At 37.9% G+C, this 72,089-nt stretch overlaps 1 long non-coding RNA gene across 1 annotated transcript; it reads left to right on the forward strand.

The window, feature by feature from the left end:
* Positions 1-1,720: 1,720 nt before the first annotated feature.
* LOC138105856 (uncharacterized) lies at positions 1,721-50,895 on the forward strand. The gene is made up of 3 exons (XR_011148742.1): positions 1,721-1,929; positions 39,714-39,797; positions 50,191-50,895. It is a non-coding gene; the product is annotated as an uncharacterized lncRNA (long non-coding RNA).
* Positions 50,896-72,089: the final 21,194 nt, after the last annotated feature.

Genomic DNA, 72,089 nt, shown 5'->3' on the forward strand with positions numbered 1-72,089 from the left:
ATGGCTACTTTTCATGTATTACCTGAAATTAGTTTGCAAATGTTATTATGAAAATAAATGAAAAAAAAATAACAGGAGAATTTAGTGGAATTAATTTTTGAAGATGAGACTGTGTTTGTATCACTACAGAATATGAGACATGATATGTGGTATACTTTTTTGTTCTGGTCCTTGGATGAACATTTTCCAACAACAGTTGCACTTGGTGGTCTAAGAGGTCTTTTCAAACATTAAAGATTCTATGATTTTATCTTCCTTTTGAAGACAAAATGTTGTAAAATCAAAATTACTCCTTTTTGGGAGATTTTTTAGAAAACAACCCACACAGTATGTTCTAATAAGGAAAGAGTTCTTTTGTTTTCTTTTTTAATGCTGTTTTTTTTTTTTTTTCAAGACAGCTGTAAGACTTTGTATCTCCCTGATACAGGGAAGAAAAAAACCCCAGTGGTTCCCCTCCTCTGTAGCACATCTGATACTTGTTTCTTACTAACAACATGGAAGTTATGTGACTTTGAATAAGCTCCTCTGTTGTTTGAGGATATAACGTCCTGATGCCAGCTCATTTTTCACCAGGTTGAGCCAACAATTAGCAGCGTGTATATTGTCATGACTTGTTTTGTGCATCTAAAAGTGAATATTCTGATGGTCAGAGTTTGCATATGGGATGGATTTTTAAATGTCTGTATGCACCATTATGTGAATTCAAAACAATGGAGGAATCTTAGAATGTAACTCAATGTTACAGATAAGACAGTAAAAACCAATTTTATTGTCATTTAAAATCAATATTTTATCTAAAAGATTAAGTGATAGCTGGGCTGTTTTACTTGCATTTATATTGTTTTTACCTCTCACTTTAGAAAGATTATTTTCTAGTGACATTCATGATAAGCTAATAAATTTAGAGCCTATATATAATAACACTGTAGTTTTCATAGGGGAGTTATTTGAAACTGCTGATGATAACAGTTGATGGCACTTAACATATGAAAGAGAATGCACTGGTACAATGGGAGCAGCAGGAGTTGAATATGCAATCCCTGTGTGGAGGAAAATGGTTCCTCTGGAGACCAGCTCACAAAACAGAATGACTTAAATGATGGTAGTAAACAGAAGACAAATGGGATAAATATTTTTCCCTAAAACCACTGCTTTATGATCAGATCCTTTGTTGCTGACCTTGCATTAGGTCTGTAAACTGTTCTCCTGAGTCTTCTTGTGCCTTGCTTGGAGGTGAATTGCTGGGAACACAAGAAACCTGTGGAGTTTAAGTAGTTCTGTGACAGAAAAAAGAAAGAAGAGCACACAGAAAACACAGAAGCTCTGCTTCTGCAGTCAGTTGTCTATATTCTTCACTGGTGGGTATGGAAAAAAATTCTAAGTGAACCTGACTGTATTTTCTTCAGAGATTACAATGTTATTGATATTTAAAGATCAGTAATTCTCGTGAACTGCTTTGGACCCAAACATTGTGAGAGCCTGTCCTTGGGTGTCCAGGCTTGGTGCATAGGATCCATAGCAAAGATGTTCTTGAGATCTCCTCTCTGGGAATAATAATGTTTCATCAGGTCTATATAAAGCAAAAAAATATAGAAGAAAGGATAGTTGTCTGACTAGGAGGAAAGACTGGTTAAAAATACTGGAACAATAACAGTATTGAAAGAAAGAAGTCAGACTTTCATGACCTTGTTCCTCTGTCGTTACAGGAGGGTGTGTTGACATTTCTTGACAATCACCTCTGGCCAGATCTGCCTGCACACAGGTGTGCATCCTGCATCTGCACTGCAAGATTTGCAGGAAAAGCATTATAGCTTCATGCCTGCTTGATTTTCTGCTGAAGAAAAACCGAAGTCACATGACATTGTTGTCTTTATGTTGGTTGAAGTATCTAGCCAGAGACAAGGCCTGCATGGTACATCATCCTGTAAGGTATATCCCATAATATGCCCCTATGCAATGAAGGCACAGGTTTGGGGGTTGGGGGTGAGTTCTGATTTTGGGATCTGAGTCTAGAAAGTTCTTTTTGCTTTTTTTCCCCCCTCTATCATCTCTTCTCCAGCGCTAGAAGATACAGTGTACTGATATTTATTACCTTGTGTTCTCAAAAGCCTAATTTGTGCTTTGTACACGGATCTGGGATATTGGAAGTGGTAACACAAGGATGAATTCCCAAATGCTTTCCACAAAGAAATTGGTATGCTTTCCTATAAGGATTGCACAGAAAATTCCTGAGGTGCTTTGTTACCCTGTATGTTACTTTACTCTACAGTGGTGCTTATGATTCTAGCAACATTTATTTCAACACACAGAAGAATGGTTTATCAGTTATATGTGCTTGTCAAGATTGGTTTGGACAGGGGGTGTGTGTGTGTTGCAGGGTGGGTAATGCTTGAGGATAGAAGGAGATTCATATACCCAAAAAACCAACGCTAAACAGTTTACAAATATAATAGAAATAAGATGTTGGAAATTAGAAACAGAGTATTTGATATTTGTGTTCATTCTATTTACTTAGTCCCAGCAATAGGATAAAGATTTTGTCCAGTGGTTTTGATTTTAGGAAAATAAAACCCTTCATCTCTGAAATCCTCTGAGTTGTTAGATGACATCAGGTATGAATACATGTCCTTCTCTAGGATAAAGGCCATCATTGAAGAGCTTGTGTTTTTACCACATCAACTTAATTTTAAATACTTTCTTCCTGACTTCTTAACTTGGTCCTGTGAACTTTGATTTGACTCCTTGATTAGAAGGCAGCATTAGAATCAAAGTAAATGCAGGCTTGACAGCTACTGGCCTGTAAGAAATTAGCCTTGACATTGTAACAACAACAACAATTATAAAAAGCCATGCAATAAGTGTATAGTGCTAGAACTCTATTTAAAAATGTTTGGTTTACATTTTTGCAGAGTAAAAGCAGGATTTTAGCACCCTTGCCCATAAATTTATGCTTTGTGGTGACAGCAAGATACTATTTGTTAATGCAAAGGTGTCTGCATCATGTCACCTTTTGTAAGTTAAGCATTTGTTGGAAAACAGAAAATAACCATACAGATAAACTTGAAATTTGCCTAAATGACCTCAGATTTCACTTGATATAGTCTACCTGTGTATTGTGTGTATATATATATATATATATATATATACATAACATCTATGTAATGCTTGTTCATAGCGTGTGTTAAGAGTAGATCAGTAATTTAAATGCAATCTAGTTGGTAGTTTTGAGTCTTTCTCAAAAATTCAACATAAGCAAAACTTTTTTGAAATGGAAAAATACAAATCAAGCTTTTTTTCCAGTCAAGCAATGGAAACTCAAATGGAGCAAGAGACTGTGCTTGGAATATTTATGGTCCAAACAAAGAGGAGAATATGGAATAAATTTCAGATGATAACACATTTTTCTTAGATATCCAGTTGTGTCTACTCAGGAGGTTTTGTAGGTTACAGGATATATTTATGTTCAAGATGTCTTTGCCATGGTATCTCACTATGAGCAATCATAACTTTTAATATTAATTTTTTTCTGTATTACTTCTGTATGGGAAATGAGCTTAACAAACCTGAATGGATGAAATGGCCCAGCAACCAGGTATTCATGTACTTGATGTTAATGCTCAGAGACTGAGGCACAGGTGGTTTGATTGTCTCAAACAAGATTAACAGCCAATGTGTTACACAGAAAGAGAACTCAAGATTTCCATTTTCAGGGATGCATTGTTTAAATTGGTCATGGGATTACTAAAAAATTCATGTGTTCATGATAGATGGTTTTATTTTTTTACTGCTGCAGTTATTCACTGAAAAGGACAGTTTTCTACACAGAACTATAAATCTCTGCTTGAAATGCAGAATTAATATTTTCAACAGCTGACCTTTACTGTGTTTTTCAGGTAGGGAAACCACTAATCTGTAAAAAACATTTATGTTAATAGCCCTGGATCCTTAAAACAAAGCATCACTGTAAGTTAAAAAACACTGGTCAATCCTTTGCATACCAAGTGATGCTCTGGGTTTGGTTCCCATGGTTACTGAAGGAAAAGCTTGTGTAGCATCCAGCAGAGAACCCCAGGAAGAGGAAACAAGGGAATCATGGTTTTGGAAAGACCAGGCTGTAACAAGCATGACTGCTGATAGGAAGACCCCTTACAATCTATCTTCCAGTAGTGCTGCTTCTTATTGGTACTGAACCAATTAATAGGTAGTGACATAATGATACAGGTTAAAATGCCTTTCAGGACAGAGGAGAGTTGATTTAGGAACTGTTTTAAACACCTTGTCATTTGCTATGACTCACGCAATGTGAATTAGTTTTCAGCCACTACTCGCTATAATAACTTCACTATTTTATTTAACATACCAGATTGATGCCACTGTAACTAAAACGAGAATTAAACTGCAACGAACAAACAGGGCTTCCTAACTCCCGTTCTGTTTCTGTCCTAGGACAAAATTTATAGAATAAAATGACCAAAGGCAACGAGTTTAACTGCTGAAAATGCAAAACAGACTGATGAATATTAAGTCAAAGGGCCAGTGGCCTTATTTTTTTTTTTTTTTTGACAGCTGAATATTGGTATGAAAGGGCATCAGAGGAAAGGTCAAGTCCACCAAGATTGAGATGACTGGGTTGTTCTGAGAATACAGCTAACATAGCTGAGCTTGACCTGGTGACACATGAGAGCAACCTTACCTTAAACTCAGACTTCCTCCCCCCCATATTTCAATAAGTGAAGGAAAGCTTCCCTCAGCTTAGAAGCAGTGGAAGCACACTATTAAAAGTACAAGTGCTTGATAGCTTCACTTGCAGGAGAATGAGGGCTTTCACTTTGCCTTAATACACATTCTATAAATAATCCCAACAAATCTACAGAGCCCTGGATGCATGGTCCTGATGCAAACTTTCTCCTGGGACAGGTCCCTTTGCAGCCTGCTTTTTTCCTTGGCTGCTTCTTCCCAGGCCCAATGCACCTGCAGATCTATCCTTTTTCTTCTTCACTACTTTAATAGTATCCACACATTTTCTGCTGGAAAAAAGGTTTTCGAAGCTCCCACTAAGATTTGTCAGGCCCTTGAAGGGGCTTTCTCTTGCTTTCTATTTTAACCCTATCCCTAATATTCCCAATAAATCCCCAAAATGCAGCAAAACATTTGCCTGATGCAAAATTTCTCCTAGGCCATGTTTACCAATGGTTGTCTTAAAAATTTAAGTATCTTCCACTTTTTTTAAAGTTTCATTTTTTTAAAATTACTTTTATAGTTGAAGTCACCACGGTAATCCTTTGGAACACTCTAATGTCATCTTATTAATTAAATTCTTAAATCCTATTTTTTTAATCACTGTTATTTTTTTAGAAGCCATAGTGAGCACCTTTTTTTCTTAATTAGAAATGAGCATCTCTGGAAAGGAAATGAGCTATGATGTGGGTAAAAATATATTTAAAGCTACATTGGCTGTAACATTGAACATCAGTACTGTGGGGTATAAAACTGAAATTTTAATTTTTTTTTCAAGTGCAGAAGTATTATCTTCATGACTTTTGAATCTAGCACTAAATTTACCTACTATCAATGTACTTTATCCCCCAGTCCCCTCCTGCCTATGACAAATATAAAACTATCTTCATTTCTGTATCCAAGACGAAATACTCCAATTCTTACAGTTGAAATTTCTGGCATGTTATTTTAACTTTAATTCTGGATTTTAACTAGTATATGATTTGGGCTTTTGATGTAATGAAGATTTCTTAGACTGTGTATGCTGCTATCTTAATTGCTTTTTCAGAGGAGGAGGAAGGGAATGGATTAAATTTGGATTTTTTAAAAGTAGACAAAATCCTGCTTGTATGGTAGTGATTTTAACTTATTCTAAGTAAATATTTTTATGTAGAATTAAGTCATTATTAAGATCATCATGTTTATGAGAGCTTTAATTATCTCTATGTGGCATGTCAAACTATTTATTTTAGGAATACATCTTGAGTACCACTATGGGAGGGAAAGAAGCTGGTTCTAAAATGAAATTAAAGTTAGTAATGAACCTATTGGAATGATACAGATTTTATCCAAATGCACTCTAATACATAATAGTTGCAAACTTTTATGCTGAGTTTGATCATGTTACCAGTAGCTCGGAGGAAGGGGTGGATTCCAAGTACTCACCAATGACTGAACTTCTAGGAAGCAGAAAAAGATGGACTCTGCCCTAGATGGAAGTCTCCAGTGAATATACTCATGAGATGAACATGGAGAATCTGACTTCCTGAGAGGTGTATGGTTAGGATATGTTTAGTATGAAAAGTGGAAGAAGTCCCTCTACATTGTGGGTTTTCTTCATGTCCATGCTTACCAGCTCCCAGGAGTTTATGCCTATGTCCACAAAGGCACTTGGTGACTATTTACTGTTTTAGTTGCAGGTCCTTGTAGGCTGACAGCAAAATGTACTCACAACAAATGGGCAACTGCACTACAGAGTCCCTTTAAATCTCTAATGCTGTGCTAGTAAATTATGTAAGTTGATTTCTGAACCCAAAAGTATATATGAAAGTGAAATAAACCACTCAGGTTTTTTATTCTTAGTTACTTCTAACAGATTCTAATTCTTATAGCTAATCCTATAGTGCTTTCAAGTTTCCGCTATTTTCATTGTTTACATATTACAGTTACAGTCTCTCATTTCTAGATCCAAATACATGACAAAAATTTAAGTCCAGAAATGCAAGTGAAAATGCAGTTTCTGAGAGGTGTGATGATGTATTTTGTCTTATGTAGTTCTCTGAGAGCTGACTTCTGTAAATATCCTTGGATGCTGGCATTCTAATAAATTTCCAACAAATGAGCATTCACACATAAACTCATGTTATAAGATTTAGAAAAAAAAACTGTACAAGGACTGTGACTTTAGTGACTTGAGGCTTGTAAAACTGATTGTATGGCAAAACACTGGTGAAGTAGGATTGACAGCTTCTTTCCAACTTAGAATTTATATATACTGCTTTAGTTCTGTGTTTATCAGCAAAATAGAATGTTTGAAATTTCTATTTATTGCTTGTATAAATTTTCAGGTTTTTAAGCTTTCTTTTTTTTCCCTATCAACCAGTCAGGTGATAGAAGCCATAATTTAAGAGATCTCTAATAGCAAGGAGAATGATATGGCAGAGGATGAGCTGAAGCTTATGTGGGCACCCTGACTATACTGGGACAGGAAAATCCCTGTTCTTTACAGCTAGCTCTTTACACCTAGCCTGAACTTGGCACTTTGGGTTCTTTTTCATTTGAGTGGACTGAGCAGAAGTTGTGTTCCTCTCAGTTGATAATGGTAGTCATGAGAAATGGGCATGAAATGGAATAAAAACTTGACTCAAGCTCTAAAAGTCATACAACATTGGTATCTAGATGATAGCTAGATATGGGCATAATATCTGTATTACACAACACATTGTTGCAGGCAAAAATAGCTCAGCGAAGAATCTTTTCGTAATTATTTCTAGTTAATACAAATTTTCATCACTGATTCAGGTTATAAAAGACAGAGAATTAAAAAATCAAACACCTTGCGAGAGAACTCCGTTCCTCTGAGCTCAATATCAGTCCAACGCCTCTCCTCCCCCATCATGGTCTCACCTCCCCTTTTGCTGGATGCTGCACTTGCTGCTTCCCAAACCCTTGGTGCAGGAGGCTGGGCACCCTGTGCTACACTTTTTCTCTCTTGCTCCTCTGCTTTTGTTACTGGTTTTCCTCTGCCCCACCTGTGTGTCACCTGCAGCTGCAGACCCTTAGTACTCGTGTCCCTGCCCCAGTGCAAGTTGCTCAAGGTCATGGTCCCTTAGAAGTGGGAAAAAATTCTTATTTGATAACTAATATCTGACATCATTGTTTACCACACTGCAGTTTTTTGCTCTCCATTGATAAATTTTTTTTAATAAAATAATAAAACCCCCAGAACACTGCTGAGGCAATGATTTAAGCTGAGTTTGCTGCAGCATCTGGTCTGATTTTAGTAACCAGTGCTCCTGCAAACATTTCTTTTGCTGGATGCATACTTGTAGCTACGCTTAGAGAACAGATGTAATATTCCCCAGAGAGACAACATTTGCACTGAAGGTGTGCATGCAAATTGCTAATTCTTCTATTCTGTCTCCACCAGAAGCGCAGTTACTGAAAAGCAAGTTATTCAGCTACAGGCAGCAGTGGATGAAATTGGTACCTGGAGCTGAGAGACTGGAAAGAAACAACACATATTGAAATCAACACCCTTTTCCATCAGTGCCAATGGCAAATATACTACTCCATAAAAATCTTATCATTTCATGTTTAAAAAAAAAAAGAGGAATAAAAATGGGTGAGAGATGAAAAAACCCACCCAGCAATTCAAATATTTCTTATGATTCCCTTAGGAACAAGGGTGATGGTGATCATAAGCAAGTCTAGGAACTAATATTTTATTTTGAATGTCTGAATGTAAGTCTCTAAATAGAAGGTGATAACAGGTGGTAATGGCAGGAACCTTTAACTGATTTGATACAAAGCTCATTAGCATTACTAAAAGACCTTCCACTGACTGATGTAAGCTTGTTTAATTTTTAGTGAGTGCTAAAGTATTTTGAAATCTAGAGAAGGAACAGCATTTTCTTTTTTAGTTCACTGCAAAAAGATAAATGTTCTGTATGCATTTTTAAAAAAGTTATCTCTAAGACAAATGGAAGGGTGTTATAAAAAACCCTGAGTTCAGTGTCATTGCATAGGCTTGTGGTGAGCTGGTTTTCATCTGCAAAATCTTCCTCTTTTCCCAAAGGCTTGTTTCCTTGCTGTGGTTCAGTACATTTCCCACTGAGCAGATGCAGCTATGTGTGGATTCCATTGGTAATCAGGATCACTGATAGGAACCTGGGTTCAAGAAAACCCCAAACCTCTCCCTAGAGCAAATCTGTGTATCAGGGTTCTAAATTGCTATATTGTTATTTTCAGTTTCCAGAAATTGCATTGGAACATCTGATTCAGCTGCCTGATTGCCAAAGCTGTCTGCCATTAAAAAAAACTTTGGCAAAAATACAGGTAGTTTTCAGCAAGCTGTTCAGAAGCTGAAGAGTGGAAAAAGTAGAGGTGCTGGGCTCCAGCTTCAGAGTTTCATTGTAGCTGGGGATCAAAATGTTATTTGGAAAAATAAAAGAAGGTAACTATAGTCAAGTTAGAAACTCATGAACATGTCCCTCTGGAAATTTCCAGCATCTCCTGTTTTAGTCTGAGGCATTTTCAGCCCTTCTTTGATTAAATCCCAGGAAGAGTTCTGTGACACTGGCTTGCTACGTTTTTACTGAAGCTCCACTGAGGGCAAAATAGTATTAGTCCTTTGACCTGGTTTTGGATTATCTGACTTGTTTCATATAAGATGCCACTCAATCCAAGTATTCTTAAAAGTATAAATAAGCTTGAACTAGGGGAAAAAAGGGTGTATGTAAGAAAAAGCTGACATTTTGAAATGTTGATCTTCAGTGTAAACAAATTAAGATTCATCATATTAGGATGCTGAATAAAAATTTGATATTATTTTAGGGCTCTGATGTTTGATCTTACAGTTTTAAGAATCAAAAGGACCAAAGAATTATTATTTATGATACATTCAAATATCTTATCCAAATAGATAGGATAGATTATTACATAAGGAACTGTCAGAAATCTCTAGTACCTTGAGACTTTATGGTGTGAGCAAAAGAAAATGGGACTCCTCACCTAGCACAGTCTGAATAGCAACCCTTGCATCCATGAGCTAGCCTTTTACAATAACTAAAAGGATTTTGCATCCTGTACACCTGTACTTTTATTACCTAGGAAGGTTGCTGGACACTGGAGTGCATCACTCTGAACCAGTACCTGGCATAAATAGAGTAAAAAAATGCACCAGGGGCCCACTTGCAACAGCTATTAGTATGTAGCTAGTTCTGGTCAGAGGCTAAAAGATTTAACTAGCACAAATGCAGCCTGATCCTTGTTAGGCTGGCCTTAAGGATTGGCATGGTCTTGACATGTAGCAAACACTCTGGAAAGGAGATATGATGAAATCAAATGCCACTGAAGAAAAAAAAAGAAAATTTGGAAAGGGAGTGACTACAACGAAATGTACTGAGGTGAAATGAGATGCAGTGAAAAGGACCAAAACTTGCAAAATTATTGCCATTGAAATCCCGAAATCGGGGAAGAAAGGTAAATAAAGAGACAGGAGAAGAAATTGAAGAAATGAAATGTTAAAAAAAAAGAGAGAAAATTCTGAAGTGAAAACAATAAAAACGAATGGGATGACATGAAGTGCAGGGCAACGGACTGAAGCTTGCCCAATTGATCCTCATTGAAATCACAAGATTTCATTTCCTTTCCTGAAAGGAAGAATTTCTTTCAGGAAAGGAAATCTTGAAATCAGATAAGAAAGTGAAACAAACTGCCTGGGGTGGAGGACATTTTATGAAATTAAATTCAATGGAAAGAAATAAAAGAAAATTCAGATATGAAGTGATTGTAATCAAATGTAATGAGAGGACATTAATTCTCCCCTTTTGCAATGGTTTTTGTCGTTTCAATGTCTTTGCAGGTCTAGGCTTTGTGGTTTTCTAAAACCTAACCTTAAACATAACCCAGCCCTAAGCATAGCATTAAAAACAGACTTTTGCTGAGGTGCCAATCACAAGGGTGGTGCCAAGGAGAAATGTGTGCAGGGAGCAAAGTTGGGGCAGTGCCGTGCTCTCCTTGGCATGCCTTTTGTAGTGCCAGTGTATGTGGAGCTGTGGGCTTTGTGGTTTCTCGACCCTAACCCTAACCCTAAGTGGAGCACTAAAAGCAGCCTTTTGCTTAGTGGCCCAGCACATGGGTGGTGGGAAGAAAAAAGGTGTGCAGGGAGCAACCTTTGGGCAGTGGGGTGTCCTTTTGAAGTGAAATGCACCAAACCTTGCCCAAATGATACTCCTTGAAATCCTGAAATCAGGGAACGATGTGAAATCAAGAGACAGGAGAAGAAATTGATGAAATGCTAAAATGAAAAGACAATATTCTGAAGTGAAGTGAAAATAATAAAATGTTGTGGGATGACTTGAAGTGCAGGGAAATGTACCAAACCTTGCAGAATTGATCCTCATTTAAATTGCAAGATTTCGTTTCCTTTCATGAAGGGAAACTGCCTAATTAATTGGTTCATCTCAATTTCCCACACCACTCTTCATACCTGTGAATGATTACATCTTCTTTCATTGTATTCACATTTCAACCTTGCTCATATTTAGTGCTCTTTATTGTTAGTTTACAGGTTATCTTGGTGTTGTGCTAAGTCAAAGCAATTTCAGTGATTGTGAAGATTATTGTGTTTTTGATTAAATTACTAGTAAATGCTCCTAGCCTTAATTAGTTCAGGGTATGAGAAAGACAGGGAGGAGTAAGACAGAGCTAGTTACTATGAAGTGTTTGGACTATCAATTGCTTTTAACAGAATGCACCTTGCAAAACATCTGTGCTCACTGAGGTCAGTACAAAATCATTAATTAATGTCAGGTGATGACAAAAAGTGTGATTGGTTTTGACTGTAAAGAAAAGCTCTCCAGATTTTGAAAGTAAACTAGAACATTTGGCTGTGTTTTAAATGTAATTAGCATCAGAGTTTCAGGGTTTTATTTGTGTATGTATTTTTCTCTCTGTTGAATAGAAATGTGACGGAACTATATTTTTTTAACATTTAGCTGGTCTTTTCTGTTATGGTTTGTGGATAGATACTCTTAAGCAGCCATTGACATTGGATTTTTTCTCCTCTTGCTCATAAATTGTGTTTTCAGTGTGTTTTGCATTTAGCAAGAGTTGGATTTTTCTAATGCATTCAATCAAAACTATTTTCCTTACAAAAATATGACTTTACTGCAACTGAAGAATAGATAATGGTAAAGTAGGGTGGGAAGAATTCCAGTGTATCAGTTTTCAGGAGATGTATCAGTTTCAGGAGATGAGCAAAGGTATGAAAGAAGTAAGATTTTATATATTTCATATTTTCTTCAGCCTTACTAGTACCCTTTTCTTAAGGTATTGGTTGGAGATATCGGATCATTCTTTGGACTCTTTGCCATCAATGGTGCCCTTCCTTAGCTGTGGATTCTGACTGGGTAGGATCTTATTATTAAAGGCTTAACAGTATGGACTGGAGAAGATGCATTACTTGTCTGTTAGGTTCCTTTTTATGCAAACTGCATTGTATTTTGCAGCTTTTTTACAGCACCATGTTGACTGTTTTCAGGTCACAATTCACTAGGGACGAAATTTCAACATCAGTTTTGCTATTCTCTGTTTGTGCAAGTTGGTTTATTCCCACTAGCATGTATCTTTAATGACTTTTGTATTCCTCTTTTTCAGGTCATTGTCCTAATTTCTTTGGAGTTATAATCTTTTCCTGAGTGTATTTGCAGTCTGTTCCAGCTTCACTTCTTTCAGTCTCATAAGCCTATTACCTTTACCATAGTCTGTAGCGAACAGTACCAGATCCAGGAGAAACCACTGTAACCTGATACACAATTCATCACAGTTTTGCTGTGAACCACTGATATCCTACAGGTGATTTTTTCTTTATTTTGCACCCACCTAACATCAATTTCAGCTTAACTGATTTCCTGTAGCTTGCTTTGAAAATGCCACACGAAGCAGTGCCAGAGGTTGAGCTGTATAGCACCTACAGTATCTCCTCTGTTTGTAAAACCTGTTGCCCTGCCCTAGAGGCATTTAGATGTGTTTAACAAGCTTTGTTCTTGACAAAACCATGTTAGTTCCTGCTCCAGCCTGTTTAAATTTCAGGAACTGGTTTTTTGTTTGCTTTTGTGTGTTCTTATCAAAGTAAGGCTTGGATTTGTCCCAGGTAAAATAGTACCCTCTTCTCCTAAAAGAATAAAGCATTTAAAAAACCAAAACCCCTCCAAAATAAACCCTCCGCCTACTAATAAATTCTAATCTAGATTAAAAATGAGGGAATCAACATTTAAAAAGTGAGAAACAGAGCTTCACTTCAATCTGATGAATTGGCACCTAAACTATGTCTATATATATATATATATTTCTAGATATTTTTAAAGTTTATAATTAGAAGATGTGAATTTGTATTAACAAAAAATAAAGATTTTGATTGATAACCTACTAACTCTCGGGTGGATTAGTAGCTATCATGGTCATCAGTAGCTGTTTCAGAAAACATGTTTACTCCCCAGGAAAATTCCTATGAAGTATTTGCCCTAAACATCTTTCTAAATAAATATGCCTTTATAAATTGTAATGCCACTGTATGGAGGTGTAGCCACAGTTCAGCCACAGATGGAAGTTCACTGATCAATTTCTAAAAACAAAATAGGAATTATTTTCTAACATTTCTTGCAAAAAAGAAAAGCCAAAGGAAACCAAGGCTAGTGTTGTCCATTGGACCCTACTGGGCAGAACTCAAGGGCAGTCTCATACAGTTCTCTTAATAGCTTTGCAAATGTTTCATCTCCTTGCTTTCTGGTTTCCACAAACTGTAGCGTTGTCAGAAGACAGAATATAGCTCGATTTTGCCATGGCACTACATATTTCTAAGAAAAAAAATTTAGTGTCCTTCAGTTCACAGGGATTTAAAATAAGTGCCCTTCAGAAAAGGGTTCTGCAGGTAATCTGCCGAGTGTAAATTTCAATGAACACTGGCAGAAATTGCTGGGGCTTTCCAATGGCTTCATATGTAATAGGCTGTGTGGAAATGGGTGGCTTTAAGTACATTAGAAAACTGGAGAAGAACCACAACTGTGTTTCCTGCCTTTTGAGTATTATATTATGTAACATGTTTTCTGTCTTCCCACTTTTAAATGCTTCCTTCAGAGGCTTTAAATTTCAGCTTATTGGTGTTTTCTTTGTCTTCCAGCTTTTCCATCAGATTATGGTTCCTTATTTTAGGTCTTTGCTCTTTTGTTATGTTCTTTCTCTGTGTTTTTCTGATTTTTGTTTTCTCTCTCTATCTGCCAAATGGAGTGGCTCATTTAGAGCTATATTTAACGACACTTTTTACCAGCTCTGTCGTCATTCCTGGAAATAAGGTAGCATTTATATAATCAAGTCATGCTCTAGTCACTGCTTTCCTGTACTTGCAAGGTAAAATGTAAATTCTATTTGTGATTCATCAGGATAATTATAGCATTTGCCAGAGTACATGTGGGCAGGTAAGTACACACACGAGTTAGATAATTGGGTCAATAGTGAACAATTTGTCCTTAACAGAACTTGATTTAATAAAGGTAGGTTTAATCTAAAATGAGATGCCCTTTGATGGAGAAGTTTTCATAGAACTTAGTGTTTCAAAAGCATCTTGCCCATATTAGAAAAAAAAAGAAATATGTATACCTTGTGTCTTGGACATATACATTTAAATGACATTTTTAAAATTATCAAGTCAGATAGTTTAACATCTTCCTAACTGAAAAGTGCTGATTATGGCTTGGGACTCTAATTTGGAGATCAAAAATTAGATCTCAAAATTTGTAGGGGTTTTTTTTGGGAATTTTTTTCCTTTTTTCGGATTTTTATATGTATTTAACTGTCTTTGAACTTTTTCCTTTGATGTAAACATACTGTCAAGGTGACGAATGAGGAAGAAGTGGAAATACATATGTGTTTTTATTATTTTTTTCCCCACAAAAGAAAGACATTCTGCCTCTTTGTTAGATAAGTGTAACAGCAAGCCTGGCATGCTGGGGAGCTGTGATAGACTGACGAGACACAGCACCCATGGTGGTCTGCTGCCTTCTGTAGCGCCCTGCCTTCGGCAGCTTGTGACTTCATCAGTGCCTAAAGCTGTCCTTGACAGCAGTCAAATACCCAGAGCAAGGGTGCATGAAAGATGGCTGTGAATTTCCAGAACAACTTGTAGGGTTTCTTCTACCTTTTCTCAGCAGTGTGTGCTGTAACGCAAAACTGAATCTCTAACATCACAAAGGGGTTCTCTGGACTATCACAATAAGTAAAAAACTCCACTGCTTCTTAAGGTAAAGATCACTTCCTTAGTACTAAGATATTTTCTTTTCTGTAAACAGGAACTTTGATTGTCTACTGACCACCTGCAATCCTTGCATGATGTTTAAAGAAAAGTTTTTATCATCTACTGAGCTGGAATTAAAAATTAGAGTTACTTGTTATATTACTGAAATAATTGGCGTCAATCACAAGACTTCACTCCATTTCCAACCTTTAAAATGAAAGTTGTACTGACAGAACCCAAATCACCAGACATCCGTGCTCCAAATTTGAATGTGACTATTTTCAGATCTGCTGCACTTTCTGTAAATGTAAGGTGAGACAAATTTTCTGAACAGAACCCTTAACTTGAGGGCTATTGTGCTAAATACAGAGCTCCACCTCACTCTATGCTGGTGTACAAATTTGCATGTTTTATATGTCATTAAGTGGATGTAAGAGATCACACGTGAAATTACACAAAATAATTGGTCTTCACATCGATTCAATAACTATTCTCCAACTTCTTACATAGGCCAAGCATGTTCCTAAAATTACTCAGATCAGCAAGATCTCACTAGGAAAAGCTAGACTGGCTTTCAAGGTGTTACAGTTTTGCTCTTTCCTTCATAGACTTTTATGCACATTTGGGCCATTGACTTGGTTTAATGTATGAAACATTCCCCAAATGAAAACAAAACAAAATAAATTTATTAACATCTGTGCTAAGTTCATTATTTAAGAAAATGATTTTGCATTACAAAATTTAACAGTAGTTTCTCCTTTCCATAATTATAAGTTTAGAATCATTTGCATCATTTGGCAAGTAAAAAGATATTAATATTTTCATGAAAATGATTCATGATATATGGTAACAATTCAAAATGTGTTAAAGGGGAGATGAGCTTCCCTCAAAAAATTAATCCATTTCCTTTCAGGCCTTGTTTATAAGTGTGTTTTTGTCCAAATTCACTGTTTCTCATTAATAGATGTGCTTATTTTCTTTCCTTATGCTTTTGCATTAATTTTAACTTTGTCAGCTAGATTAAACAACACTAAAATGATTTTTATTTAGAAAGAAATATAAAATTAACAAATTTTGTAATTCTTTTGATTACAATTCCCGCTCTTCCTCCACACCCCAAAAGAAGTAGAGCTATCTGTACTTTAAGTTAAAGTTCCAGTGAGGGACTCAATAGACATAGAGATCACAGATAAGAAAAATTCAGAGAAATAGTACCGTCAAATAATTTGTAGCCAAATACTTCCAGTTGTAGTGCTTATTATTATCAGTTTTATATAGAATGTAAAATTATTTTAATGTAAACTACTGTAAAGCTAGGAGGCTTAAACAGCATTCCATTGTACTGCCATTTTTCAAATGAGTAAAAGTCATAGAATCACGGAATCACAGACTGGTTTGGGTTTGAAGGGACCTTAAGGATCATCTAGTTCCAACCCCCCAACCACAGGCAGGGACACCTTCCACAGACCAGACTGTCCAGAGCTCCATCCAGCTTGGCCTTCAACACTTCCAGCAATCCCCAGTTGTGGGGCATTCACAACTCCTCTGGGCAATGTGATATACCAGATGCTGCATGGGCTGGGGGCTCTGTAAGGGAGGGGAGGGGAGCAGGGATTCCCCGGGGACCAGCAGGGCAGTGTATTGGAACTGGGCTTTTTTGGTAACACAGGAGCGCCATAATCACAGTGGATCAGGATTCCCTTTGCTGTAGACATTGTTAAAACACGGGACAAAGATACATCTGCTTTTAAAAGCAAAGGGAAAATAGGAGAGTAAAACAAAACACGAGATGATACTGGTTGGTGTAACACTGGGTTCTGAGCACGTCACCTCTGGACGCTGTTGTGTTTATTTGTAAGCATCTGGAGGGAGGAAGGTTTGGGGAGAAGAATAATCAATTTGCTTTTCAGATGTTCACTGGGGGCTTCTCTCAAGGATGAATAATGGGGGAAGCAGAAAGGTCATATAACCTCATTATTCATTTTCCAGGTGTATATGGCCATTGCAAAGCCCTGTGAGCTATGTGCAGCATTCATACGTATAAAGCCCCACTTCTTTCACTGAAGAGGTCTGAATAAGCTGTAGACAAAAGAGATTTATGGAGAGATTCAATTAGATGGTTTTAAAAATACACAAAAATGTCTGCAGTGAATTCCAGTCCAGTGACTTAAAAAGTAAATCTTTTGTGACTGCTACTCTGACTCCTAGAAGTTTGGGGTTTTTTTTCCCCAGTATTCCCCTTAAATTAAATTTTTAAAATTAAACAACTAACAACACAGAGGATATTCATATTTTGACTATACATAGCAAAGTGGTAGTTCTATTATGAGTTTTCAATGGCATCAATGTGATTTTTCAAAATCTGTGTTACTTTACATATCTATTAACATCCAGGCAACCAGCCTGACAGAACTGTTTCCAGCTTGGGTGTGTAATCATATCTTACCTCTTCACCACTCATTCTTTTTTGCTGGCACAGCTGGGAGAAGGATGGAGGGAGGAAAGACAACTATACAGCCAATATGCATTAATTAGAAGTGTGTGTGTCTATGTGAGAGAGATAACAGTATGTGCATTCGAGGACATCCTCTCAACCTGTAAAATCTTCATTACCTGCCTGATTTGGGGCACAGAACTAGCAAAGCAGTAGAGCTACAAGGTCATTTGTTTATATGCTTTGTTAGTTGCATGTATGGTAAAGTGATTTGCAGTTTTGATTGGCACATCCATCTGTAAATGCAGGGAAGGGCCATAAAATTCAATACAAGTTCTCCTTTTTAGTACATTCCCTTTTTATTTAATTCCTGTAACTATTTTTTTTATATTCTACAGGCTTTCACCTATCTCATAATACTATATTTAACCATTTCATGATGAACTAATTTCATTTTCAAAATATGCAAATTATAGGACCAAGCTTTTTTAAATGGTCTTTATCTAATAAAATGAGTCATTTTTCACTTATCAAGTTCAGAAATAAAATTGCATACAGCTATTCTTGCTCTACTAAATGAGAAGAGGAACAATATTTCTTTTATTGCCTGTCAGCTCTGAATCACTTTAAGTGCACTGTGGGTGGACTGTGCTCCAATACTTTCTATTCAGCACAGCACCCAGAAATCAATCGGGGTCTAAAACTCACCCTTTTTATTAGGGTGGGTCTAACTGGTGACTCAAAACAGTAATGCAGCTATAACCTATGATTTTTCTTCAAGCAAGGTAATATTTTGTTCCAATTAGTGCCTCAGTTCTAAAGTGGAGCATGTCTTTGTTCCTCAGCTGATGCTTGCAAATTTGCTGCTAAGAATAGTTCATGGTATCCACCATGCTCACTGTTAATGCACCAGAATGTGAGGTCACCCAAGAGGATTTTCTTTCTCCTCTGTAATATTGTGTTTTTAAAATTTTTAAACTGTAGAGATGAATTTTTGCCTTCTAAAATACAGCACATTTCTTAAGTGAAAAGAAATAAACCCCAGTTTCTAACATACTGTATACTCTCAGTATTCAGAACACTATTTCACTGGAGGGAAATTCAGCTCCAAGTTATTTATTAGTAGACCTTCTTATGAGCTATACTCAAAAAAAACCCCTATAGCATATGACTCTGAAAAACATACACCCATGTTGTCTGCTACTGTTGACATTGGAAGGTGAGTAAAGGTATCATGAATGATTAAAAAATCTGGTTCATAAACTGTGAAATCTATTTTCTTGCTTCTTCCCATGTAGACCTGTAATATGTGGACTTTTTTTTTAAAAAAAATACTGTCTGAGTGAAAAGAACAGTAATAGAGCCTGTCTAGTTTGTGCTGAGCAGTTTGATATTAAAAATTGCTGTATGTGTTAATCTAACAAATTAAAAATGGTAATGCTTTGCATCCTTAGAGATGCACTGTCTTACTAGGTCTTTTTTTATACCTGAAATAGAAGAAAGATCTTTGTGGAAGATCTAAAAAATCTTTGTAAAAATACCTCTCATAATATAAAACAAAATATAGGATAAATAACCCATCACTGCTCAGGTTGCAAGGTGTGGCTGGAGGTCATATAGGTGTATCTTGGTTGATTTCCAGTGGGATATTTTGGTACTAGAGGTGTTGTGGAGCATTGTGGGTTGTGGGAACCATTTTGACTAAGGCCTCTTGACAAATTTTGCTGGCTTTTGAAACTCAAGAAAACTTTTCAAACAGCTACCAAGGTAAGGTACCAAGGTAACATTACCTGGGCTTATACCTCTGAAATAAAAGATGTACTATGAGGATAGTCAAACACGTCAGTCACCATATCTTGGGTGCTGACTGTGAGTCTGGCAATAAGGCTAATGCACAGCAATTTTGCTGCTCTTAGACTTAGGTATTGTGGTTTAGATTTTCCAAAGGCAGATCCTTGTATAAGTGCTTCATCCATCATCTCTTCAGCCAACAAAAGAGCTGTTCAAGTCATGACCTAAAAGTTATATAATTTAGTTAGAAAGTAATTACTGAAGAATTGTGGAAACAAAAATGAGCAAATTGTTAGAGGGATTTCATTCCTATTTATACTTTCTGAGAAGAAATCATTCAAATTTCAGTAAGAGCTGGAGACTCTGAATAACTTTTGATAAGCTTTAAGAGTGAACAAGCACCAGGATCCTGTTATCAGTGTCTCATACTGAAACCTCTTGCTTGCATCCTCTCTGTTCAAGGTGATTTATTTTGCAACAGATTTTCTCTAAATTTGGTCTGTTATATTTCACTCATTCCTCAGTGAAATACATGGGGAAGAATTAAGGATTTTTATTTGTTTGCTTGTGGCAGGAGATGAGGAAAAGAAAGAGAAACATTAAAATTGTTTTCTAGTTCTGCCTGTTCTCAAAAACCCCATGAACTTCAGTTTCTTCTTTACAGATAGCTAACTTATTATCCTGGCCCTGTCTGAAACCCTTAAATGCTATGAATCTCTCTTCTGTCTCTCCATTTGCAAGTGAATGTATATCCCCTTATTTATGCAGGATGCTCTTATATAGTGGCAGATATGTCAGCAATGGTTAGTAAGTATTTTGATTTTTGAATAGAAGAAGCAGCCTTCTGTCCAGCTAAGCCATGTACACTCACAAGAGTAGCCTTATGTGGCTGTTCACACAAACCCCACAATGTCTTTTCTTTTTCTGAGTTTGTGTATATCATCAGCACCTCATATGGACAGCATTCAGGGCATCTGCATTTGGTGCCTTCGTTCTCTGTTGAGTGGCTGTTGATGCAGTTTGATAAATTTTAATGGTTAGTGATGCCTTTTCCTGGTCTTAAAATCAACAGTCATACACGGTTAGAAGGGGAAAAGGGATTTTACCTTGGTATTTATTTTAAGGATCCTTAGGTGCACACGTCCAGGTCAAATGAACCGAAATGCCCCCTGCCGAATATGCCCCAAAAGATGGGGGTATAACATTATAGGTTTTACTAATTAGCATATCTATCAAAGATCCCCCAATGAGAGGCTCAAGTGAGCCCCTCTCCCCAAGCAGTCTTCTCCTGGATGGTTCTATTTTAGTTTACAGAATGTGTTCTGGAGAGGACCTTGGGGTCTGGGGCAAACTGATCCCTAGCTACGAAGCTTCTAAAATGTTTAGTCTCTTAGCTTGACAAACAAGTCCAAGAATGTAGGGAAAAAGCACTGAGAATACAGAAGTTGTAAAAAGGTATAACAGGGGTATAAAAGAAAAGGCAAAAAATCTTCATGGCATCACTAGTGATCCTGAAGGGCCCAGGGGCGTAGTTAACATGCCTACAGGCATCCTTATGCTGCAATATGAGTATGGTTGTGGAGTAATGATCTAAGCATAAAGACAAGGCAAAGTCTTGGTTTGCACACTTCAAGGGTTTGTTTTGTTTTGTTTCATTTTTTCCCTGACTAGTTGAAGTCATTACCTTGTGTCTTGCTTATAGTGGACAATGGAGTAGAGCATAGGAATACTTGATCTCATTGTGATGGTATTTTGAGACGTAGTGTGGAAAATAGTTCAGACTAAGTTGTCCTTCAGAGTATACTTTTGATTATTTGTGCAAGTGTCATAAGTTTACAGTCTGATGCTTTTCTGTACTGAGGTTATGTGCAACAATATGACTTGTAGATAGCTCCTGGTGATTAAAATGGTTTAAAGGCTTGTATAATATTACACTTGGGCATTTTGTGTAGATACATTTAAAGGTATATTTGATGTCGGGGTATTTTGCTGAATCAGTCCCTGAAATGCTCAGTACCTTGCAGAGTTAAGTCCCTGACAAAGTGAGGCAGCACAGCAATCCCAAGAAGATAACTCACCCAGAGTGCTATCACATCTAGTATCATTCCTATTTCCTGATCCACCCCCTGCCAAACAGCTCCGCTCAATCTTACCATAGACACATGGCATCATGTCTATTTACCTGTCACTCTACAACAGCAATAAAAAAAAGCTGTTGTCTTTCCAAAACTGAAAAAAAGAACTGATCTTTAACAGTTCTTATGTAATTTGAGGATCTCTTTCTTAAAAAACAACAGTAAATAATTTTTCCCTCCTCTACACTGTGGGATATTGTCATGAAATATAAGCGCTTTTTTTTCTATGCTTATTTGGAATATTTAGAATATCACAAAAAGTTATAGTGGTTTTAATAATTTCTAAAGACAAATATAAGGATAACTAACTGATACTGTACCACACCCCTTCTCAAGTTATGGAGCTGATGAAAAACAATAAACAACTGCGGTTCCAGAGGAGTTTATTTGACAAAAAGACACCCCACATAAATTGCTAAAATTGATGCTTTAATCATTAAAGGTCTTGCAACCTTTATTCTCAAGCCACTCTAATTAGATCGATTTAGAACATACTCACTATAAATCTAGCAAATTATTATCTCTGAAACAAGTTTAGCAGACAGGTCAGTTTTAGAGTACAGGGAATTAAGCTCAATTTAGTGGGTTTTGTAGGTGCAGTAAGTATAAAAAACCATAAGGAGATCTAATGAAAAAAGTTAACTTTTATCGTGGCAAAACATTAAGTATATGACTAAAACTTAAATTCTGAGAAGGTGGTTAGGATATAATCTGAAGGTATTTTTTATGCAAAATAATCTGTTGAACCTTTCCAAGACAGAGCTCAATAGGAAAATATGGGTAGAGCTGAATTTCTCAGAAGGAATTCAACCTCAGTGGAAGTTGGATAGAACTTAAAATGAGAAGTTTGCTGCTGATGGATTCCTCCTATTTGTCCTGTTTTATCTCAGCTTTTGGAACCTATTCTCTTTCATTGACTTGGGGATATTGCAGAAATGGAAGAACAATTCTTCTTATTATTTTAGTTAGAAAAAAAAATATTATATTTTCATTTTATATTTCTCATGTAATGTTACCGGGCTAATTATCATCTCCAGAAATGATAATGGGTGACATTGAAAACATTTGACAATGGAAATTTGCTCTTCTAAGTCTAGTGAAGAATAGTGCTGTACAGTACTAGAAGTTTGCTTTTAGCACATACAGTTCTTAATGTTGATGTCTCTTTTGCTATTTTAAGTCTTTTTCATCAAGAACACAACTGATCTCTTGAGGGGTATTGCCATCTGCTTTTCTGCTATGATAATAAAGTGATGGTGATCATCCAAAAAGAAAATAAACAGTTTCTTCAAAACGATTATTTCTAGCATTAATATTTTGGTACTGACCTGTTGACCTGCTTATACTGAGATCTCATACTCTGAAGCATTATCTTCTGTTTCTGTTGTTGTTCCACAGCAACTATACCCGTCAATGACTTTTTGATATACCATAGAATCATAGAAAGGATTGGGTTGGAAGGCACCTTAAAGGTCATCTAGTTCTGACACTGAACCGTGCCATAAATCAAATCCCTCCTGATGGGAGAGAATTTTCTAAAAGTCCTTGCAAGGAGTTTCAAAGATAAACCAAGACTTTTCCTTGAGTTTCAATGCTTCCAGATGGTTGTTTATTAAGTCCTATCAGAGGAACAGAGCCACTAGCGTGACCCAAGTACAGCATAGAGCACAGAAGGCAGGAGTGAAGTCTCTAATTATCAAGATTTACACAGCCTTTTAAAGATAATTTAACCAATGGTTACTAAAAACATATATTATTTTCACTTTCCTACCAATTATTCAGTAACGTGAGTAGGAACTGCAGAATTCTCTATCTAATCATTCCAAACTACTTTTACTGCAGAACATGGAGTAGTAGAAGAAGGAGAAGAAGGTTTAGAGAATGACAACAATCCTCCATTTTGGTATTTTTTATTCTTATCTATGTACTACAAAGAGAAGCCCAAAACCTCTAAATTTTTCACCCTGTGACAATCTTACATAGTAGTCTATCACCTAATTCACACCACTGTATTTTCTAGTTCCTGTCTGATCATTGGTAATTTTTTCCAAGGTTGGAGGTAAAAACAGTGTTGTTCAGGGGGGTAAGAACCCTTAAAAACAGGCAGAGGAATCCTCTCGGCACTCTGGGTTCCTACATAGTTCCAACCCTTCTGCCTTTGGTAGGGGCACCTTCCACTAGACCAGGCTGTTCAAAAGCCCAACACAGACTAACCTTGAACACTTCCACGGATGGGTCATCCACCACTTCTCTGGGCCTCCATGGCCTCACCACAGTCACAGTAAAGAATTTCTTCCTTACTGGATTGCTTGCATTCTGCTGTGTTGTCCTTCCAATAAATGGTGAGGTAGCTCAAGTCCCTCATGAAGAGCAGGGATTGTGAATGTGAGGCTGTTCCTATCTGTCACAGTGACCTCATCTGCTCAGTCTTCATGTGCAGGCAGCCTGTATCCCCCCACCTGTCCCTTCCCTCCCCTAAATCGTGACACATAAGCTCTTGGTTGGCTTCTCTTCCTGTCTTACTCATAAACAGGGAAACAAAAAAAAAAAAAAAAAAAAAAAAAAAAAAAAAAAAAAAAAAAAAAAAAAAAAAAAAGTTATTTCTTTTTAAAGATGTGAAAACAAAATGTGGTAAATCTAAAGGTAATTCTGAATTCTATATAAGAAAGTATTATAGACAGCCTAATCACAATCCTTGAAGTCTTTTCATTTCTACCTGAGTACCTAACATGGTCTAACTCCTTGATTATCAAATAATTTATTTGTGGTGGATTCTTAAGGCATTTCTGGTTGAACTTATAAATAACCATGTGAAAAAAATGCAGGGCAGCACTGCTTTTGTTTACCTAAGTATCAAATAGCTGAATCAGAACAAGAGTCCAGAGAACTAGTAATTGTGGAAAGGGGGATACCATCACCACAAATTCACAAGTTCATTATATGCAGTTTAATACTAGAAATACTCTTTTGAAACATGGTTGGGGTTTTTTTTGTAGTAATCATTGCATAAGCAGTGCACATTCTGTATAAATTAGGGCTTGTAGATGTGTATTATTTTCAGAGTGAAGAATGACAAACCAGGAAAAAGCACTTCAAATTCTCTTAAAATGGAGGATTTTCTCATATGCATGTTTTTGTTCTGCTTGTTTATCACCAGTTCAATTAAAGACATTTTGTTGCCTATCTTCTCTTTCAATAAGCAATTAATTGTATATCTGGAGAGTCACTGCCCTGGGGATTTTTTCTTCTTCAAATCTAGTGATTGATCAGAGCCAGTGTCATACTTAAGACTGAGTCCTTGGGTCACTTTTTCCTCCTGTAATTTTTGCTGCCATTTCAATTAGGCATGCAGTCCTTGGAGAAAAAGAGGCATCTTCAGGCAAGAGCCTGGAATGAACAGAACAAACCATTTGCAAGGTATATATTTAAATATTGTTACAGGAGTGTAATGTGGCATGTTCCGATGTTTCCACATTAACAAAAAAATTCTAAGGAGACAGTGTCATGTCCTGCACTGATGCTTTCTTAAACAGAAACAGAAATATTCAATCATCTCTGAAGGAACTGTAACTTTATCTTTTCAAAAATGTCTTCACTTTCAATGGACTTGAACACATGGACTTCTCTCAGTGTTGATGATAAACACTGCCCTGCAGCCTCTTCCAAGAACAAAGTTATAACTACCTTGAGTATGCACAAATCACAAAAGTATTCTGGCCTCCCTGGATTCACAGACTCTCTTTTGCATCTTCAGGAGTGGTAGTACCATGAAAGAAACATGCAGAGAGGAAATCTGCTGCGTGGGTTAAAGGGTAATAAGCATTCTGACTTTGACCTCTTAAACTATATTTCTGTGGTATATTGAAGTGTTTTTTTCAGCTGTGAAGTCAGAGACTTTAGGAATTACTGAGCGTTGATGTTCTCATATGGTTCCTTAACTCGTAGAAGGCTGGGTGTCAGATGAAGAAGTATAAAAGCACCCTGTGGAATATTTAAAGTACAAGGCAGGGACAATGACAGGCTTTTTGCATTTTCATTACCTTGATTTCATACAAGTATCTTGTGTATACAGCAACGTTAACTTTTATTTCTTTCCTTTTCTTTCTTTTTCTGTGGGAGTGAACTCATTCTTTGTCACAGGTGACTCTATTTAGATGTTGTGGGAGGAAAGTAATAAAACCTTGTTGAAGATCAATTAAATTCAGGAAACATGTAGGCCAAAGGCTGACCTAGTCTACTCTGTGGCATACACATTATTGACATTCTTGCTGCTCGTTACTTATTGCAGAAGTTTTAATTGTAGAGTCTGCTCCTGTGAGTGATTTTGGCACAGCAGACAAGTGACAAAATTAAAAACTGATGCTGTAGTATCTAAAATCATACAGTAATTAGCCGGCTGCAATCAGGAACGTTGACATATGTCCAAATAATGCTATGCGTATCAAGTCTCAATATTTTATTTATACCTAAGAAGTGGTAACCTTGTTAAGAATTATGATACTTGCTTACTTGTGCAACCTTAGTACAAAATTCAAGCCAAGTTCCAGAGATGCATTTGATTTTTGTATCAGGGAATCACTTCTCTGCCTGGGGAATGTTCACTTTTAAGGTTGTACCAAATAATTAAATACCTAATCTATTCCTAACTGCAGAGTGTTTTCTATTATTGGTGTACTCTTTTCAAGGAAAAATCATGTTTTGATGCATTTAAAATTCTTTTAGCCTAGGTTAAATGCATTAAAAAGTATATTTTCTTCCACTGAATTAAATAATAAGTAAATCATTCAGTTATTACAATGGATATGCAATTCTGTTGGGTTCCTGATTTTATGTAAACATGAGATATGGACATCCAGAGCCTATGTGACTGATGGTAAAAATGGATGGAGACTGTAAAATATAGAGGGTACATTGACCATTACCTTTTATTACCCCAGCAACACAGTTACTAATTCTGGAGAGCAACAGCCAGGACAATTCAGTCTCCTTTGGTCTGGGTTTTGGTTTTTTTTTTAGAAGCAAGTGGGATATACTACGTCACTGGACAGAACCAGAATTTCCACAGAATATCTTTCTGAAGTTAAGGGCTGGGAGTATATTTATACGTTTTGACACTGAACTGTGCCGTAAATCAAGTCCCTCTGGATGGGAGAGAATTTGCTGAAAGTCCTTGCAAGGAGTTTCAAAGATAAACCAAGACTTTTCCTTGAGTTTCAATGCTTCCAGATGGTTGTTTATTAAGTCCTATCAGAGGAACAGAGACACTAGTGTGACCCACGTACAGCATAGAGCACAGAAAAGCAGGAGTGAAGCCTCTCTATCAATATTTACACAGCCTTTTAAAGATATTTTAACCAATAGTTACTAAAAATGTACATTATTTTCATTTTCCTACCAATTATTCAGTAACGTGAGTAGGAACTGCAGAATTTTCTATCCAGTCATTCCAAACTACTTTTACTGCAGAATATGGAGTAGTAGAAGAAGGAGAAGAAGGTTTAGAGAATGACAACAATCCTCCATTTTGGTATTTTTTACTCTTATCTATGTACTACAAAGAGAAGCCCAAAACCTCTAAGTTTTTCACCCTGTGACAATCTTACATAGTAGTCTATCACCTAATTCACACCACTGTATTTTCTAGTTCTTGTCTGACTGTTGGTAATTTTTTCCAAGGTTTGAAGCTAAAACAGTGTTGTTCAGGGGGGTAAGAACCCTTAAAAACAGGCAGAGAAATATTCTCAGCACTCTGGGTTCCTACAGGTTTGCTCAGTTTGTGTACTTAGGCACTTACTGTTTAGGCCTTGATAATCATCAAGGACAGGAACATGTGGCCAAAATGGAGCTTGTTCTGGTCAAGCATAGCTTGTCTGAAAGAGTGGTATTTTATTCAAGTCTGTGTGGTGAACAGCATGGGGCACAAGTACCAGATATCACCTGGATGTTTTCCAAAGTGTAAGGGCCTTTTCTGTTTACAACTGATTCACACCCTTTGCAACATGACTAAGAAGTAGAATTAGCTGAGAGAGTAAAGGGAAGTTTGTCTCTTGGTCCCCCACTCCTCTGCCAGACCAGTGCCAATAATTTGATGCTTGTATCCATCTTCTGGGGCAAACTGCACTGGGAACAGTACAAGGAAGAGACAGACAAATTTGGCAGACCCAGAATTGCAGCATGTTTGGAAAAATAACTAAGTTGAAAAGAGATAATGTTCACCTCTTGCTATTTTAATGGGTGAAAAGTGGTCTGTATTGTCCTTTGCTTCATAAAAATGGGTCAAGTCCTACCCCTTTAATGATGGCAAAACTCTTTTTGAATGTAGGTTATCAGGAGATAGATGTCTTGTTCTATGAGGTTTTGAAAATTTTAAGATTCAGAATGAAAACTGTAGAATAGTTCCAGTTGGAAGGGACCTACAATATCATCTACGCCATCTGCCTGACCACTTCAGGGCTGAACAAAAGCTAAAGTATATTAAGGATATTGTTTAAATGCTTCTCAAACACTGAAAGGCTTGAGGCATTGACCAGCTCACTACGAAGCCTGCTCCGCTGTTTGACCACACTCTCAGTGAAGAAAAGTTTCCTAATGTCAAGTCTGAACCTCCCCTGACATTGCTTTGAACCTTTCCCATGTGTCTTGTCACTGGTTGCCAGGGAAAGTACCCAGGACATTCCTGTCCACTTCCTGTCCTCAGTAAGCTGCAGGGAGAACAGAGGTCACCTCTGAACCTCCTTTTCTCCAAAGCCAGCAAAGCCAGTGTCTTCAGCCTTCTTGGTCATTCCTTCCAGCTCTTTCCTTAACTTCATTGCTCTTCTCTGCATCAGTTCAAGCATCTTAACGTCATTTTTTAATTGTGGGGTCCAGAATTACACACAACCTTGAAAGTGAGGCTGGACCAACATTAAACAATATTTCAAAACAAATTTCTGCCTTATTGGGGTTAAACCATCTGGCTTTCAAGACAAAACCATTCCAATCATATACATCATTTTGAGAGTCTCATTCTAGACCCTGGTGTGGTTTCCTGTTATTTTTATATTCTGTCAGAGAGAAATATAATCTTAAATCTCTTAACATGATACAATTTGTGTGACTATTACCTCCTTGTTGGTTCATTGAAGTACTAAATGTATTGTGGATCAAAATATATTGGATTTTATGAGATTATATACATACCCCTTCTCATTCAAGTAGAGTGGCATGGTTCACTTTTTTACATTACATAAAATGTCAATTTTTTTTTTTGCCTACTGGTATTATATTTGGCTATTGGTATTATACTTGATGTGACACTCACAAAAATTTAGCTGTTTCTATATTCTTGAGACTAATGCCAGCCCCCTAGCCTTGATAGAGACAGATTAAGACAGGGACGAAGAACCTCAAAACCATAAAATATTAAAATACAATTGGAATAGCTCCTGAACTCTGTATTCGGATGTCAAAAAATTAAGCAACACAAGGCAAAAGGAAAGGTAATTGGAAAAGGATATTATACTTAAGGGAAAGGTAAGAATAACTAGTTTAACATTTGATAAATTAGTATTTGTAAACTTTTCTGTACTCTATAAACTAAGGGGTAAGTAACCAAAGACAAGCCCTACTTAGAACTGGAGACCTAGATCTATTATTGGTTTATTAAATCCACTCAGGAAGTCTTTGCCTGACCTTTTCACTTCAGGAACTTAAAAGGTAATTGTGTCTTGGAATGTTGAGATGCTACTGTATGTTTTAGATTAAGACAACACTGTAAATACACCATTCCTGCCTTGAAATAATAGCCAGTGGTACATTAAAAATTTTCATGAGAATTTTTTTGAAACAAGTCATTCTTTGGATTGCCTTCAATAAATACTAAGGAGTTCATTTTAAAAGACTGTGATCTGAGTTCACCCTTGATGAAAATGACTTGGCTTTAAAGGAATTGCAGCAGGGAACAATCTGTTCCAGCGTGCATTTTTTACCTTAACTGTGTCATAGGGTGATGTAATGCCATGGTTGCAGAGGACAACCACTGCATGGGGTACAGGAATAAAACTTGTTATTAAACAGAAGGTAACCCTGTGGGGGTAGAATTATCAAAGATGTAGGTATGTGAGCAATGAGTAGTTCTGTCACATAATTTGGAAATCACACAGGCTGACATTTTGCAAAGACCAAGAACTGAATAAAAATGTATATTAAGAAATGTTGTTCTAAAAAGCTTACATGTGTATTTGAACAGAATCTTTCCTTATTATAAGAACTTTATCTGCGACTGAATTTCAAGGTTGCATATAGCAAATCAGTGACACATCTGGCTATCTTGTATTATGTCCATACTGAAACTAAAGCAGAACTTAGCTATGAGGCCTCGTCCTATGGAGAATAAGTACTCTTTGTAGACAAGGATTATGTTACCCTAGGATAATTACTCAGATTTAGCCTGGCTCAGTAGCTCAAACAAGCACATTTCAAGTAGAACAATACTGAAGAAGAGCTCACACATCTAAAGATGTGACATTGTTATGATACAATGTAAGATGGTTTCTTCACTCTAAATTTAAACATTTGGGAAAAAAATTGACAAGAAAATTGGAAACCATGGATAACTAGCTACCTAAAAACCTTTGAATATTTTGATTAAATCTTGAGGTACTTTTAAATTTTATTCCTTTAATTTAATTCTCTGCTATTCATCATGTTCCCCTCTGTTCCCTATGCCCCCCTTCACATCCCTTATGTATTATGTCTGATTTTCCTTAGGAAAATATAAAGAAATACTGAAACAACAGGAGAAGCTGTTGTAACATTTCAATCCTTGTTAAAAACAAGTTATTGGAAATGTCTACAGAGACCTGATTTCCATGAGCTATTCAGCTCATTATGCTGGAAGGGATATTAGGCCCTTCAGATGTTTCTCTGAATTAAACCTTGAAACCTTTTGAGATTGACTGGTCATTACTTATCCTGAGCTTGGATACAGCAAACTGTTAAGCAAAAAAACTTGAATTATGTGGAACTGGGAGAGAAAGATGGGCTTGTCAGTGTCATGTAATGGCTCAGGACTGAGATGCCAGGGCATGCAAAGTGTCTCAGACTTCTGCAAGGTGAGAGACTACCAGGATTTGATCCCACTCTTTGGCTTCTTTACGCCTTCAGGTGAACCCTTTAAATATATTTTTTCTAATAGTTATGCTCTGTCCCTGAACTGAGTTTGTTGCTGGGATTCTAGGGGAATGAAATTGGATTAAGAAAGCTCATCCCCATATAGAAATGTAAATACATCCAATGTAAGTACATCCAATGGTCTGTTTCACCGACTGATTAAAAATTTGATTTTTACTCCCTTTTTCTGCAGGAATAGGAACACTCTATACACCTGTATCTATAGGAGTGTACATATATACATATATATTTATATATACACACCCCAGTACCTCAGGTATGAGGAATGCTGAGCAAATTTTGCAGGAAAGGCCAGGCTCCATGTACAGGCTTTTAAGAGTCTGTCTTCTAGAAGCAATTTTCCTGGAGCTGAGAGAAGATACGGACTTCTTCCATGCAGCATGCTAGATCTTACTGCCTGATATTGCAAATTTGTTTGCTACAAGAATGTTACAGGCACTTCATTAACGCTCTTCTTTCCTTTCTCTCTCTTCATTCTCTCTTCCCACTTCCAGTGACTGTCACTGTGTGCTCTGTCTGGCACAGGGAGGTGGGCTGCTACTGCCAAAGGGGATGAAATGGAGGAGGCAGTGGTGGCAGCTACCATTGCCAAGTCATTGCTGTGCCACTGGCTGGTGGTCTGGGCTGTGGTGGCAGCCCCTTTCTCCTGGGCTGGCTTCTTCTGGAGGCAGTGTCCTCTAGGGTGCTGGCAGCAGGGAGCATCCTGTGGGCTTTGGTCCAGCTCCTGTGCTGCCAGCTGGCCAGCACTGTGCCAGTCTAGCAAACGACTTGGTGCCAACAATGGGGGAATTCAGTCCCTGGAGCTACAGCTGTAGCGTTGTGCAGGAGTCAGTTGCATTAAGATGTCAGACTGCAGTATTCTATGTGTGAGTTCTTGTATTTTCCTAATGTAGTGAAGGCTGAGCCATCATTTTGGATAGCATTGGGGGCCATTCTGAATCAGACAGAGCTGCTTTGTTAAAAAACCTTTCTTGCCTGATGTACAAAACTCCAGCTATGAGCAAAACTGCCTGGCTATTTAGTATTCATGTGTTGATGGTGATGAGCATCTTGGGACTGCTTTAAGCAATAGTTTTCAGATTAGCTAGGTATAAATGCACTTTATCAAATGCATCTCTAATGAACTTTCCAAATCCTTCATTCACAGATTGCGAATTGTTAATTTTTGAAGCAAGTATTTCAGAATTCTTTTTTCTACATTATACCTCTTTACACAAGTAAAATACAATGTTATAATTCCTTAGGTTTTCTTCAAAAATATTTCATGACACAGTTCTGGCCTATTAGTGTTATATATAATTTCTAATTAATGAAGTCTAAAGCAAGTTTTAGGCCAAAGTGAGAAAAATATTTGTTCTTAATAGAGCAATATTAAATTTCTAGTCCTGCCAAGGCAAGTTGTGTAATTAATATATGCTCTTCACAAGCTCACTATTTTCAAAATAGATTTTCAGGCATGTGATTTTGACTTTATGGTTTCTAATAACATGTGTAAACAGTTGAGTGGGGGTAGTGTTTCACTCTGAATGATGGGATTTATACATTTTTCTCTTCTCACCAAACAGAAGAATAACTCACTCAAATATTCATGTCATGCTTTAAGTGATACAAAATAAATCTGCCCTTGACTTTTTCCTCTTTTGAACGTGTAGTTACATTTTCTTTTTTTGCTGAAGTTTATGCTGGAGTGACAGGAAAAGAGGCCTGTTCCAGGGCAAAAAGTAGCAATATAATTTTCACCTTTGTGATAGAGCAGGGAAAGAAGAAAATATATTTCCTATTTTGCCACAATGCAGTTGACCCAAATACTTTCAGACAAACTGTCAGAAAAGGCCATTTTACAATCTAATACATATATTAGGGTCATAGGTAGTCTATATTTATTACGTGAGTATTTTTGTCAGATAGGGCACTTTGCATTACCATGAGAAGGACAATACTATTCAGGAAGTGGAACAAAAAGGTTAACTCAAATGCATGCCAAAAATAGTTGAAAACCTTGTTTTCCATTCCCAATATGCATTCAAAATAACCCATTAGATGTGCCTGAAGACCACATATGGCCATAGCATTTTTTGTTGTCCCAGTTCAGTGCAACTGTCAATAAAATTTAAACAGAATTTCATTGACTGAAGAAACATACTTTTAACAGAATGTTATGATTTGATATGTCATGAACAGTAAATATGTTTCGATTCTTATGCATTATTCTTGTTGCATATTTTGTGGGAGCTTTAATTCTAACATGTTTTAGCTACTCATTAGACTGAGATAGTGTTAAGATCACTGATGATTGCTATTGGATTTACATTTTTAATGATTGGGATAGCTATTGTACACTGCATGATTACTCGCATTATTACTTCTTCTTCTGTCTTTTCTCCTGCTATCCGTTATGTACTTATCACCCCTGTGGATGACCCACAAACTATTGAAGATTGCTAGGAAAGAGACACTTATTACAACGTTTGAGCCAAGGGGCAGCTGTCAGAGGCTGAAAATAGCTTATGCCTCAAACAATGATATAAAGCTACAGCCACAGAAACCTCCTTGAAGAACATTGGACTGTAAGTCAAACTGCTGATTAGATTAAAGGAAACCCACTGTTCAATCACTTCAGGCTGAGGGAAAGGTATGCATCCACAATAGGCCAAGCCTCCTGATGAGTTTGGGGTGGGGGAGAGCACAGCTCACAGAAGCCAGGTTTACAAAGACTCCCCCCAGTCGAGGGGGGAGGAGGAGGTTTTGGGTGCATGGTGCAACCTCTGGTGAGAGGCAATGAACACCCATCCTCCATTACACAAACTGGCCCAGCTGTGGAACCCCCAACCCCACAGGGCACATCTACGAGACTTTCAGATGAGAGGCTTGGCCCCACAGGGCTGCATGTGGGGCAACAGACCCAGAGTCTGCTGTGAGAGACTGCCCCCCACCCCAGGGGGACATGGCTGGACATGTACATGTACAGCCTGAGCATGTACACCCATGGGACTCTGTGCCTTCTGGGGGGACCTTCACCACCGGGAAGACCAGCTGAAGAGGATCATTGAGGCGCTCAAAAGAAATAGTGTTTAGATTTATAAGATGAAGTAGATAAGGAAGATGAAATAATTTCGTGAGAGAAGACAAGATTATTGTGAAAGGCACTTTGGGTCAGAGAATGTTACACTTGCCAACTACGTCAATAAATGTTAAGATCCAGTTTTAAGGTTCTTAGACATGCCTCTGCCTGAATTAAGGTGCAAACGAGACCATATGTCAGTGACAATAATATGGGTTTTATTGTATAGTAAATGTGAGAGAAAGAGAGAAGAAAAGGGGAAAGAAAGAAGTAGAAAATAGGCGGGGGGACGAGGGGTGACAGAGACAGAATAAAAGAATATAACTGCTCCGTGGGTCCCACTGGTGCCTCGACAATCCTCTCCAGCTGGTCTTCCCGGTGGTGAAGGTCCCCCCAGAAGGCACAGAATCCCCTGGGTGTATATGCTCAGGCTAGGTAGGCATGTCCTGCCATGTCCCCCTGGGATGGGGGGCAGTCTCTCACAGCAGATGTGATGAGCCCTGTGGGGCTGGGGGTTCCACAGCTGGGCCAGTTTGTGTAATGGAGGATGGGTGTTTATTGCCTCTCACCAGAGGTTGCACCTCCTCCTCCCCCCTCGATTGAGGGGAGTCTTTGTAAACCTGGCTTCTGTGAGCTGTGCTCTCCCCCACCCCAAACTCATTAGGAGGCTCGGCCTATTGTGGATGCATACCTTTCCCTCAGCCTGAAGTGATTGAACAGTGGGTTTCCTTTAATCTAATCAGCAGTTTGACTTACAGTCCAAAGTTCTTCAAGGAGGTTTCTGTGGCTGTAGCTTTATATCATTGTTTGAGGCATAAACTATTTTCAGCCTCTGACAGATACTCAGAGTTCAAGTGAGATGCCTGGAGTTTTGACTTAGATTCTGGCGCATTTTCCCTCTTGGCCCCTGAAGCTCATCTCAGCTGTCATCCCTAGGCAAGAGACACAGGGTAAAGTAGCAACACAATTTCTAATCCACAGGCCTAACATGAAATTTCTTATTTGATTATCCGTCAAAAAGTAATAAAATAGACATTAGTTCTAATAACTATTTTATAGAGGAGTGGACTTAAGAGTATAAAAACTTGTAATCTGATATTAAAATTTGTTTATTTTAAACTAGAATTTTGGGCATGTGTTTTAAAGATTTTTGCTTTTTAAAAATTTTTACCTCATTACCAGGCATTTGGGCAGAGAGGGTCAAACCAGAAGATGCTCCAAAAGAACTTTTGAATCAGAAACTAAGAAGCTGCATTACAGACAGGCATGATCAGGCTAGTATTCTCCATTTCTTTTAGAGCTTTAGCAACATGGTACTCTGCTACTATGATATAGATTCTGAAGCAGGGCTGGATCCTGCTTCACCTGGAGGAGAGTGTGTATGAAGATGATGCGTGCCTCAGTGCAAGCACACTCCTGGACATAGCCTAAGGCTTAGCTCAAGCAATTCAAAATGGTTTGTGGTCTTCCTGTGCATGAGAGGAATTTGTCCCAGCTGTAGTCTAGGGTTCAGAGGGGAGTAATCAGAGGGCAAAAAAGAGTATCTGTATTAAAAAATATGTTCTGTCTGCTTGGTTAATATTTTGAATATTTTGAGTTCATATTGATGTAAGAATCATAGATTTCTTAAGGGGGAAGCTATAAATAGATTTAAAGATTTTATAAAACTAAGAGGAAAATCTTGAAAACTATAGCTTTGTAACAATCCTTCATTAGGTTTGGACTATCTTCTGATAAACATTTGAGCACGTAGGATTGATAAGAAAGGAGTTAAGACTAAAATCATTGTTATTTTGACTTTGAAATTAATTTAATTTTCCTCACCTCTTGAAATATTTTGACAGTTTGGTTGATGGGCTAGGTTGGATATATGCTGGGAATGATTTTTAGAGGAAATTGCTAAATATACCTAAAAACAAATTTACAGTTAATATTAATGGATAGCTTCCTATTGTACTTGGAAATATGGTGGGGTCTTTTTGGTTTTTTTTGGTTTTTTTTTTGTTTGTTCGTTTGTTTGTTTTGTTTTGAAATTACTAGTAGTTATACAAATATCTTTGTGGAATAACTTCTCAGTGCAAAATAATGACAGAACAAAATAAGGTATTGTAAGGAGAGAGACTGTACAACAGATTTTCTCAATCAGTGGTGAAAGATTCTAGGTTTTGGTGTACCTTCAGTTTTTAAGCAAGTAAAACGTGATAGATATACCATATGTTAGAGTTCACGTAGAAGTAATCCTTATGTCCTTGATAAAGGATTGTAGTTTTGGCTTTGGTTTTAAAGAAAGAATGAGGAGAAAAAAATGGGATAGGGTTACAGTGACTTTCCACCTTTGAGCTCAAAATGCAGTGTCAAATGTCAAACTGAATAGCAAAAGACGTGTTTTCTAGATTAGTGTTTTTGCTCTATACAGGCTAATAATATGCATTGTATTTTAATGACTAATCTTGGATTGTGAAGGAAGAGAATAACAGTCTTTTGAAGACCTACTTAAGCAGATGGAAAATAGATGCATGTGTAATAAAATATGCAACCCAGTAATAACTCAGGTGGATGAAATTCTGCATTATTGTTTGTGAAATTTTGCCACTATAATTTCTAAAGTGAGACTGGAAGACATAAAAAAGTACATTTTCCATATTTTGATATCTTCAGATCAAATATAGTATAAATTGAGGCATGCAAAGGAACTGTTCCTATTTAAAAAAGGAAGAGGTCTTAAAAGAGGTCTTAAAAAAGAAGAACCTCAGTAAAGCATGGTCATAAACTGCCAGATCTGTCTGCAGTAAAGAATTCATTCTCTAATCAGGGATTTTCCAGGCAGTAATAAATAATACAAGCGAAAATGTTCACCTGAATATATAATTTCTAGTTTATTTAGTGAATCAGTGTTAGGTTTTGAGGTATTTTTGTGTGTGTGTGTTTGGTTTTGTTTGTTTTTTTTGCTTTCACCATAACTTTTACAAATATAGAGAAGCTTACTGATCTCTGTGGATGCTTTAGCATTTCTTAACTGGGTATAGGCATGTGGATACCGTTTTTGCTTTTCCTGTTTGACTGACAACAAGGATGTTATCTGAATTGAATGCATATTAAGTGTCACCTAGGAGATACAAAAAAGGAGCTTCCATATACTGTCACTGTTTCAATTTTTCAGGAGATAAGCAAGAACCTTTTTCAGCTGTCAGCTATTAAAGTGAGTTAAGTGGCTATTTTCTATTAAAACCACATACAGTATTTTAAGCAGTTACAAGATTTAGGATTAGCCCTAGGGCAATACTATAGAGATGCAAAATCCCATTCTAACCACCATTATTTTCATTTACTAAGGCACCAGTTTAGAGTACAGAAACATGTATTTGCAAGACTTATTAACTCACTGAAAGAAAATTGCTATTTTAATACCATAACGTTGATTGTTTTTCACCTTTTTTTAAACTCTCAGTTAGTATGTAATGCATATTCCTCACATCTTTTTTGTTTTGAGATACTTTTCAATTTAAAGGTGAGGTTATATTTTAAAACAATTTAAACTTACCATAAATTTACCTCAGTACAAATATCTTTGAATACAAGGTGCATACATATGATGGTTTGATCTGGGACAAGCACATTTTGCTGACATATTTCAGTGACTTTTTCTGCACATAAAGCAACACAAAACACTTTTAGAAATTTTGCATACGCTTGGTACTTTCCCAGAACCTTCTTATCATCATGCAATTTTCTTGAACTTTAGTTCAAACACTAAATAAATTTTGTACAATAAGGTAATGATTGCTCTTAGCCATATTTATTGCACTGTATAAGCTTACTTCTGTGTTGTTATTATAAATTATGGGTTAGAATATGAATGACATGTATTACATCATATATTATAATAATATAACATGGACAGCCTAGAAATAAAATGCTAATTTCAGTATTTTTTTTCTCCTTTTAATTTTCCTCTGTTAGAGATATTTGAGTAAGCACAAAATAGGTTTGCAATATATGCTTCAAATGCACAAATATTTCCATAACTGATATGGTACTAAACTTTTACTTGTCTTTCTGTAAGCTGTGAATCTCAAAATTTTCCTCGCCTTTACCACTTAATTTCCTTCTGTGTCTTATGCTGTCTTTCTTCAATATTATTCATTACACTATACTGATGGTTCTGTGAAAACTGATTTTACAATTATGATGCCTGACTGACACACATTAAGAGCACAGATTTTGTCAATTAGAATTGCTTGAATTACTGACAAAATATTACTTTCCACTGACAGATGAAGTGAAAGACACTGAAATTCAATATCAGTATTTGTAAGGAAGAAGCTCTACTGGTGACATTTAGACCTTTGAAGCTGCCTTTTCATGGCAGAGTGAAATTATTATTCAAGCTGTGAGTGGGAAATAAATGTGGAATGGCAACAATTTCTTGCTGTTGCATTTCTTATAGCTGTACTTAGGGAGATAATATGCACCCAGGATACATGGACTAATGCCATAGTGAACATTTGGGATTGAGAAGTCCATATCCCGAACCAGCTGAGTTGAGTTGACCTTGGCTTGTTGTCAGATACCCACCCAGCCTCTCCCAGCCCCTCCTCAACAGCACAGAGGAAGAAAATAAGATGGAAAATCTTGTGGGTTGAGATTAAGATGGGAAGATGCCTTATCATCAAGGACAAAACAGTCCTGATTTGGGGAAAATTTTCCCCTTTTCCAGGATTGGGTCCTTCCTGGGGTAGCCAGTTCTTCACTAACTGCTCCTGTGTGGGTCTTTCCCACAGGATTCAGTCCTTCAGGATCGATCCCTGCGGTCTCACCATGGGCTGGAGGGGAATCTCTGCTCCTGAACCTGAAGCCCCTCCTCCTATTTCTTCACTGACCTCAGTGTCTGCAGAGTTGTTTCTCCCACATCTTTCCTTGCTCCTCTCTCCCACACCTCCTGTGCCTTTTTTAAAATACAGTTTCCCAGAGGTGCCCCCAGCTCACCTGTATGCAGTACATTCCCCCTCCCATCTCTTAGAAACACACATCTAGGAATCATCAAGAATATTTACATTATATACTTTTCATGAATTTTGCTTGCAGCGACAAATTTCCTCACACCAAAATCAAAGTAGCAACATCACAACACCAGCAAACATAGACAGTATAGATACACTCCCAGCCTCCTGGATTTGGGTGGTGTGGAGCTGGAGGGAGAGCCGTGATGGTATGTGAGCACTGCTCTGCAACAGGCAAAACATTGCTGTGGCACCAGCACTTCTGCAGCTGCAGATGCAAAGCATAGCACTGTACAAGCTGCTGTGAAGAACCATAACTCCAACCCAGGCAGACTCTGCAATATCATTCTTGTATCACCAGAGAGATAAATTTGTGGATTCATAGTGTACCTTGCTTGCTGGTCTCTGATTTAAGCTAATAACTAAATAAGAAATACAGTCGGAAAAGCTATGAAAAGAGTTATAAATGGGGAGACGTAAATGCACTGACAGGAACAGCCATTCCATCTGTACTCTTTGATGTACTTTATGAAGCTGATAACTAAGTCAAATTTTACTTTCCCTGTAGTATTCTTGCTGCCTTGTTAGTGTGTTAATGGCTTCTGTCTGAGCATAATGGCAAGCTCTTTGGGAGTTGTGAATTTAAAGTATGGGCATGTTATAATATCTTAATGGCATCATATCAACAAATATCAAGCATTCGTTTACCAAAAGGAAAGTGCTGATAGCTATAAACTAGTCTCCAGCTGGTGTTCAGAGGGTCTTACTTGCTTCTTAGCCCAAGTGAGAGACAGTTGATATGAATGATGTTTAGGTTTTATTCAGTGTTTGTACCTCAGTCTTATTTCTCCACTTTGTGATCATATGCCAGACAGAATGCAGCAGAGCTCCTGAAGGCAGAGTTTGGTGATGCTTCAAAGAGTATTTTGACTGATTCTTGTTGAGAACTGTTCAATGTCTATGAAAAATTAGCAATATTTTTGAGGTATTCATCAGAGAAATAAAAACATGACAGATGATTTTTTGTTTAAAACAGTGTTTCTAGTACAAACAAACCTGAAATAATATTTTGTCTTGAAATTATTTTAACTGGGCTCTTTGTTTTCTGCAGCCTTCACCACCCCTTCATTCGAGAACTGGAAATCACCTCCCTCTTTTGGCCTGCTTCGGATATTTCCTTCAGAGTTCAATTTCTGTGAGTTTTGTATTCTCTTGAAGTCTTCAGAGTCTCAAGGTTAAAGGAAGTAAAAAAGATTGCAGGTAGAATTAGCTACATAATAGAAGTTTGGGGTTTTTTTTAACTGCATAATTTAGGATATCAATGAAATCAAGTAGGTGGCCAAACAGAAAGGACTGTAAGCACAGGTAGGTAAGACAGATCATGCTGGGGTTAAAGCCAATAGAAATTACTAGATGTTTCCAATTTTTTATTACTAGAATCTCATTTGATTGGTAGCTTAGCCATGTAAAATAAAAAAAAAAAAAGTCTCTTATTTGAATAGAGAATCATAAACAGTAGTGGTTCTGTACAGAAAGGTAGTAAAATATGGCTTCTGTACGCTATAAGAAACCCTTAGAGATATCAGACAATCATAAGTATTTATTGCATAAACACTCTGGCAGAGAAAATAGTCAGGAGACTTTATAGCAACACAGGTTTCAAAGACTGCAGGTCACCTTCATTAAAAGAGTTTCTTGGAGCTGCTGTGCGGATTTGCTTCCTGAGAACCTTCCACTTTGGAAGGCATGAGACCTTGCACTTGGTGTCCCTTTGTTCGTGAAGACTTCAGCTTTCTCCCCAGTACTGGCATTTCTCCATATGATTTAGGGAGATGGTAAATGCTGGGTGGGTCAGGTCTTCCATCCTTTATTATATCATGTTAATACTTCTAATTGATCCAAGATTCGTGTTTCTTATCTAGATGAAAAAAAAATCATCTTACAAATCAGATGATAAACCAAATACAAAATCACACTTACTGATGCCAGATGTGAGAAAAAAGTATGTAAAACTGAATTTCTTTGCTATTCACATCATTGATAATCATGAGAGTATCTCTTCCCTGCAATAGCTGGAACAGACCAATGGGATTGGGATTCAAAGTGTTTTCTATGACTTTTTAATATTTCTTTTTTCATATTAACTGTACTTGTAGTTGTTTGTACTGGCTGAAAAACAAAAGTTGCAAGCCAGGTAAGCCTGAAGCTGTTACCATATTAGTTTTTAGACACTGGTGAAATGTGACATGAAGATGGAAAATTCAAATCCTGATTATTTCTTGTGTGAGAGGAATGTCAATATGCAATAATTTTTTTGATATTTATTACTGAGAAAACATAGCATATTTGATTTAGACTTTTAAGATCTGTTGGAAAAGGATTTTAAGGTGTTAAGGTTAGCTATAGTTTCCTGTTTGTATCACCAAGAGCAATTCAGGACATTGGATAGTAGTCTAAATGATCTTCTTTGAGAAGTAGAAGACATAAAGAGTTTTAAAGAAGTAAGAATGTGGTGAGAGGAATAAAATTTACTAGCGGACAGGCCCCAAACTGTCCTCTGAGAGAAATCTTTTCCTTTTGGCATGGCACTGAAAGCTCCTTTGTGGACTTATTTTGTACACAACCGCAATAGATTGGTGCATTAATAGACAAGAGGATTTAAAGGCTTAGGAGACATGAAAACATTCCCACTAATACTAATATCTGGTGAGCATACGAGGTTGGGGAAGAGCAGTAAAGCGGTTAAGGATGATGAGCTAGAAGAGGAAAAATTGATCTTGAGAGGAATGGGAAAAAACCTTTTGTTGGTGTGAAAATGATTTATAAAGCATTAGTATTTGAAGCCTCTGCTACAGGAAATAAACATATTGAAGAGTTCAGCTTTAAGTGCCTTTTTAAGAGTAAAAATTTAAGTACCCCCAAAATTTAAGTACCAAGAAAAAAAAATTAAATTATGCCATTTAGGTAGGGTATCATAGGAAATAAAATACATGCATTTGAAACTTTTGGCTAAAAGTAATTTGATATTATTCCTATTCCTTTGAGAAATTTTAAATATCCTGTCCAAACAGTGTTGGTAGTCAAAGTCTATAGGAGACTTAAGAGGGGTCCATCCTTTTCCAGAATTGCTGAGATTGTACAGATCAAATGAAGATATTTTAAATTCTGCAACTTTTATTTCTCTAGATGCACACAGCTAAGCTTTTTACTTTGGAGGATTTAGAAGCTTGGGTGAACCCTAGCTTTTTTTATTTTAAATCAGCTATAATAGGAATCATGGTTATTGTGACTGAACTTACACTGGTCAGTAAATGTGGTTTGCCTAAACCTTATAATTTGACCTCTATCACATTTGTTTTTAAGAATCACTAACCACCAATTATAACGATATTTTGTCTGAAAGTGTAGCACCTCTTGAGCTTTTGCATTGCAGGCAGTTTCTTAGAAGCCATCATTGAAGCCATCATTAAAGCCATGTAAAAAAAATGTTGGTATTTGACCCTGACAAAGGAGAAAATAAGATAAATGCTTCAATTTGAAATTAGTAATGAAAAATAAATCGATAAATATTTGTTACCTTTGATTGGTGTTAAGATAAAGAGGGACTTCTTGATCAATTCAAGAAGGCATAAATGTATGTGACTTGATCAAACTAGGATGATTTAAAATTCCTTTTGTGCATATAAACCTGTTGGTTCTACTCTCTTTTGATACTAAGGCTGCTGATTTGAATCCTCACTCCTTCAGGAAAGGGGCTTGTGGAATCACAGATGAGACAGACATTCCTTTAATGCTATAATTAACCCAATCCATGGGTTTACCATGGTTTGCCCCAGTTCTGTTTGAATTACCCACTATTACTGTGGTTGTGACTTCTGTAGTGAGAAGCATATGTTTTGCTTAGAGGCTGTAAAGCACTCTTCAGGGAGCTTTTCTAGGCACTGTGTTTCTTTCCAGGGTGTCCTCTGCCTGGGACAGGTCCTTGTCTATTTAAGAGAGGTCCTGTTTTCTTCCATGGTAACATGTTCAGCCCAAATTTGAGCCTGTGTTCCATTCTCTTTTCTCACAGTTTGATTGTACATTAGAGCAGAGCAGCAAAGAAAGCAAAGATTTAATACAAATTTCATACATACCACTTAAAGAGAAATTTGATGACCACTGATGCAACTGAGGAAAAAGCCAGTCATAGATCTAACTTGGGTTAGACAACAATGACTTATAAGTTGTGCTGGGATAAACCCTGGAGTTCAAGCATTAGTCCTACATTTGGTTTAGAAACATATTCAAGAACAGTTTAAAACTTATTAGTAGTGATACTGACAATAGTTTTGCCTTAATCATAAGGGAAGTAATCTGATTATTTCAGACTTTAAAGGTAATTCACTTGATTAAAGTGCTTATCTTTTCCCTTCTCCTGTGCCCAAAGGAAACCAAATGAGCAATTAAATAAAGTATAATGAGAATTAATTCTTCTTGATTCTGCTTCTTTCCATTGACTTTGCTAAAAATTCCCCAAACTGTAATTCAGTTTGTGCCCATTGCCTGTGGTCCTGTCACTGGGCTCCACTGAGTAGAGCCTGGCTCCATCCTCTTTGCAACCTCCTTTTAGCTATCTGTATACACTAATAAGACCCCTCCTGATCCTTCTTTTCTCTAGGCTGAATTATCCCAGCTCTGTTAGCCTTCCCTCATAAGTGAGGTGCTCCAGTCCTTTAATCAACTTTGTGTGCCTGGACTCTTCTCAGTATATCTGTCTCTTGTACTAGGGAGCCCAGAACTGGACACTTCAAGCATGGCCTCGACAGCGCTGAGCAGAGGGGAAGGATCACCTCCCTCAGCCTGCTAGGAACACTGCTCTTAATGCCACCCAGGATAACACTGGCCTTCTTTGCTGTAAAGACACAAGATGGCCAGCTTAGTGTCCACTAGAACACCCAGGTCCTTTTCTGCCAAGCTGCTTTTCAGCTGGGTGGCCCCAGCATTTACTGGTTCCTGGGGCTGTTCCTCTGTGTATGCAGGACTTGGCATTTGCCCTTGCTGAATTTCATATAGTTCCCATCAGCTGTTTCTCCAGCCTGTTTGAGCCCTCTGGATGGCAGCATGACCATCATGGTGTATCATCCACTCCTCCCAGTTTTGTAATATGAGCAAAATTGCTACCCAGTCACCTACATAATTAATGAAGACATTCCAAGGGACTGGACCCAGTATTGACCCCTGGGATACACAGGTACACTGGTAGTTACTGACCTGTCACAATAGTTCATACCTCTGATCACCACCTCTGGGCCTGACCTTTTAGCCAGCTTTTGATCCACCTGCCTGTGTACTCGTCCAGTCCATCCATACTCCAACAGCTTGTCTATGAGCATCTTATGGGAGACCTTTCTGAAGTCCAGATAGCCAATATCTACTGCTCTCTCCTCATCTACAAACCCACTCATTTCGTTATGGAAGTTAATCCAATTGGTAAAGCGTGATTTCCCCTTGGAGAAGCCTTGCTGACTAATCCTGATGACCTTTTTGTCCTTCATGTATCTAGAAATATTTTCCAGGATTAGCAGCTCCATCACCTTTCCAGGGACTTAGGTAGGTTGACCAGCCTGTAGCTCCCTGTCCTTCTTGCCCTCCTTAACAATAGGATGACACCTGGCTTTCCTCCAATCTTTAGATATTTCTTCCAGTCAACATAATCAATAAGATTATTGAAAATGGCCTTTGCAGTGACATCTGCTAACTCCTTCAGAACACGTGGATGCATCCCATTAGGGCCCATGGACTTATGTATGTATACTGGAAAAAAACTTTGAAAAGAACTGCTAAACCTCAATTCTCACTGTCCCTCTCTTGGCAGCCTCTGTAGCCAGCCAGGGACACAGTGCTGTTACTTACTACCCCTTTCCAAGGTCATCTGCTTCCAACTCCTTGCAGTGAGCAGGGAGGGACATTTTTGACTAGATCAGGTTGCTCAGAGCCCTCTCCAGCCTGACCTTGAATGTTTCTAGTGGTGGGGTATTTACCACCTGTCTCGGCAACCTGCTTCAGTTTTCACCACCCTCATTGTAAAAAAACCTTCCTTCTTATATATAATCTAAATAGACACTCCTTCAGTTTAAAACCATTACCCCTTGTCCTATTGCAACAGGCCATGATAAGTTTGTCCCCATAATCGACATCCTTAATAGAAGGTACAAGCTGCAAAAATCAAAGCAACAAATATAATTCTGTGAGAGGGAATATAGATATTACGCTGAAACTTGACTCTAGTAATTACACATAAAATTTTTTGCTGATTCAGAAGCTTCTTATCTGAAACAGAAATTCAGGGAGCGCCACGGCAGCAGCCAGACTTTATCTCTTAAGTTTAGAGATGTTTGTTGTAAGTAAAAGTGCTACTGGCAGGAATGCTGCAGTGCGAGATCCACTTAGCATGAAGCAGAACTAAAGGCAGTGAGACAAGAGTTTTAACATATCCCCAGTGTGAAGTCACTTAGGAGAACTAAATGACAGTGTCATGGAAATGCTATTACAATTAAGCAATAGCTCTGTGTTCAGACTGACCTTACAAAGCCTCTGTGCTTCAAACAAACACCTGAACCAAAAATAAATAGTTTTTTGAAAAAAGCAACAGCAACTAGAAAGGTTATTCACAAGTTATTAACATCATTCCCCCTCCCCCTGCAATGTGTTGAAAGCATTTTTGAAAAATACTATACAGAAATTTTGAAAATTAGTTTGTTTCTATGCACTATGGTAGACAATAGATAGGCTTTGAAATTTTTAGTTTAGGTATTTTGGTGAGAAAAGGGAATAAATTTTAACTTAAATCTATTTATTCTTCTTTAGCTTTTCAAGACTTAATAAAAATCCTATTAAGATGATAAGCCAAAAACTATGGAGTTTTGTATTCAAAATTCGTGTTCTGCAATCTGAGAGGTGCTTTGAGCTAAAAATACTTCACTTGGAAGCTGGGCTACTTGGGCACTATTCCTGCTGCCACTGGACTTGTACCTTTTACAAAATGGATTAGCTTTCACAGCAAGAGCTTGAGATCATCCTCTTTTCGTCAAGACACTCTCTTGGGCAGTGAAAAGTATGAGCTTTGAATTCTCCATCCCTCAGGCTGAGCAGTAAATAGGATCTTTGTCTCCCATAACATGATGTAAAACTATAATTTCCAAACCATTAATTTCTACTCCATTAGGCAAAATAATACCAAAAGGTAGGTTTGGTTTTTGAATAACCTGAACCTGGTGTATGTCTGGGGTAAAACAATGAGCCATTTCAAGTTGACTGTACTTTTGACAGAGGCACCATCCTGCCCCATACAGTATCATTTTTTTGAGGGGTAGGAGGGAGTGGTTTCGGGTTTTATTTTGACAACTTCTGGTATCAATATCTTCCTGTACTGATGCTAGACAAAAAAAAAAAAAAAAAGACATATCACTTTCTTTTTAAGGGGCTGGGAGAAGTCCAGATCCATGAGTAATACAGTCAGTGAGTCATGAGCTGAACCATTTCTATGGTTCCTTACTAAATACCTGTATCTCATGTGAATTCATAAGTGAGTAAAAGGCCATTGATTTTATTCTACTCCATTAAAATGAGTTAAAGACATTTTGCATACCTGGACATTAGTCTTTGTACAATGGCTGATGCAATAAACCAGCATAGAAGCTGTATTTCTAACAAAGTTGTCTCTGTCATGGTACTGAGAGAGGAGAGACCTGTAGGCTATGAAGAGCTCAGCCTCTGGTCACCTGGGTCACTCTTTGCTGCCCATCATGGGCTGCATCTGTCTCTCCATTGTTCTTCATAAACAATTCTTGCATCTTCAAAGATTTAGTTAAATGTTCTAAGCAGGTGTTTTCAGACTTTTTTTTTGTTAAAAAATAATTACAGCATCTGATTTAAAATGTTCATCTCTTTCTAAAAATACGCTCTTATAAGGAAAGATTTTCTGGTTTTCCATATTCATGGAAATCAGATGCAGAGCTCCTGTCATACTGATGAAACTTCAGCTTCAATATTTTTCCTAGCTCAGCTCTGAAAATGTATCTCTATGTCTCTCTCTGCTACTGATCCTTCCTCCTCCCACAAATAGATCCAATTAGGAAAGCTATCATATTGATGTAGTATGGGCAGACACAGATTTGCAATGACAACAGAAGTGTAAAAGAGATGTCACTATTTTCAGCCCTTTTAAGAGGGAAAATTTTAAATTGGTGGATGCTATTTGTAGGACTAAAAGTGTAGCCCTCTGACAATAATTGGGATCCTTGGGATTCTACAAGAAGATAGGTAGATTATCTGCTACTTTAGTCACTGCAGGTATGCTGCTGAGTACCTCACTGAAAACCAGAAAAAAAGAATTATCATTAGTTCACAGCTCTCAGCAATCACCTTTTATCCCGCTTTTGTTTAATGCTCTCCTTATTTATTTGTCTGTGTGCTGTGTGTGCAGCGCTCAAATGACTGTAACAGATACTTGAAAGAAAATGTGGAGCTACAGTAGAAGTTTGACCTTGCTATGCCCCATGATGGAAAATTCTAGTCACATATACAGACTATTTCTGTAATTAGAAAATACAGGATATGGTTTACCAGACAAAAATTACCTATAGTACATTTTAGTATCTTTGCTAGAATCCAGTGCTGGCTTTAGTCCTCTCCCTCTCCCTCTTTTAATCTCTTCCTCTTCTCTTTCATCCTACCCCTTATTCAAAATCCACCACCATATGTTTATACCAGAAGATAAGGGACTAGCTTATTCTAATTTCCATTCTGTGTGTATCATTTGCTAATAAAACTCTGTAACTTTTTGCAGACCCTGTGACTTATGACTTTTCAACTGTGGGCATCTATGAATCCTCAGTGTTCCCTTCCCCTTCGAGGGGACACCAAAAGAGCTCTGAAAGATTTTTATCTGGTGTTATTACTGGAACCAACATTAAAATGACATGTACAGAAAGAGATTTATGATTGCTTATATATATGCTGCTGTAGAGATTATGGAATTTATTCTGTAAACTGAACTGCTTAATAAAATAGCTACATCTTCACTACTAAAGAGAATTTCCTTTGAGAGAGTAAATTGGAAATAGTTATCAAAGTATACAATTCTATTGAAGAAAACATGGGGATGACTTTTCATCTTAGTCTTGCTTTTTAAGATTGGCATATGTCTCCTGCCTGTTTTACCTTTACTACAAAAAAAATCCCCCCAACCCCTCAAAACTCGTGATACTCTTTATGTTAAAAAATTTGGGAAAATTCAGTTAAATGCCTATAAAAGTAACTTACAGGAAAATCTCTTACAAATTAGTCAGTCAAGATTCAACTGCTGACAAAAATTGAACCAACAATTAATGGTTTCATGTCACTTAAAACCAAGGTGTTTCTCAAGCTTTCTATTTATGAACTAGGTCTAAGATCAAATAGCTTATTTTTCAGAGTTTCACCTTTTTACAGAAAAATCCCCTATAAACATCCTGTGCTGGTTTGGGCTGGATTAGAGTTAAATTTTTCATAGTAGCTACTATGGGACTGTGGTTTGGATTTGTGCTGGAAACCAATGAGTTTTCTCACTTTTAAGCTTTCAGTTCTAGTCTCTCATCCTGCTGGAGGGAGAGAGTGAGCGAGCAGCTGTGTGGTGCTTAGGTGACAGCTGGGGTTAAACTGTGACACATCCTTAAATAGAACCTGCTTAAGAAATAAAATCTAGTAAAGCTGATAGAGCGTGACTTCTGTCTATAATACACCTTGTTTTGATTTTCTTGCATGTTTTTTGGGTTTGCAGTGCACATTGTCCATGATGGTTCATAGAAAAACTACTTAGAAATGGAAAGAGGGCTGAATGAAGTAATTTTGTTTTATCACTTCCCTGTATGAAGAAAACTATGGCATACCTCTCTGGTTTGGAGAACAGCTCAATAACAGCAAAAAGGCTGAGAATGTGGTATTTTCTATGTGATTGGGGCTTGAGGATAAAGGATAACTATTGTGTTGGTAGAATTCAGAGTGGCCTGAGATGTAGAAATGCTCTCGTTCACATGATATGGTATTGATATAGTCTTGCTTTAAAATAGTTTTACACTGCTATTACCTTTGAAATTCCATTTTCTGTATTCCCCAATAATGTTTCCCTTTTTTCACCTTTGACATTGTGACCTTACTGGCTAACTCTTTGCTTGCTAATTTGAAGTAATATATTCTGGAAAAAAGGGATTGATTTCTGGAAGAGGGGTGATGAGGGATAGAAAGGTGGAGATTCAAGGTTCTTGTGTTTAAATGTTAATATTCTTTTTACTTGTATGCACCTATATTTGTTTATAGCTAGTTTAGTTACTGAAATAACATATATTTAATCTAAATAAATTAATATGTTATTGAAGTAAAATAGCTCATGTCTGTGTATCTTAGGTTGAGATATTATTTTATTTGAATTGCCCTTCCTTTGACCCAGTTGATACTTCTTAGACACAATAAAGCCCGTTCATTCTACCTATTTAATCTCCTTTTTTTCTCCAGCTCCTTTCATGGATTTTTTTTAGTCTCAATTTTCTGGCAGGTTTTTTCTTCTTTAGACATTCAGCCCAGATCAGAGATTAGGTTTCTATTATTATTATTTTACCATTAACATTATTGCTAAAATTATGCACATTTTGCCACTCTGTGGTTAGTGCTAATGAGGAGGAGGGTGAATCAGATGATGATGTTATTCCTCTTCTTCAACAGCATGTGGTTCTCATTTATGCAGCCAACTCCTCCACTGCCCCATATCCTCAGCAGACCATCCAGACATGAGAAGTCTGGTCTTGAAGTTTTCCTGCATTATTCATAACATCAAGTGGTTGGTTGTTCAGATTTTAATTTACTATAATCAGTTTTCTGGGTCCTACATATCAAAAAGATTTTTAATTATTAAATACAAAGTTATATGTGAGCTCATCTCTCAGAGGAATGTCAAACCTCACTAACTTGGTTAAATTCCCTTAGAAGCTATTAGACCTATGAACAGGATTAAGCAGTTCTTCAATTATAAGCATATATTACAGTTTTTTATTGTTTTCTCTTGAGCAGTAACCCCTTCTCTAGCTGTGCTTTTCCAAAAAAGCAAGAGGCTCTCTGCCTTGCCTTTTTCCACTAGGTTTATGAAATGCCAGAGTCCTGCCACTATCAGTCCAAAGCTGTGTGAGGATCCTCATATTTCCTTTGCAGCTCTAACCTCACAGTGTGCTACTTGTAGAGCATTTAAGTGTGACTGTCTTGAATGCAAGACAGACACCATTTTTTTTTTCCTTGTGAAAGGAGGTAGCTGGAATATGAATGCAATGCTTAGCCTGAAGGTGAGTTTGCTTTTTTTGCTGTAGCACTGGTCTGGATTTCTGAACTTAGGTTCCAATAACTGAGAGAGAGCCATTCTTGCTGACCATTCATGACTTATTGCAGTGAAGCTAGTGGAAACACCAGCATTCATAATCAAAAAAATAATTTTTTGACAGCTTGTTGTTCTTCCTTGCTGACTTGCACTTATTCCCATTGATGCCTTCTCATTTCTTCCTTGTCACTTGCTTTTTACTTTACAGACTACATCTGACATCCACTGCTCCTTCAGTTCCTTTCCAGCTTCTCTTGGACAACCCCAGCTTCGGTTCTGACAGCTGCATGCAAGACTCTGCTCAGCTCTGCTAAAGCATAATGCACACAGGAGAAGGAGATGTGAAGCTTTCAAGAAAGGCATGATCCTATTTGACCCTTGAGTTCTTCTGGCAGAGAAAAGTTTTCCAAATTTGATTTAAAATTGGAAAGCATCCTCAAATACAGCACAGCTATCATATATGTTATCACAAAAATCTTATGTGACCTTCGACAGCCCTGAGTATCACCAGTCACCCGCTGTAAAGTAACACCACCAAAAACTGCAGTCAGTTTTTCTGCAGCTGGAGAAATCCAGCTGTGGTAGTTTAAGACAAACAGCTCTCAGCTAAAAGCTAACATCTCTCTGGCAGGAGCAGCTGAAGTAATATGTACTCATTTTTCAACTGCTGCAATTTAGAGCTGGCAGTGTTTGTGTGGCTGTGCTGGCCTCTTATCAGTGCTCTGCATGCTGGAGGCAACTGAGGCACTGGTGTGATCCCTTCTGCAACTTCTGCAAGGGACTGCTGGTAATTTGAAAAGAAGGAGCCATGTGTTTTAAACAGCTGCTGCAGCTGGAGCCTCCAGAACTTCAAGCGTGCAGTTCATAATTGGGATTTTTGAAAGTGGGAGTCAGAGGTCAGTATTCATTCAAACCACTAATGTCATTCTTATCTTGTGATTTTAGGATTATTACAGATTAGTGCATGTGACATACTGAATAAAGTGTAAATTTTCAATTCAAATTTCACCTTTCCATTATATATTATTGGACACCTTGGCTATTTTAATATTTTTTGTTTAAGCTTCTGGATTTATCACCATAGACTTTAAATGAGTTGTCCTTTCAGGCACATAAAAATGCATATGCATGTATATGCAGATAAAAATGTATGGATACATAGAGCTTTATCTGTACATTAAGGCAGATGAAAATACTTGGTTAAAACATAAGTAACATTGTAACTTGATTGCAGAAGTAGAGCAACAGGCTTGTTGGAATACTTGTAATTCCTTTTGCTCAGTGCAGATTATGTAAAATTGCGTTTCAGGGACTGATGGCAGAGTGATTAGCAGCAAAGTACAGTGTAGTGGGAGGTCATAGAGGTTGAATTCCCTCCCAGAAATCACTCAGTCTTGAAGGAAGTCTAAATGAGTTGAGTTCTAATGCTTCAAAATCTCTTGGCTGGCCACCTGGCTGGGAAAGGGTAAGAACTGGTACTTGTCTGAGTTTGGCTTAAAAATGGGATTGAGATCCCAGTGTGATGCCCTTAAAAGAAGGGAAAAATAAATGTTGAATCAGGGGCACGGCAGAATTAAAATTATTTGCCTAAAATTCCACTTCCTTTAAAATAACTTTTGGTTATGGAAAGAGTAAGATAGTAATGGGTATTGATTAAAACAACAACAACAACAAGCCACCAAACGCCCCCATATCTTTAAAGCAAAGGAATCAAAAGGAAAGAAATGCTCTCAGCAGACAGCAGGGTCATGCAGTCTGCAGCATGTAGCAGTGGTTGGATGTAGCACCTACTTTGGCTTGGCTCCCAGTGCAATCCCTCATGGTTTGGTTATATCAGAAGCATAACACCAGAGCAAATCCCTTGAAGTGCTTCTAGTGAGGTCATTCAAAGAGCAGTGAGCTTAGATACAGAAACATGTGCTAGAGGAAAATAACCTCAAGAGTCATACAACAGGGTTTTTGAACTATACCTATGAGATTTGGGGGACAAATCTCATGGATCTTTAATCTCTCATTTGCAGTCGTCTTAGCAGTCTCAGTAAACATGTCTCTTTCCTTTGCTAGCAAAGAGCTCCTAAGACAGAGAAAAATAAAAATGCTCCTGAAAGCACACAGCAGAGAGACATGCTATGCACTACCTCCCTGAACCTACTCAGCTAGTTCATTTGAAACAAAAGAAAAATACAAAATTAAAACTAATGTAGTAATATTCCACAAGGGGTGGATCAGAGAGGATGGGATGACTGTGTGTGTAGTTGAACTCAAGTAATGCCATGCTGCCTTCAGAAGGAAGAGTCTTGCTTGTGTTTCTTCTCTCCCAGTTCTGGGGTCCTACCCTCCCTCACACTAGATCTGACCTCAGAGGTTCCTTTTGGGACCTGGTCTGACTTATTAAGATGGTAAAAACCACTTCTGGGTGATGCCAAATTAGCTTGGAGGAAGGAGGGCAGAGAGATTTAAGGGTTGGATTGGATGACCTGCAAAGGTCCCTTCCAACTTTTCTGATTCTGGCAGAGGAGAATTTGATGCAGGAGGGGTGTTTGTTTGTAAGGATGTGAGAAAAAAATTATGGAGGGGAGGGTGTAGAGAAGGACTTTTCCATTCAGCAGCAATAAACTGATATTTGGGCTTCTCCTGTTTCTTGAAATGGTACTTAACAAAAATGTGTGTCCTCATACCTACTTGTTTTTCATTTCCTTGCCCTGGTTTGTATAACTGTCAGCTGAGACTGGAGGCTCTTCATAGCACAGATCTTGTTACTCTGTCTCTAAACTACCATGGTAGCATGATTTGCTGCATTTTAGTGGGGTTTTTTTGGTTTGTTGTTTGTTTGGTTGGTTTTTTTTGTAGGGTGTTATTCAAACTTGCCTGCAGCCGCCTGCAGCCGCCCTTTGAAAGAGTTGATATTTTGATATGATATTATTTTAATCCTTATTTATAACTATTAAATATTTCCTCATAGTTTCTGCATCTCAGCATACAAAGAGAATAATTTGGTCTCTGAGCCTTTTCCAGTTTGCAGTGGCTGGCACAGAGCTGACCTCTATACATCGGCCATCTTCTCTTGGGTATTTGAATTGAATAAGATTGAATTTCAAAGGGAATATGTTCACTTCCTTTTCCTCTCCCACCTTCAAAATTGTGCTGTTAGTGTTTTACCATAAACACCTTCACACTGGCAAGGTGACCTGCCTCACTTTCATCTAGTCATTTGAACCAAATGTCCTTTGCTAGATTTGACAATTGTATTGTATCTGATGAGAAGGCACACTGCATAATACATAGCACACCCTGATGATCTGTTATCCCTCGCATGCCCTAGAAACTTTGCTGATTTTTGAGATCCACTTTGAGGTCTTTACTGTAGTGAGCAGTGAGGTTCTTTGTTTTCTGCTTTTTCCTGCTCCATAGTGAGATATTTTAGGTATGGAATTAATAACTACACTAAAAGCCTACCTGTCCAATATCTGACCAGCACTACTTTAAGGAATCAAAACCATTATAGTACAAATCAAGGCACATTTCTCTTGCCAATCCTCCCCAATCCTCCTCCAAGCCCCCCCTTTTTAAGAGGTTAGAGAGGAGGTAGTTCAGAAAGAAGTAATGGCTTCATCCTCTCCTTATATCCTTAAGGAATAAGGACTGGGATATGAAGGGGAACATCAACTGAGGTTGGCATCTGTACTAGTTTGAAAGCAAACCAGTGGGAGAACCCAAGCCAGAATTACAATTTAATAGGAAAATTAAGATAAAGGCAATAACACAGAAACACTGGCTTAAACTGACAGAGTCAGGATACAACCTGACACCCCATCAGTCAGGGTGGTGGTAGCAATCTGATTAAATGGTGGCTGCAGTCCTGTTGGAGTGATGAATGTGATTCTGTCGAAGTGGTGATCCTGTAGTAAGGTCAGGTCCTTTTCTGGAGGTCCAGTGGTGATTATGGAGCTCTTCTCCTCCAGGAATCCAGTGAGTAGTGCTGCTCATGGTGTTCCAAACCTCAGATTATATCCAGGAAGGAATGCTTTGTTCCTCCCCCTGAGTGGAGCATTTCACAATGGGATGATGTAATTTTATGAGCCCATGCAGTGAGGCTGGATGGCCCATTAACAGAGATAGTTCCCCGAGGGAGTTATCAGGGATGAATCATAGAAGAGATAAAGAACCCTGCCCAACCTGTTTTTAACAGCTTATGAAGATGGTGATAGAATACATACTTTTGGTTACATCTTACACTGTAACCTAAGACAGCATCCTATCTGTGAACACAGGGCTATGCCTTACACTTTGGGTATATCCTTCCACAAACGTATATTTCTGTATTCATAGAGGTAAGAGTGAAGCAACAGTAGTCCACCAGCTCTTCCCTGGAGACGATATTAGTGGTGATGTGCTGCTGTATCCCATACCCTTGCCTTTCTTTATAGCCCTCCTTTGGTGCTAGTATGCTAAAATCAGAGAAAAGTTGATTTTAACTGCTGCTTGCTGCAGAAACAAAGAATAAAAGAAAAGTCCCCTGGAGTATGAATGAGTACAAGTTAGGTAACTGGTGACCTGAAACAGCATGCACAGCATGAAATGCTCTTTTCAAGTATACATACAACTGTTCTTAACTTACCTTTATAGCAGTGATATCTGTAAACACTTGTGAAAACATTAAGAGCTGACTAGAAAAAAAGCAAAGGAAATTCTCTTCTCTCCTCCCTTCTCAGTCAACTACAGGACTGTGTGACTAGTGCTGAAGCCCATACGATAATAACAAAATGGGACAAAATACAGTAACTGCTGAAAACATACTTTTTTAATGGAATAAAAAGCATCTATTTATAGTTACTTGCATACCATCACTTAACACTGTTGTGCATTTCATTAATGTGACTTTTTACACAGTTATTCCACACAAAGCCATGATCACATCACAAACTCAGGAGCTGAGCTGTGTATCAAGGCTGCAAAGAGTGATATGGAGCAGAGGGACTCTCAGATGTTCCCTGAGCCGTAAGTCCTGCCTGAGTATGTTTGTACCAAAGAGCTCAATAGAGATAGGTGATGGGTGTAAGATGCAGACAGTCAGGGTTACATGAGAGGAAAGTAAAATGTCTGTTGGAGAAGAGAAAGGCAGAGAAAGCACTCTCCATAGGGGTGCTCCCAAAACATCCTTGTTAAATATTTATACTGCCTGAAGGTGAATCTATAAAACACTGGAGAAGTGACTGCTCTATGCCTAGCTTTGCAGCCAACAGCTCTTTCTGGTTAAAGCAGCTGATGATTGCAGTGGGAGCAATGTGGGCTTCTAAATATAAGCCTGTGGAAATGTTTGGATATATGAGGGGAGAATCAGGAGGAAACCCATGAGATTGAATCCTTGCTGAAGTTTTTGTCCTAACAAACCAGTTCAAAATGAGCCTGGTTACACCCCCAGGCAGCAGTCAGGCCTTCCAGTAGCTGCAATGTCTGACTGCATAAGCATGCGTGGCTAGAGAAACTGTTCATGGGAGTACAGTCCAAACTTAAGGGGGAAATTTTGATCCAAACATACAAATAAATTAAACAAAAAAAGATTAATAAAGGAGGATTATTAAAGGGAAAAAAAAGTCATCTACAAAATGGAACAAAAGGCCGCCAACATGTACAGGAGCTGCAATAGCTCTTGCACGTGCTCATTTGTTGCTATAAGAATGGCTATGTATCAGAACATGTTAGTAGCAGACAGGTAATTGTCTCCTGCCATAAGCTGATGCATATTCAATAAGTAAAACGTGGAAATTTTGTAGTTGTTTGGTTTTAAATTAGTTTGTTCTGTTCCAGTCAGTCAATGAATAATGTGTGCTGTATGAGGGAAGATGTACTGAATACGATGGAATAAAGGTAAACCACGAAGTATTTTTATAAAAGCAACAGCTCAGATTCCTAGTGTAAATTCCACTTCTCTCCCTAGGGCTGGGAATTTTGTTGGGTAGGCATGCCCCACCCCCTCTTCTACCTACCCATAGGAACCCCAAGGTCAGAGCCACAAGGGGAATGGACTATGTGGCTCCTAACTAGTTCCAGCAGATTCCATATTTCCAAAATATTAGGCAGATTCAGTTATGTTATGGTATCTTAAAAATTTGTTTGTGAATATTTAGATGAGGAGTAACTTATGCCACTAACAAGTGTATTTGTGTAATGAAAAATAACAACTGAAAGGATTTTTTAATCTGGCATAAGTGATAATTTGATTTTACACCTAATTTTTAGGTATAATGCTAATTTGATCTAAGAAAAGCTCTCTGGTAATAGGATAAAGGTGTTTTCAGCAGCTCAGAACGCTTCCTTGAAATCCTTGTAAAAACAGCTTCAGGAGTCATGCAGCCTTCTTAGAAATTACATCAGAGCCCTGATGAATTAACATTGTCTTTTGCTGTGACAGAAAGACTTGTAAATGGTATTCAGAAGAATGATAAGGGTAATAGAAGTAGGTCAGCTTGGCAAATAAATAGCCTGACTTACCCACAGGCCTTGATTTGCTGGCACTTTGAGATTCTGGGCCAGCTATGTACCAAATCTGCTCATCCCATATCATATTTAATCCATACCATTTTCTGGGGTTTGTCAAAGATTTATTTGATATACTGTGTGTATAAAAACTAATATTCCAGTGCTGAATTTTTTTAGTGGCTAGTTTAACTTGATTCACTGTGACATTCCCATGTGTAATGACATCTTAGCTACCAGTTTCACATCATTAATTATGATATTGCTCTGTACTGTGACAAGAGGCCTAAATTAAAACTTGTTTTAAAATATATAAACTGACATTTTTGCAGGGTCATTTATTTCATGAAGTAATAGATATTGCAGGCATGAAGGAAATATCTGTCCAAATTCTGTGTTCTCCTAACAATCTTTATGGAGCGATAGCTGTTGGATAAACAGAAACAAAATCGATGTGAAGACCTTTTTCTTTTTCCTGTTCACCCCAGGCCAACGTTTCAAAAGCATCAAGAGTTATGAAAAGATTTTATATCTTTCATTGAAGAATTCTACTGAATGTGACCTTATGCTATCCATTTAAGCATATGGCTATAAAGGGTGTTCCAAAAGTCTTTCAGCAGGAATTTAAGCAGACACAGGCTTAGGAATTTAATCTAAATTGTTTAGGATTAACTAAAAAAATAATCATGATCATTTTATCCAGTGAATAATGGATTTCCTTAATCTGATTTGAAAACTGGATGCAACAGCAGTACTTGCTGTGTTTTGGCATAAAGCAAAAATGGGCTGTAAGAAAAAGTGCTCTGATTGTATGATTTTACCTTTTCTGTATTGGTTTCACAGTTTACCATATTATTTTGGGCACACAGTTGTTTGAGAGAAATGACAATTTCTTGCTTCCTTTGCATTTCAGCACTGAAGGTATCTAACAGCTCTTCATTCCTTTTCTGCAGTGAGACATGCATTTGGTTTGTTAGCAGATGGTCTTTTTTTTTTCTACAGTGCTAATCAAACTTTGATACATTTGGATTTGCACAAGGGAAAAGCTGACAAGGCTGACTGAGCGCATCTGCTTGGCTGTTTCTTACAGTTCCTGAGATATGACTCAATATTCACTTAAGACTGAAATGCTGGAATTGGAGAGTCAATGTGGCAAAAGCTTCACTTTCTGTAATCAATTAGGGCAGAGCTGCTGCTCGTGCTTCTCCAAATAACACTCAGGTTGATGGCACCAACTCCTTTTGATTGATGAATTGCAACATTACTGCTCAGCAGCATCTGAGCAACATTCTGTTTGTGAAAAACCTGAGTAACCAGGGAATTCCACTTGGCTGCTCTGAAGTGGGTTATTTTATAAACAAGGCAGTCTCAAGTCCTGTTCTTCATGTTTTCATATGCATGGAGGTTCTGCATATATAGAGAGCTTTCAGAACTGAGGCTCGAATCAAACTCCCGATATTGGAATTGATACAGCAAGAACAGGCAGAAACGGTCTTTGCATGTGAATAAATACTGTTTTGGTTTTTTGTTGTTGTTTCTTGTTTTTGTTTGTTGCTTTTGTTTGTTTTTGTTTTGTTTTTTAAACCTCTTGGTGCCTGTGTCAGTAACATGATACCTGAGCTGCGAGCAGCAGCTCATTTTTTGCTAGTTAGAGTCCTATCTGCATCCTAATATTGTGATTTTTGGTTACTTGTACTGTGAAAAGCCAAACTTTTATCTTTTCACATTTTTCCTCTCTACCCTGTGTATCAACATGTGAGAGACAATGAGTTCCAAGTATTTATTCTGAGTGTACAGAAAATTTTTATGCAGCTCTAGCTTTTCACTTGTGGAAATAGAATTTCAGACTCATCTATGGTAAAATGACATAAATGATCTCTTTGGTGGCCATGTTCTTTCATAGCACCACTTGAGAGAAAGTAACATCCTACCACAGAGAAAGGTCCAAACTGAGACAGGGAGGTTCAGTTCAGTGTAGCATTGAAAAACAGTTTGAGAACACAGTGATGAAAACTGTTCCCTTAGTCCCTGCAGGGCATCCATTATTTGGGGCTTCCTTAGCATACCTTTTGTGACTGTTCCAGAAAAGAGGCTTGTAGGAGGACATATGTTAATAAATACCACTGTCATAGGTTAGCATAGCTCCGGAAGTGATTTTCTTGCAAAGAGGTTCTTACAGCTTCCTCTATGATCTAACAGAACCTATCAACTGGTTAGTTTGAATACTGAAAATTTTTTAAGCCACTTAAAATTTTGACCACCTCTGTGGTCCACATTTAAGAATGGACAAACCTCGGGAAAGCTTTCTCTTGCTTCTGGCCTTGGGACAGGTAACTGGGCAGGGCCCATGAGGCCTGCTCGGGCCTGGTTGGGACACAGCCATCCTGGAGCTGTGCGGCCCTGTTCCACCTGCAGTCCCCTCCATTCCTGTTACATGCAGACAGTGCGGCCCAGCTCTACACACCCCCCCTTCCCTCCAGTGTGGCCAAAGATTCAGCTGAAGCTGCTCTGCTGCCCAGCAAAGCTCATGTGACCAACAGCGATAAGTGAATTCCAGCTGCAGGGCCGGGTGAGATTAAGCCTTTTAGTGCTGTAAGTTTCCTCCAGAACAGATGAAGCCTGCAGACATTAAGTAAGGAAGAGCTGAAAACCTGAGGGAGGAGAAAGAGGAGATGCTTAGAAGCTGAAATTCTGTTGTGAAGCTATGGTGGTGATAGACTATGATATATCAGAGTACCCATTGTAATTTCATGAAAGCATGGGGGATGGAGCATTCAAACTGTACTTATGAGCAAAAGCACCTGTGCTGAAACAAGCAAATGCTGAAGCAGCTGTAATTTGAGGAGAAGTTTGAACAGGGAGAGATGGAAGTGATGAGGACTCTTGCTCCAATCGGAAGGAGAAGACCTCTGTTCCTAGAGATGCTCCCAGAGATAGTCCTAGAGATGAAGATGATGAGGACCCTTTTCCTCCCAGGGAAGAGGGAAGGCCTCTATTTCTAGAGATGAAGATGCTCCCAGAGATGGGTGAAGAGAACTTTTGTTTCTGAACGGCTCAACCTTAAAATGGTACCCCAGTAGCTCAAGATTGGACCCTCAAAAGCAGTTGTGGAGAAAGCTGTAAGTCAGGGGAAGGGACTCTCACATGTGAGCAGAGAACCAACCCGGGCGGCTGTCTCATTGTGATACTGAAGCCATGAGAGAACTTCTTGTGGAGATGTCTCCATAGCATGAGCAAGAGAGACTCCTCTCCCTAAGTGAACTGAAAAAGGTTATTATGGAAGAGGTAAACTGACTGAAAATCTCAAGGGTTGTCTTTTTACATTGTCAGTGGGAGAAGGGAGAAAAGTGGGGGGGGGGGAGGAGAAGTGTTCTGGAGGTGTGGTCTGATATTTTTTCTTCTTTTAGGTCTGTTAATGAACTCCTTTATATTCTTTTAAGTTTTGTGCCTGCTTTGCTTTCTCCTAATTCTTATCTCACAGAAGGTAAACAAGTAAGTAATGAGTATTTTGGACCAAACCACTACACTTTAATTGGTGTTTCCGCCCGGTTACAAACTGAACCCGCTACAAACACCTATTCTAACTGAAGACTCTCATATGATTTCCAAGAGTGTTTCTGGCTCATTTTAATCTCTAGATTCTGCCCTACAAGTGAGTAGCTCTGCTTACAAAGTTGTTTACGACCAGGAAATGTTTTAGTACTCTAAAGATTAGAGAGAACATACAAAGAATCTGAAAAGAAGATGTAAAAAATGAAAAGAGTGAAGGAGATTATAAGAAAAGACAGCATCTGAGTGTGCAATGGATATAAAGGGTCTCCTATTTCCAGTGAAAAGAACTCCAAGTAATTAATTAGCTTCATAATGGGTCCATAAATATTTCAGTGTGTTCAAACTGATGTCTCTAAATCAGCAATTTAAAAATTAGTTTATATGGGGAACACCAGATAATTAAGTTTTTATTTTTCAGTCAGGAAACTTAACTGGATAATGCTGGAGTGTATTGTTTGCTGGATTCAAGAAAGTGGAGTTTGGCTTGTTTACTTGGTTCCCTTTATTCCTTCTTTATTTATGTTTCCCGTGAATGGATAACTCCAAACAACTATGTGAAAAAGAGGATCTATTTTGCAAGACAGAAAAAATTCAGTGAGTATCATCAGAATATTGCAAATCATTCTTGACATGACAGTATGAAGAAGGATGGTAACAGCACTGGTTTGGTGCTTCTCTGTAGACCATTCTTATGCAAGTCTTGAAACTGCAGTTTTACCTGAAGTTTCTAGAATATAAGAGAAGGCAAAGACTGATTTTTGAGACAATTCTTGGTTTTCTTGTTTAACTGTATTTTTAGAGAGAGATGAGAGGAACATTTAGTTACTTTGAGTTGTGGTTAGGTTAGAAAAATAAAAAGACAACATTGGTAGAACTCACCCACTGCCATTGGCTTGGGCATCTAGCTGCATTACGGATTATTTTCTCAAGTGAGCTGTGCCACAATGTTTTCCTTTATCCTAGAAAATACTACATATCCAATATACTAACAATAGAGTTAGTTTTTTTGTTTGTTTGAGATGGTCCACTTTGTCTTTTTAATTTCAGTGCAACATTCACAACTCTAATCATTACTTAAATAATTTTGGTCCACTTTTATTAATCCCAGTTTTGATTTCTGTGCAGTCATATTACAGATAAGTATTATTGGAATATTCTATATATATTGATTCATCAAGATGGCCACATTTGTACTGATAAGTGAAATTAAAAATTGGTAAATTTTTAATAAGGCGTTTTCTTTCCCCTTTAATACTACACCCTCCTAACAACCTAAAAATATTTTATGGTACTGTTTGTTTTTGTTTTTTTTTTTTTTTTTGGTGGTTTTTGTTTTGGTTTTTTTGGTTTTTTTTTTTTTTGATATAGAATGATTCTGCAACAGCTTAAAACAGAGAAGATGTTCTTCACTAACTGTATAGACATTTTGATGTTTATATAATGTACAATAATATATATTTATTTGACTGATACAGTTTATCTTATACTCCAGTATTTAATTTTTACTTGAAGTGGAATAGAGAAAATCAATTAAATAGAGAAACTATTACTCTTTCAGACAACGTGTTTTCTCTGTTGCACAGGGATACCATTACTTAAGATGGGATTTTTTGGAAGACAGTGTAGTTTAATCCTTCACCACTCATCAGAGAGTCAGGAATTCCATATCTGCAAGGGAGAATAATCCTTTCTGTACATTGTAATTGTGATGTTTCTCTTTTTCGACTTACAGCACATCATCTTGTTTGTCATATAATGTTATGATAAAATAAAATTTTCCTTATAGCTATTGTACACACTGCTGCATCTAAAGCTGGATTTGGGTTATGGGATACCTCAATAGTATCAGTGGAATAATAAAATTAAAGAATTTTGCTTTTTTTGAAAGCATGGAATATAAAAAAATGAAGTTAAGAGACAGAGGTGAAGCAATTTTGTTATCTAGAACCTATGGCAAGCCAGCATTCCCTTGATGCCCAAGTTCAAGCATTTCATCATTTGGCTGTTATACATCAATGGTGACACATCATTTTCCATGATAAGCTGTTTTTTTAATATAAGCCATAATATCCGAGTTGGGTTGTCAGATATAAGGTAATTTTATGATCCACCGATATCTCTCCTTTTCTATAAATGTCCAGATTGATCCATATTTCCACAGTAGACAAAATTGTAAAGTTCTCAGATCAAAAGACAATTAGAGTTTGAGCAGAGTTTACTTTTGTATTTGGAGAAGAGCTGACAATGACAAGATTTGTCACATCACTGTAGAATTGTGCTTTACAGTGAGATTCCCTTAGATGATCATGGAATCATAGAATGGTTTGTGTTAGAAGGGATCTTAAAGATGAAGTAAAGCTGATGTTACTTCTCAGGGTATTAATTATGGATAATGACATTACACATAACTGGTTATCTCTGCAACTGCAGTTTGTTCTAGAGATCTTCTTTAGCTCAGACTAAATTCCTTTGTGTTGTCTAAACAGTTATTGCTCGACCTCAGAGGTGATTGCCCATCAGAGCCTCGGAAATGATTTAGATTTCTTTTATTCTCTTGCCCACAAAACTGTAAGAAGAAAAATGAGAGTCAAAACCTGCCGGTGGATTTCTTAGGAGTATTGTTGAAATATGCAGTAAGTGTGACCAAATACTGAATAAAAGATGTCTGACATCTAACGGCTGTGATTTTTGGACAGTGAAGGAGAAATGAGATGGAAGAAGGAAGTGCATCCAGCCTCCTCTTTTACAGCAGCTTTACATGGGTGCTTTGTACTGCACAGACTTATGCAGTAAGTACTGGGTGTGACTGCAAAGCAAATCCTTTTATAAGACATAATTGATTTTATTATGGATTGATAGAATTTTTCTTGGTTAACTTCATATTTGGACCATAGTTTTCCACATCTGTAAAGGCTTATGGAAACATTAGGGCTGACTAGAAGAAAAAGCATAGGGAATTCCCCTTTCTCCTTCCTCTCAGTCATCTACAGGACTGCATGGTTGATGTCCTTATGCTCTGCTGCAGAGGTGAAAACATAAAATTACCCGTGATCTTTCCTGCCATATTTCTGTAGCACATATCTATTTGTCATCAATTATAAATTTTATGTTTGTTTTTGGGTGATGGGAAGCGTTCTGGAGATGAAACAGGTTCCCCATAGCCTCTAAGTCCTAAAAATCAATGTCATGCCTGTGATTTGGAGTGCTGAGCTTAATGTCTCAGGTCCTTCTTTCATGTTCCCTTGCTTTGGATTAATGGACATCATACCAAATAGAAGGGGTAGACATAGATACACATGGGTATACATAGCTCAGATACAAATCTGCTACAGAAGCTGTTGGTTTATAATGTTCCTGTATAAAGAGAAGAAAAACTTGGGATGTGCATTTCTGAGTGCTTTAAATAATGTTGCTGGGACTTTTGAAATGTTGTGATGAAAAGCTGTGATGTGCTACTTGGTCATATTTTAGTAACTGAAGATCTCCTCAGCTCACAAGTAGTATGTAAGCTGGAAAGGAATGGACTCAGAATCATCTGCACTGTCCCAGATTTTTCTCACAATTCCAGCTGATGCCAATATCTGAAAAAAAGCTACCTACTTGCTTCTAACCCACTGGGACAATTTGGGAAGATAACATAGTTCATGTATGTGCATTATTCAGACACAAACAGCTGTTTGACATATCTAGAAACTCTATATATCTGTATATGGGAACTCATATTCATAGGTGTGGCAAAGACGGTAGTTAAAATTCAGTTCAGATTCATACCTATTGTAAGAACATATCACATCCAAGCAGTTCAGTGCTAAAATTCTTCTGCACAGTCTAATAGAATATTAGGATTTTGAAAACTTTAGAGGATGTTCTGAGATTGGATAAAAACAAGCGAGCCTTACTTACTCATAGCTTTCACTATGACTAAAGACACTGCCCTAATAGTCTGAAGACCCATGTTCCTTGTGGAAATGGAGAGTATATGCTTTGTTTATGAAGAAATTATGAGACCATATTTGTTAGAATCCAACTATACAACAATAGTTTTCTGAAGGCAAGGTGCAGCAGTCTTAAAAGGCATGGAGATAACACACATACCCTCAGGTTAGCTAAAGAAACATAATGACTGTATAAAAAGAACTAGCCTTGAAAAATTGCCTTTGTAAATCTCTTTAAAGAAATTATATTGCCTCCATTTAACAGATGAGGGGAACTGACATGAAGGAAATGTTAAAGTAAGTACCTATCTTTAAGCAGCTTTCTGAGCTTATCTTTCAAGAGCTTAGACTGTAATTGACTGAAAATCTATAGCACTGTTGCCTGTTGAAGCACATTTCCCGATCATGTTCCCACACCATGATCACAGGACCTTCCTACCTTAGTAGAAAGTCAGTTGTCTCCATATCTGCAATTACTTAACACAGCCTGACTAATCCTGAGGCATTTGGAGCCAAAAGTGAAGTGGTTATGGAGATCAACAAAGAAAACCATTGTGCAGTGTAATTCAGCAGCATGTGCCACTGTATCTGTATCATCTCTGGTATTTGAATAGAACCTTAGATCAGTATTTTGGAGATTATTGTGTAAGAAACATCCAGGAAGATAAAGACAAGATGTGTTGTCCATTCAGTTTTTTGTGTCAAATATTTTTTAAAATCAACATGAAGAAAAAAATTTTTGAAACCTATCAGCTTATCAATCAAACCATGACTTTGAGGATCAGGAAAACATTACCTTACCTGGACTCTGGCAGCAGCATTATCTATGTTATTGTTTCTGATATTAAGTTAGAAGCTATGTGGGAGGATCAGGGACAGGAATTGCTCAATGAGCTTGTTTTTCACAGTAACACCTCTCATAAATGTGGAAAAAGGGAAATGATGTGAATTATCTGTAAGATAATGTAAGTGGATTTATAAAAATAATTTTAAAACTTTGAGGAGCATACTACAACTAAAACCACAACTAATATCTTTATCATAATGCATATGCAATCAGCAGCTGAAATGGGACTTCAGGAGTACTGTTTGGAAAGTTTTAAAGCATTGGTGTCATGTAAAAATATATGTATCTTTCCATACTAATCTTTTGTTCCAATATGCTGCTTTGAAGTGCTGGGGACTGTGGGAAAAGGCAGCAATTGCATATGACTCGCAAGAGAGTCTGCTATTGCCCAGAGGCATAGTGTGAAGAAAGACTAGATCTGAAAAACAACAACTAGGAACTCAATAGCAATTAGGATCTCTGGTGATCTGTTAACCCACTGCTTTTGTGATGCCATGTTCCCCCTCCTGCTCACCCCTGCCCTTAGCCCTGGCCACTCCCTTGGGCTCTCCCTCTTGGTTCCTGTACCCCAACTCCACCCATGTACCGCCCCTGAGCCCCTGAGAAAACCCCCTTGCACTGGGATCAGGGGGTCTCTCTGCCTCTGAGGATGGCCAGGATAAGATGTGATTAAAGTCATCTCAAACCCTCATGGGAGACCCTTCTCTGCCTGCTTTGCCATCACTGGTTGTAGCGCTGCGAGCTGCCGGAGCAAGAACCGCGGGGCCGTCCGAAATGGACTGCGGGAGTGCAACCATGGTCGCACTGCCCTAAGCAGCCCCGCTGAGCTCGCAGGAAAGCTGCAGCCTGCAAAGCTAAATCTTGCGACTACAACAAGGATCAACTCCCTAAAGCACTTTTTTTTACTTCCCCTCGTATAAGTGACTGGGGCAGTGGGATGGCTTCCCTCTGGTAAGTAGAGGTTGTTAAGATCCTATGTCCTAGAAACTTCACAGGTCTTAAGGTGGTGAAGCTGGGATTCAAACGAAGGCTCTCATCTATGCACACAAAAACACAATGGGGACACGGAGCACCTGAAGCCCAGATTGGATGTCCCCCACTTTTAATTTCTTACCCTAATTTTATTCAGTACATACTTTGGGGTACTAAGCAATTAATCACATTTTAGTGCCTCAAGCTGGACATCCATAAAATGTGCTGTTACCGACCACATGGGAAAAACACAGAATAAGTGAACTCCCTATCTGGTCCATTATAAATGCAACAATGGAATCCAGATCTTCTTATTGTTGTCTCACTTTGGGATTGCCACTTTTACTTGCAGTAACTTTCCTTACTGTCTCCATACTTCTATGCAATGGCAGGTTAAAAATCCTGCAGATAAAAGCCTCCAACAATTTGCAATATTGATCATATGCAAAACTGAGGAGAAAAAGCACTCCTGTTGGTACATGGCCAAAAAGTGTTAGGTTAGTACAGGATGGATTTTTCAGCCAAAGAAAAGCGTAACTGGGGGATGTGTTAGCTTAGTGTGGGAGAGGAATCTGGGAGCACTTTTAAACTCCAAATTTGGAAGGTGCTTCAACTACAGGAAAGTTCAAAAAAGTGCCTGAAGTGCTCCAGTATGTTTTTCCTTATCCACTGGCAAAACTTTCATCTTGTCCTTCAAGATGTCTTTTGTCCATGACTCTGCCCTTGGCAGCGATAGTGCTGCATGAGGAGGAGTAGTGAGGAGCTGCATTTGAATACTGTGGGATCTAAAGTCCCTGCTGTCTGGGCCATTTTCCCCATGATAATGTGTTACTCTGCTTGTACTTTCCAAGGCCATTCTGGATGTTATGTACTGTGGGATATGCCCAGCCCTTGCCCTGGAGGGATCTCTGCTGAGACAAGAGATTTCGCAATCGCCCAGCAGGACTCCCTGAAGGGGCAGCCACTTCTTGGGTCATGGCGAGGAAAAGTGGACCCACAATCCTTTGAGAGACACTATGCAGATCTTTCTGTAACCCATTGGTCTGTCCCAGACCCTCTGTAACCCATTGGTCCCCTGCTGATCCCCTGTATCCCTATAAAAGGGAGCCCCCTGGCTCTGTGGGAGAGTGAGCTCGTCCCTGGCTTTCCCCTTCGCCGGAGGGAACCAACAATAAAGCTACCTCTGTGCGGAACCAGCCTCACGAGCCTCTCGTCTCTCTCTGGTCTGGTTTGGCCTGGAGGCTGCCCTGCAGAGCTGAGCTGGAATCACGAGCTGACAATCACTAAAGAGCTGACAGCCTCTGCAAGGGCCCTCCTTTGCTAGCAGCTGAGAGGAAGACACTGGGCCTCGGGAAGGCGATCCCTTTCGGGACCATCTCTCCAGACCGGTCACCTCTTCCTGGGTCAGAGCCACGGACCCCACCACCAGCTGTAATAATGTACCATTTCCATATACACCTTTTCATAGAAAGAGTTTCTCACTGTACAGGACCAACTTATTTTGGATTGAACAATTTGATTACCTCTCTGCAGCTGTTACAGACCACTCAGAGCATGACTTTTAAGAAGAGCAATGACAGGATGATTCTTATGGCAGCAGTTTTAGGTGATTCCACTCCCTTGTCTGCTGGTTTGAGTTTGTTCTGTCTCCACTTGGCTGTATGTGTGTATGACTTTGAGTACCCATGGGGTGTAACTTCAGTGAGATTTGTGGAGTTTTTAAATGTATGAAATGTTTGTATAGATATATATATATATTTTGTGCTGAAATCCTCCTTAATTCTCTGTAATGATCTTAACAGGATGACAGGAAAGTGATTCCAGCTTTCAATTCAAGAGAACATTTTAGCGTTTGATAAGCTCTGTGTGCATGCATAAGTGCTGGCATGAATAAGAATGAAAGCAAGTGGTTTCATGAAATAGAAACATGCAAGCAAATGGCACCAGTGTGACTGGTGCTACATGTGGTTATTTTGCTACATGTGGCCAATTCCATGTGCTTTGCTGTTGCTGCAGAAGGAAATGTTACCCCACTGATGTATGTGAAAATGTAGACATGTTGGGGGCTGGGCTTTAACTGATTCAGATGACTTACTTGAAAAGATATTTTTTATCTTCAAACCCTACATTTATGTTCTTTCTTTATTTTTTTTCCTTTTTTTTTTTTTTTTTAATTCTTGCAAGTGTTCAAATTCTGTTCCTGTAGCTGTGTATTTCTTGGTAAGATGTGCTTCTAAGTATCTCTCTGAGCTATGAATTAATTTTGATAATAACATTTATATCCCTATACTTTCAGGTTTCTTTCACAGCTCTTATGAAAAATCTTTTCTTGGTAATAAGATTTTTACATAGCAATGATATTGCATATCTGTACTTTAAACATTGTTATTGATATGATTTTATCTAAGAGATTTTAGCATGTTTATCTTGAAAGAGGGCTTTGAGGAAAGTTTAGCATTTTGTTTTATTCATATAATTTTTCCTGGTTTGAACCTGAACTGTTTTGAGGAATTTTACTTAAAAGTATCTAGAGCTTAATACATAGGACACACCTGTCTCACTCTGTTACTGCAGAGTTTACTAAATGAAGAGGTGGATTTACTTATTTCAGTAGCTGTGGTCTACCAAGATTCTGGAATATTGTTCTGAGCTAAATGCAGAGTAGTATCCAGTGTATTTTCCTTTTTTACACACCAAGGGCTCAAGTTGCAAGCTGTCATCTGTCTGGGGTCAGCAGAAGCAAAGATTGCCTTTGTAACTGTGTTTTGGTTAGAGCTTCTAGAATCTCTTTGGGCTCTGTTTGATTTACTGCTTTTTCTCCATTTCTCTGTGTAAAGGTTCTTTAAGATGAATGAGAAGGCCCTTAGAAATGCCTTCTCTGCAAGGGGCATTGCTGCTGAATTCACTGCTAGCTGAAGGTATGTACATCTGAGCTAAGCTAATGGTTCTTTGCTGCCAGAAGGGACAACCTGACTCTTTCCCACTGACAACTCGTTGACAGCTCTTCTCTGAACCAGTTCAGTTTGCTGTCTCAGTAGGACAGGGTTTCCTTTTCCTTAGGGTTAATGAGTTTACTACTGCTTTAGTTAATTAACTTGGCAATGGGCAGTATGTCCAATGTTTGCCTGAAATGTCATGAGAGGCAGCAGCACATGATCCAGGGAAGGACAGGTCTCAGGTAACGTGTAAAATTGTGACATGGAAAGCTGTCTGGGAAGCCATTAGTTTACAGCAGGAACATACTGAGTCCTGAAGAGGCTTACCAAATGTAGTACAGAGCTGACTAAAAGCTCTTCTACTCCTTTCCTTACTCAGCCTCCTGTGTAGCGGTAGAACATAAGAGAATCAATTGTGTGAAGTTATTTTCCTCAGGGCTAGTTCAGAAAAACCCATGTCCTTTAATTTTCTCTCTCTCACAGGAGGGTCCAACCTTGCTTTTTTACACTATCCTTCTCATAAAACCCCACCAGTTTTAATCTGTTCTGTGGATTAGAGCTTTGGTCATTGGGGTGTGATAAGGGTTGCAGTTTGCATATCCCTTGGGTCACAGAACAGCAGTATTTTGGTTTTTTTAAAACTGGAGTTTTATGTTTTCCTTTTGTTTTCCAATGTACATTATTGGGCTTTATTAGTGTGACTTCCATTCACACAGTGGGTATTATAAAACTCAACCTGAATCCCTGAAAGTGCCTTTAGAAATTACTTTTCTTATTGCATCATGTACTACCTTTTAAAGGAGAGTTCTCTGACCTAGGGACTGGCTCTTGGCAAAGAAACAACATTGTCTTATTTTTCTTCTCTGTTTTCCCTGCTTGTGGCTATTTGAGAGAAATCAGGACTTGGAAAGAAACAGATACATTTGAACTCTCCATGTCAGTTATTTTGTGTCTTCTTGGCTTTATTGCACTTCAATGAACAAGTAAAGAATGTAAAATCAAAACAAGAAATCCAGTATTATTTATATATCCTATTACATTTTTCATCATAGCAAAAGCTGTCACTGACTGGTGAGAGTTGACAGGAGGATCCACTGCTGCCTGTATCTGCCATCCAGAACATCCTGATTGAAATTGCACAACAGATAATTTGCCAAAATAAAAAAAACTTTGAAAGTGGAGTCCTTTATTTTCCTTAGAATCAGGTCACAGAGCCATTCCTATTATCAACCACTCATTAAATAGAAAAGGATCTAATTAACAAAGTTGTCTATTGACCACTTTATTGAGCACAGTACTCATATCCTCTCTAAAGTTAACCAGTGATGTCTGCCTTTATACTGCAAAACATCAGAGAAAGAACGTAATTTAACCAGTATTTGTATAATTGTGAACCATATGATTTAGAAACAGAAAAGCTGTTTGGATTACACCCAGATCTTGCCAAGACTGAATTTTCCAATTGGATTTTTTTTCCTTCGGGAGCATTCTATGAACTGCTGAAATTTATACTGTGCTACTATAAAGCACATATTGTATCCATTTTCTTCTTTGATAAAGCTACTTTTAATTACCTGTGATCTAGGAAATTTACTAGATTCTCTAACTTATGTTCCTGTAACTGTAAGCGTTTTTCTCTTTGATCATTGCACCTTAAAACAAGCATTTATCTTCTTGTTGTCTCTTAACTTGAATCTTTTTTGTGATTTCTTTTTTTTGTCTCTAGTTCAGAGTCTTTACATTATGCATGGTAACGAACATCTAAGGACTCTTCTCACTGCTGGAATATTAACCGGCCAATCTGGGCCTTCCTGGCTGGAGCATCCCTGATGAAGTATGTGAACAGGAGCTTTTTTTAATGAGACTAGGACTTCTGTTTCAAGAAGTAGTGTTAAACACAATTGCAGCAGGTTGTCAGCAGATTGTCTGGGCGGTAGAGGGAGGAAAAGTAACAGGTTAACAGCAGGAGATCTTCCTCTCTCAGTAATAAGGTGTTACTGTTTTCTTACCTGGTTTGATTGTGTTGACCTTCTTGGCAGTATTTATTGCTAGCCATTAAAAGGCATTTCTTTCCTCTGGTTTCCTCATTATGTCAAGTCCTACATGTATATAAATGACTGCCAATGCTATTTTTCCCCAGCATTTTTTCTCCTTTCACTGTACAAATAATTTTGCATTGACTTTCATTTCCCACTGACATTTCTCTTGATTGTCTCCTCAGTATATTTCCAACATTCTAACTTTTCCAGTTTCCTTCATATTAATATTTCTCTTCTGCCCTCTTTTATGTTAACATCAGTGTTCTATCTAGCAGGAACTAAGTGAATGTAATTAAGGTGGTCATTTCACACCTGTCACAACTGGTTGATTTAGTTCTGCTTAGAAATAGAAATTCACTTGATTCTGATTTCATAAATTTATCTTGACTGCAGTTTGTCAGTTTCTGAGGCTTGTATGTCAACCAGGTTAAAATGCATTTTTTTTCCTTTAACAAAATTAACATTAATGCTTTTGTCTTTTTTTTTTTTACTGCATTCTCTTATCCCTTGTCCATTCCCTTCCAGGAAAAGAAAGTAATTTGTAGCCTACTGATGTAATTTGCTTTTATATGCTTAGGTGGTTTTTGTATGTGAAAAATATAGTGATATCAGGTATAGGATGCTCTGCAGTTTAAGGGATATTGTGAGAATGGGTCAGAACTGTTTGCTGTGCCAGCCTGCTTTTCTCATGCAGCTGGAAAATATCCTCTTGGTATGTGAAAGCCCCTAGGAGTGTCTCAGCGGGTGGGCAACTGGAGTGGCTCAGCTTCACAGGCATCCTGGGGGCTGCTTAGCACATCAGAGTAGAATGTTACCTCTGACAGAGGGAGGCAAGAGTAGTGCCACACACTAGAATCTCTGGTTTTTTACAGTGTTTCTGTGCCTCAGTGTTGGCAAAGCTTCTTTTGCTGGTAGTTTGATGGCACTTTGGGGGCTGTGAGCTGTGATAGTTTTAGTGTTTGCAAATCTGGATAATTTCATAAACACATGAAGGAAAGAATGGATACAGATGAAGGTCTAACGATGATCTGTACAGGCTATAGTTCAATTTATATGCTAAACTAAGTTAAGTTAGATTAATTATTCCCCTCTATGTTATGCTTGTCATGGAAATAATACCACCATTTTCTTGATGTCTCTAGTTATCTTACAAATAAGACATTAGAGCTAAAATAGAAGGAAGAAGGGGAAAATGGAAAACATTGTTTATAAATATATGAACAGCTGTTTTGCAAGCAGAAAATCCTGCAGATTTCCACCATTAGTTCTATATTCTCTTGCAGAGTGAATGCTTGACAATCGCCTTATCCTAACTATACAATCACCAGTAGGATTCTCCTGCGAATGAG

Source organism: Aphelocoma coerulescens, chromosome 2 (genome assembly GCF_041296385.1).
Source record: "Aphelocoma coerulescens isolate FSJ_1873_10779 chromosome 2, UR_Acoe_1.0, whole genome shotgun sequence".
NCBI classification, from domain to species: Eukaryota; Metazoa; Chordata; class Aves; order Passeriformes; family Corvidae; genus Aphelocoma; species Aphelocoma coerulescens.